A 72,089-nucleotide genomic window follows, 5' to 3' on the forward strand; every position below is an offset into this window, starting at 1 on the left:
TTTTTATATCGCCATCCTTAGTCAGATTTCGGAAGGCTTCCCACGAGAGAGGGACTTTGTATGTGTGAAGTGCATCCTCCACGAGGAGCTTAATGAGCCCATGGTGGGCTACCTGGTCTGGTGTGCCTTCTCTCAACTTGGTGGCACATTCTGTCATAGACTGCAGTAGAAAGTAGGGAATACTTAGTTTGTTTTCTGCAGGTAGGTCCATCTGATGTCTCAGTTCAGTGAGTAGCCGGAAATGGTACCCATACACAATGCTGAACCGACCTTCGCATGTGATGTATTTCATAATTTGGAGGCTGACCTCGCTCCAAAGTGGCAGTAAGCTAGTTCTGCGAACCCCATTCTTATCCTCTGAGAATTGCTCCTCTGGTGGAAAGAATTCCTTCTTAGCTTTCTGGCCTAATTTCCTCTCCTCCTTGTCCCACGGTACCCCCATTGGGAGCTCAGTGACTCGGCTGATGAATTGTGGGGTGAGTCTGAGACTCAAACCCCTGAAATTGACAAGTGGCCAGTGTTTTGGATTTTGGCTTCAGAGCTTGCAAGAACTCCTCTGCCACCTCATCATCATATCCTTGCAATTTGTCGCAAAACGACATCCATTGCGCGCTAGCGAACAGCTCTACCACTTTAGGGTTCTCCCTTAGTTTCTTTGAGTCGATCGATTCTTTTCTGATGAATCCACCCAGCATGGTGAAAACCTGCTCTGTTAGCTGGAGGTGGCGGGTGCGAATTCAAAAACTAGTCTTTTGGGACAGAGCCACGCACACAATTCGCAAAGACTATCTACAGATGAGCCTTAAAAATCACCTCCTGTAGAAAACCTTACATACACTTCGACGACAATTCATGCAAACGGAAGACAATACTTGCAATTTTTATGATCAGACTGTAGCACGTCGACTCCACCACCCTCGAAACCAATTGCATGGGAGGCACAGGTCAGGCTTACCTTTTCCAATTCGCCACCTTTGACGTGAAGAGCCCAATTTTCCTCGCGGCAGTGAGCTTCCTATAGCGTAGCTTTCCTATAGAAACAGCGCACAGGTTCTGAAGAGCACTGCAGTGGTTCTGCTCCTTCTGTGCCGCTACCAGATGCTCGAACAAGTCGAAGACTTGGAGTGACAAGCTTCATATAAATTCGGACTCTCACTCAACTTCTAAACGGCTGATGATAAATGCGTGGGGTGGTGATCTAGCCGATAGATTTGAATCCGGCGGAATTCGTGGCGTGGGGGTGAGCTGTCCCTGTCGGACCGTTGGACGACGTCACCTAATCATTCTACTGCGAGTTCCCTGACTGCCGCATCATTCTCCGCAGATCCGCCGCCGTCATTTCTGTTAAAACGCGCTTCTCCCTGACTGGACGGTTCTCACGTGTCCACTACCCGTTCTTCTTGCCACGACCACCATTTTACACATCCGACTAGACCATCTGACCGGTTGACGTGGCCAGTCGAATGGCCATATGACTGCTCAACCCATTCATTTCATACTTGCAAACATTTCAAAGTATTATTCATGTAATTCGACGAAAGAAAGGGCGAGGCACTTACCTGTGCGGCCGCGACATGATTTTCCAGGCTTCAGGACGATGATGATTAGATTTGCTTGCTGCTGCTATTTGCACAGGCCCGGAGGTCCTTCCTTTCCGCAGGCTGCTGATGGTTACGATGCTTGTTACCTGGCTGCGGGTGGTGCATGTGCCTGCTCTATTATTGCATATTGCAGATGATTTAATGGTGTACACTCCAGCTGGATGAACTGCTACGGGATTCCTGTAGGAAGTCCTGTAGCAGTTTTTCCTCCTCGGGTGCATGCTGAACAGTGGAGACGGTGGCATCCCAGCCATAAACGCAGGGCCCTTGGATAAGTATTGCATGGTATCTCTGCATCTTTTTTCATTTGAGAAGCGCTTCCTCTGATAATTCAATTATCTGTTTTGATTGTGCAGGTATTTCCATTGCATGGCGACTGGGGTGGTAGAAGGAGGTGACAGCAGTGTGTGATGAAGAAAATAGTAGCTTGCATGCCTCCATGCCGGACCTCGGTCGTTAGATTTCCCCACATAATCAGTTCTGGGCCATCCAAAACTCCTACAGGAAGTTTCCTGTAGAAATACAAAACTTCCTGTAGAAATTCTGTAGCTTCCTGTAGAAGACTAAACTGTGATCAAATCGTGCCCATACCTTGGAGAAGATGAGTGTTTCTGGAGGGGGTGCTGGTGAGGTCACCTGGTAGCATAATAAGGACCCTTGTCTTTGAGTTGAGGGACCTCTCTTCCTTCATAGAATACCTGCAACCTGCATGCATTGCCACATTGTGAACTTGCTGTCCCTGTTTTTTTTTGTTTATTGTTTTTTTTTTTCTCTTTTTTTTTTTTTTTGAAGACAGCAGGGGCGCCTCGATGAGGTTTTCACCCTTACTATCTACCTTGAGTGCCTCAGAGAGTTTTTCACTCAAGGGTCTTTTTCAAACCTTCTTTTTTTTTAAAGACAGCAGGGGCGCCTCAATGAGGTTTTCACCCCTACCATCTGCCTTGGGCGCCTCAGAAAGGTTTTCACCCAAGGATCTTTATTTTTATTTATTTATTTTTTCTCTTTTTTTTCTTTTTTTTCTTTTTTTCTTTTCTTTTTTTTTTTTTTTTAAGATCTTTAGGGTGTGCCCAAAACAGAGGCAGAACCCTTCTCTATGACCAGCACTGATTTTTCCACCGTTTTGATGAATTCTTGCCTTGACAGAGGCTTTCTGTAGATCTTCAACCGATGCCCATTGACAAGCATAGGGACGGCCTCCTCATCAATGGTACGAATAAGTACAGATCCATTGTCATTACATCTTTCCACTACATATGGTCCTAGCCATCTGGTTCTCAGCTTTCCCTTGAAATCTTTATGCCTAGAATCATACAACAGTGCCCAATCTCCCGGCTGAAATTGCTTGTCATTGAGGTGTTGGTCATGCCACACCTTCCTCTGAAGTTGAACCACTTCTGAGTGAAGAAGGGCCTGCATTCGGTGCTCGTCCAATCCATTCAGCTGCAATAACCTTTCTTGTTGGGCATGGCCGAGATCTAGGTCCAGCTGAGCTGCCATCCTCAAAGTGTTGTACTCAAATTCAATTGACAGCAAAGCTCTCTTCCCATAGACCAGCTCATAAGGTGTGAAGCCGGTTGTGGTCTTCCAAGTGGTGTTGTAAGCCCATGTGGCCTCAACCAGGCGATCTGCCCAATCTTTCCTGCTGCTGCTCACCACCTTAGTCAAGATCCCTTCCAATGCTCTATTGGTGACTTCCACCTGCCCATTTTCTTGAGGATGATAGGGGGTGGAAGTCCTATGCTTGATTTTGTGATGAGCTAGTAGGTCTTCAATTAAGTTGGAGGTGAACTGGCTTCCTTGATCGGTGACTAGCTCTCTTGGGTAGCCAAATTTGTAGAAGATGTTTTCTCTTAAGAACTCAGCCACCTTTTCTTCTGTTGTTGCTTTGATTGCCTTGGTTTCTGCCCACTTTGTTAGGTAGTCTGTGCACACAATGATGTAAGATCTTTGCCTCGAAGGAGGGTTGATTGGACCCACAAAATCCATACCCCACTTCTCAAATGGCTCAAGAGTCACTTGAGGTTGGAGAGGCATTTCATCCCTTTGAGTCGGTTTCCCCATCCTTTGGCATCAGTCACATTGGCTGATATACCTTCTGACATCTTGATGAAGCGTGGGCCAATAGTAGCCTACCTGCAGGATTTTGAAGGCAGTCCTCTTTGCTGCAAAATGTCCTCCACAAGGCCCATCATGACAGGTGAGGAGGATATCAAAGACTTCCTCCTCCCTTACACAACGCCTTAAGATCTGATCAGGGCCAAGCTTGAACAGGTTGCCCCCGATCCAAGTGAATGAGGCACTTTTTCTGACGATTCTGCTCTTCTCTCTTGAGGATAGGTGCGGAGGGAACTGTGCTAAAACAAGGTAGTTTGCTATATCAGCAAACCATGGAGAGAGTACTGAAATAGCGAACAAATGTTCATCGAGCATCTGGTCATCCACTGTTCCATCCTCATCTACAGATAAATCCAATCTAGACAAAAAGTCAGCAACAACATTTTCTTTACCTAGTTTGTCAACGATAGTCAAATCAAACTACTGTAACAAAAGTAACCATCTAATAATATGAGCATTCACATCTAGTTTATTCATTAAATATCTAATTGCAGCATGATCAGTATGTACAAATGTTTGATAGTCGGTGATATAATGTCGGAACTTGTTCAGTGCATGGACCACGGCCAAGAATTCTTTCTCAGTTACAGTGTAGTTCAGTTCTGCCTTGGATAAGTTTTTGCTAACAAAGTAAATGGCATATGGAAGTTTTTGTTCAACTTGTCCTAAGGCTGCCCCTATGGCTTTGTTCGAGGCATCAGTGTGGATGTGGAAAGGTAGGGCCCAGTTTGGACCTCTCAAGATTGGGGCAGACACCAACTTGTCCTTTAATTCATTCAGAGCCCTCTGACAATCGTCAGTCCATTTAAACTCCACATCTTTTGCCAAGAGGCCAAACAATGGAGAGGCTAGCTTGCTGAAGTCTTTAATAAATCTCTGATAATACCCTGCTAATCCTAAGAAACTTTGAACATCTCTTACCTTCTGAGGAGGTGGAACCTTCTTGATAAGAGAAATTTTGTTAGGATCCACTTGTAATCCTTGGCAAGAAATGGTATGGCCTAGCACGGTCCCTTCAGTCATCAAGAATTCACACTTTTCAGGGCTAAGGGACAGGTTCATCTCAATGCATTTGGTTAGGACTTTTCCTAGATTGGACAATGCTTCCTGGAAGTTGGACCCATAAGGAGTGAAGTCATCCATATAGATTTCCACCGCATCATGGACCAGCTCAGAAAAGATGCTCAAGACGGCTCTCTGGAAGGGGGCAGGAGCATTGCATAGTCCAAAGGGAAGAACTCGGTAAGCAAAGGTACCCCACGGACAAGTGAAGGTGGTCTTATCTTGGTCTTCTGGGCTGATCTGGATCTGGTTGTACCTGCTAAACCCATCCAGGAAAGAAAAAAACTTCTTTCCCGCCAGTCCATCCAACACTTGATCTATGAAAGGTAGAGGAAAATGGTCTTTCTTGGTAGCTTTGTTCAGTTCTCGGTAGTCCACACAGATTCTCCACTTCCCATTTTTCTTGGGAACCAACTCCAGGGGGGACACCCATTCGCTATCTGAGATGGGGTAAATGAATCCGGCATCCAATAGTTTCTGCAATTCTTCCTTGGCGATGTCCTCAAGGGCTGGATTCATTCTCCTCTGGGGTTGCCTAATTGGTTTACAGTCCTCTTTGATGTAGATGTGATGGGTACAGACCGAAGGATGGACTCCTTTCATCTCCTTATAGCTCCAAGCAAAAAGCATCTAGATGACTGGCCAACAGATTACACAACTCCTTTTCCTGGGAAGGAGATAGGGAGGAGCTGATCTTTAACGTTCTCTCAGGGCTGAACTCCATAGTTTTGACTCTGGGAGTGACAGGGTTGGTCGCACAAAGGTCCACTAAGGTGCTGGCTTGGGCATCCTCCACCAATTCCTCTAAGGACAGTGCACTGGGAGGTGGATTCTGGATCAAGGTCTCAATCAAATCATCCTCGGTTGGGGGATCTCCCCTAGTGGTGTTTAGGGTGCACAAAGGTGCTGAGTACACCTCGTCTTCTTCTCCTTCCTCCAACCAAAGTGGTAAGTCATGCTCTAATGAGGGTTGGGCAGGAGGGTATACGACTAGCTGCTTGGACATAGGACCATTTTTGATGGTCATGTTTCCTGCACGGCAGCTTATGTAAGCACCTGCAGTGGCTAGCCAAGGTCTTCCCAAAATAAGAGGGTATCCAGTGAGCTTTGCCTTTGGTTGCAGCACCAAGAAATCTGCAGGGTATTCCCAAGAGTCAACAGAGACCAAGACATCCTCTACAATCCCTTCAGGAGTCACGGTGGAGCGATCTGCTAGCTGTAGGACTGTCGAGGTCTTTCTCAAGGAACCCTGAAGATTGAGTTTGAGCATGGCATCTCTGGTCATCACATTAATGGCAGCCCCCAGATCAATCAAGGTGTGAGGTATGATGGTGCCATTGATGTGGACATCTACTACAAGACTCCCAGGATCTAGATACTTTGGGCAGATGACTTGTCCCAACATAAGATCAGACAGTTGTCCTATGACATTGATAGTTGAAGCATCTCTCTTTCGCCTGCCTGGGTGTCTAAAACACTTTTCCTTAACCAGTTTGTTATATATCGGTACATCCTTGATGGCTTGGAGAAGTGGTATTTTCACACACAACTGTTTGAGTTCTCCTAGAAGCTTGTCCTCCTCTGGGTTGGGTTGTGTGGTGGCTGTTAGTCTCTCAGGAAAGGGTGGAATGGCCTTTGTTTCACTTTCCTGTTTATCTTCCTCGTCCTCTGGGGGAGGAGGTTGGCGATCCGGAAGAGTCTTTCCCGATCGCAGATTGATCTCCTGGATCTCCACAGCATAGGTAGGGCATGATGTTTCCCCAGTATATACCTGTTGGGCCTGTCTGTTGTTGGGGTTCGGGTTCGGTTGAGCAGGCATTTGAGGTTGCCTTGGAGGAGCAAGAGGTAATGGTTGTGGTTGAATTGGTGGTGGAGGCAAAATGGCGGGAGGAGTATTGTACTAGGGCCTCCACCCCGATTGAGGTGCATTCCACTGAGGCTATGGCTGGGCATGTGAGTGATATGAATGAGGAGTGGGTTGAGTATGGTACTGAGGTGGGTAAGACCATGGAGGAGGCATAGACCAGGAAGGATGAGCAGGGGGACCCCAGGAAGGCATAGGAGTAGATTGGTTGGGGCTGTAATAAGCTTGGGGTGTCCCTTGCATCCCCTGCTGGTAAGGTCTAGGTCCTTGTGGCCTCCTTTGGTTGAGGAAATAGAGAGGTTCAGTGGGTGCTTCTGTCCCTTGGTACATGGCTTTAAGCCCAGGTAAGGTTGGACATTGGTTTGTGGGGTGGTCCTCCTCACAAACAAAACATACTTCAACCGAATGTAATGGGCACTCGTTCTTGGGATGTTTCCTCGTACACCTAGGGCAGAAGATAGCCAAGGCCCTCTCAGCTTCTTCTTTCTTCTGCTGGATTCGGAATGTATCAAGTTGCATGGAAATGGTCTGTCTCACCTCACTCTTGAGATCCTCTAATTGATTTGTAAACTCATGTTTGGAGAAAGGAATACCAGCTGAGAGGAGGTTTCCTCTACCTCTTTTCCAGGCTGCCCTAGAGTGGTTTCTAAACACAGTCTTTATGTCCTCATAAGGTAGTTGGTAAATATCTCCTCCAGCTAGCATGTGAAGGGTATCTAAGATGTCTTCCGGGACTCCTCGGAGCAGAACCAACTTGAGGGATTCAGGGTCAAGTGTGCACCTAGCCCGTTTATAGCTGAGTTGGAACCTTTCCTCGTAATCCACTAAGGACTCATCATTTCCCATGGTCATCCGAAAGATTTCTCCCTTGGTTTCCTTGGACCTACAGTAGTCCCAGTATTTGGTATTGAAAGCTTGCTGCATCTGAGCCCAAGTGGTGATGTTGTTCCCAGGTAAGCCCATGAACCAGCGTAATGTTGCATCCTTAAGGGTTGAGGGGAAGAGTTTCAGCTTCTGCTCATCTTCAGTATAGTCATAGGTTCGACAAAGGACAGCAAACTCAAACAGGAAGGTATCAGGATCTTCAGTAGTCAGCCCATGGAAGTGAGGTAAAGCGGAGGGGCTAATGTTCTTCATTTTCATGTCTCCATTGGTCTCTCGGATGGGGAAGGCACCTTCTATTCTCTCATCTTCTCCCCTATGGTCAGACATAGCTTCAGATGGAGTGGTCTCTAACTCTTCTTCTACTATAGGATCTTCGTATATCTCAGGAGGTTCGCCTATAGGTTCTTTTGGATCACTGTCGCCACAGAAGAGAGAAGGGTGACTCAGTGATGTGGTGGGGGTGTTGGGTAAGAATTTGCCTGTTTTATCTCGATTCCTACGAGGCATGAAATGGAAATACTTTTGATTGCTTTTGTTTTTTTCTCTCTGGTACCTGCAAAAACTGAAACAGATTGATCTACAACTAACTATCTTGCTGAAATGAAAATGCAGAATTGAAATAAAAGCAGGAAAGAACTAATCTACTTTGCTCAAATGAAATTGCAGGAATTGAAATGCTAGTCTACGCTTGCAGAATTGAAATGCTAATCTACGCTTGCAAAAATGAAATTGCGGGATTGAAATGTTAATATATGAAAGCAGGAAATGTCTATGCTACTTTTGCAGAATGGAAATGAAATAAACTACTTAGCAGAAGGCGAGAGTAGGAAAAGTAGAAGAAAAGCAACAATTACTAATACTCTGACGCTTCCCTGGCAACGGCGCCAAAAATATGGTGGGCTCTAGTATTGTAGCAATAATGCTACAACTCTTGGAGCTTCCTTCTCTAATTTTATCAACTCGGTAGTTCGTAACAAACTTGGAAGCGACGGTGCTGTATGCACAAGTACTAGCTCTTGTCGCAGTTGTCACTTGGTCAGCTGGCACAAGTCCGCTAGGGCTCAAGCCAACTTCTATGAGCTCTCAGAAGAAGCCTTTTAACCAATGAACGAAAGCTAACTCAAAGGAAATTAACCTACTTTGCAAAAAAATGAACTGAAAGCCAACAAGAAATGAAAACCCTAGCAAACCCTAATTCTACCAGCTAGTCCTACTGATGCAAAGGTGGGAATGAAAACTACTGAAAGAGATGCCATTACTTCTAGGAATGTGAGATGCATGTGTCTAGACTACTTTGATCTGAAGAAAACATATTTTTGTATTTTGGTTCAAGTTGTTGGAATTATTATGCAAGTGCTTCTAACTGGGTTTTTACTGTGCAGCGGTAGGTCAAGGGGAGAAATGCTTGGAAGAGGTCAGGAAGGCTCAGAGAGGGTCCAAGGAGTCCCTAACATCATTTCAGAGAGTTTCACAAAGTTTGGATGCCAAGAAACCGTGTTTATGAGCTTCTACAGGAAGTCTGTAGGGGTTCTACAGGATGTTCAGAATTTCTACAGGAAGTTCAATAATTCCTACAGGATGTCCTATAATCGGATTTTTGGGTGATGGATGAGTGTAAGAGGCTGCATGGATGGATAGGGCGGTAGGGGAGGAGTTTGTAGTGACTCAGTGACAGAGAGATGAGATGAATAGGGGGTGTGCAAAGCTGGTTGGTCTAAAGGAGGGTAGAGGGGATGGAAGGTCGAAAAAGGTGGAATAACATGGGTAATAGAAGAGTTGAGAGACAGGGGTCTAATTGGGAGATGAGTAGTTGGTCTGGGCACAGCTTAGAAGGATAAGAGAGTGAGGGAGTAGTACTTCACAGTGTAAACGAAGAAAATCATCCACGTCCTGCACATAACCGAAATATCATGATCCTATTCTAACTGTTTAATAAAACCAATGAACAGCAACGTTATTGCTAAGGAAAATCATGCATGGTACTGAAGCAAAGAATCACTCCACAAGATCTGAATGCATGGACAACTATTACAGCGAAAACATTGTATCAAAGATTGCATGAACATGTAAAACACTGTTTTTGGTGGGTGGCACTGTCTGCAATTCCAGCCCCTAAACAGAGGTGAAAAGGAGTGTGCAGTCAACCCTTTTTGGAACTCTTATTAACTCCAATCTCCTTACTCTATTCTAAACTACTGAAGCAACTCTGTTCATAAAACTAACCTACTTAACCACACCAAGAAATTCAACTCAGCTAACTACGTTTCCAAATGCATGTAAAGGAAAAGAAATACAATGTTGAAAGAAAGGTAACGATACAAAGGAAGGAGGCCTTAGGCTCTCAGGTTGGGCCCAACCCCGAGAGCTATGGCTCCTTTAAGAACTCAGAACTGAACTCAAATCTGCCTGCTTTCCATTAAAAGATAACAATCATAAGTCATATCACATGCCACTAATGGCTTACAAAAGAGAAAAACACAGCTAACAGCTCATAATCCAGAATGTGCAACAAGGTTTCAAAATTCCTTTTCGAAGGCTACAGCCTCATCATTTATACATTACGAGGGCCAAGCTGGCCTCCTAAATTAGTGGGATTTGGCTGACCAAACTAAGAGTGATCTGCTGCTTCCTCAAAATCCGTTTGGCTGCCTTCTAACTCGGTGGTGGTGGCTGTTGGAGCTCGGAGTTGGGGGTGAAGATCACGAGGAAGGCCATTCAACGCTGTGGACAACCTTCCTACAAAATCTCAATCCCATCTTGGCTGTCTCCTAGCCCTCATCTGCGTGGTTTTGCTCCATTAAATGTCAAAAAACCTGAAATAAGCACGTGTTAGCCACCTAGGAATAGTGACTGCCCTCATTCGTACAAATGACATAAATATACTAAAAAATGATGCATAAGTTATGAAAAATGAAGGGTTGAGCAAGGGTAGTTAGGCCAAATGAGCCCAAAATGTTACCAAATTTGGGGCTCATCACACATCACCCATCAAAATTCACATATACATCAATACATTTACACATGAAAATCAAGGGAATTTGTTTCTCATTAATGAATGCAATAAACCAACTGTAGATGGGACTACCACATTCCACCCAACCATAGATTGGTTGAGACAAGTCTCTCTTCCGCCAATCACCCCCATGCCATATTCCAAGCATGAATGTGGGACTCATAGAACACACCAAAAAATCAATCAATGTGGATGCGGTCGGAGTTCTCCTACACTGTGAGGAATTAGAGTGCCTCCTAGTCTCTCAGGCTTTACCATGCATCCACAGTCTAATCCATGGAATACTAGGCCCTACACTGAGACATACTCTCTAGGTTTTATTGTGCATCCCATCCCAGGATCACTAGGGCCAACGGAGAGAATATCCACCTCGTGGATTTAATCTATATATATCCATTAACCGGTAAGGATTCCTAGGCCCACCAAGGCACATAATATTGCTTTAACGCAACCCATATTCTCGTTCAAGGGTTACTAGGCCAGTGGTTTCATGATCCTCAGTCCAGTTTAGGGACCACTAGACCATGTGTTTGTCAATTCGAAGATCCACCCCACTTAGCTTTGAATCCAATCCTACCATCTGACATAAACGATATGAGAAAACCCATCTCATCAAAGCTATCAAGAAATGGAAAGGCTAGGATGAAAATATTGTCACACCTAGAAAAGCCCATGTCATGGTAGAAAATAAACACATGCAATCCCATACATGCCAAATCTAGCAAGGAAAACACACATGCAAGTTGATACCTACAATGAAGCCTATTGCAGCTGCTTGATCCTACCTTTCCCTACATCATCTTTGCTTCCTCTTGACTTGTTTTCCTTTCTTTCTCCAATTACAAAGTACTCCAAGAAACTCTAAGTGTCCAAGAGTGAGAGAGAGACAGAGAATAATGAGAGAGCTCCAAAACTCAACTGCAAAAAGGTTACCAACTGATCCTCGGAAGCCTTTCTATGAATGAGGCCTCTATTTTCTTCATTTTCCTCCTCACATGCAACATGTGACCTTTCACCTTCCTTTTCTACTAATTTCCATTATTTTCATAAATAAATGTGCGAAAAATTCCATTTTTCCTTTCCAAAGCCTTAGGCATTTCCTTTGTCAATTTCCTTAACCATAAACAATCATGTGAACACCCCCTAGGATGTCTTGCCTAAAATTAACTTGGAATAAGTGTCCCATCGACCGTAGTTATTGTTTTTAACTTTATTACATGGAATTTTCACCAGGGTTTTTACAACCAATATCCACTTGGATCGGTCCTCCCCCCTTAGGAAGCAATGGTCTCCATTGCGTTGAGTGTCTCCATGAGATGGGGAAACTTTTGTTGAACTTGATACCTCGTGAACCACTTTCCCTAGTGAAGGAGTTAGCCTACATTGACGACTTGATATAGTTGAATCCTTTGTTGGTGAGTGTCCTTAATATGTGTTTCCATGATTAGATTAGTTATGGCCTATTCCATGAAGTCTGGGTTTAAATCTGTTGGTGTGAGGTCTTGTGCAATGTCGGATGTGTCTAGTAATGGTGAAAAGTATGGCAGAAGGTGGTCCACATTGAACACTGGGTGCAAGCCAAGGAAGAGTGGAATGCTAAGCTCAAAATAATTGTCCCTTATAGAATTGGTGATGGTGTACTTCCCATACCAGAGTGTTCAAAGCTTACGGTGGGGCCCAGCGAGGTGCTCCTTCTGCAAATATAGATAAACTTTGTCACCCACCTAGAACTTGTGTGGAACCTAAAGCTGATCTTATAGCTACTTCTACTTAGCATTGGATTTTTCCAATATTTCATGGACCTACTAGCGAATGTGATAGATGCACTCAATGAAGTTGTTATCCATGTCAACTTCGAACTAGACATGGGCTAAAACTACTTGAGTAGCTGCAAATGGTATGGCTACATTAATGGGACATAGTGGCTGGAATCCCAACCCCACCTAAAAGAAGATGTGGCCAATTGAGCTATGGAGAGCTCTGTTGTAGCTTTGTTGGACATAGGGGAGGCTTTCGTCGCATGTGTGTGGATTCTTTAAGTTGTAAATGCGTATAATATATACGATCATCATGTTGACGTCCTCTATTTGGCCATCAAATTGAGGGTGGGAATTCATGGACTTAGTGAGCTTGGTATCTAGTGTCGAACAGAGACTTGACCAAAATGTACTTAGGAACCTATTGTCTCGATCTGAGATAATGGATTGTGGGTTCCCAAAGAGTACCCACACTAGCTCAAAGAAGTGCTTAGCAGTGGCTTATGTTCTGATACTCTTCTTGCAGGCTGCCAAAATGGCCATCTTAAAGAATCTGTCGAAAATCATGAAAACGAAGCCATTTCCATGCTTAGTAGAAGGGAGGCCTGACATGTAATCCATGGAGATGGATTCCCAAGGCCGACTAGGAGTAGGAAGAGGAGTATATAAGACTTGCTTCTTGATGGTGATTTTGGAAATGGCAATGGCAGTGCAGGATCTAATGTACATCCCAACATCCTGTCGATGTTTCGGCCAATAAAAATGCTTTTGTAGCACTGCCATTGTTTTCTCTACTCTGAAGTGTCCACCAACTCAACTGTAGTGCACCTACAAAATCATTTTGGCATGTTCTCTTGAAGGAACATAGAGGTGTCCCATGTGACATAACAATATATCTTAGAGATGAAAATTTGGAACTTTCTTTCCTTACAGGAGCCTCTAATATGTGTTTCCAAATTTTGGATCACTCTTGTACAAATGCAGCCACCCCGAAGTCTCATTCCCATAAAAGTCAATCATAGTGGTGAGTGCCATGACCAACAATTGGCTGAGGCAATCTATAACATTATTGGTGTTTTCCTTCTTGTACTTAATGTTAAAATTTAATTGTTTCAGGTATGTGGACCATTTTTTATGGCAATCGTTTTGTAACTTCCTTCTTGTCTCTATGAATTGCAAGGGTCAGTGGTCTATATGAATGGCTGATTCCTTCACCATTATGTAATGTGTTATCACTGTAAAACTTCCTTAAAAAATTTGGACAACTTACATGGTTTCTCAATTCTTGTATCAGTCATGGTCAAGTCATGGTGAAGTCATTTTTATGTTTTAGAGTCTAAGTCATAGGGTTAGAGTCTCATGTCCATCTTCAAATAAAGTTTGATAGCCTCATTCCATGTCCTAGAAGCCTCCCCATGTATTTAGAAGACATATCTCACATAATTCCGGAGAAATTTTGAAACTAGCTATGAATCCACGTTTTCGTAGCGCAGACAGTGTAAAAATCCTGTTTTGCGCTACGAAATCAGTGTTTCCATAGCGCTACGAAACCCCTGTAGCAGCCTGTTTCAGCAGAAAAAACTGTTTTACTAGTTAACTTCCAGAAGCTTTTCTGAGTAGTTGAAAACTCATCTCTAAAAATTGAAAGCGGTTTTTATTCCTAAGATACTAAAGTACAAAAACCTCTTCTACTTTCTTCAAATCCATTATGATTTGGGAGAAATGAAGGACCAAAGTTGCGCTACGAAACTGCTGTAGGTGCAGTTTTTCATCTCCTGTTTTACACCTGTTTTTCAAAGACTCATTCTGGGCGGTAGAAAAGATGTTTCAAAAAGCCAAGAGATGTTTTTGTTAAGCACGGATTGGCTCACAAAAACCTCCTTCAGTTTTTCCAAATACATTTTGTACGAGAAGTTATGACCTCTGTCCCAAGACCTATTTTTCAGCCAGAACAGAGCAAGGGATAGTTTCCTGTTTGACACGTGTTTTTCAAGGACAGTTTCTGGACAGCTGGAGAAATGTTTTAAAAAACTAGGAGAGGTTTTTGTTCTGGACAACATGGGCTACAAAAACCTCCTTCAGTTTTGTAAAATGTGTCATGGATGAAGAGATAAAGGCTTTGTCCCACGTGCCAGTTTTCAAGTATCTAATCCTAAAAACAGGGAAACATGTTCCCTAATTTCTAGGGTTTGTCTAGGGTTTGTCATCAGCAGTTGGGTGACCACGTGGGAGGCTTCATCAAATTCGACTTCATGGAGTGTTAGGTGTCAAAGAATGTTTTAAATGTTTAGATAAGTTTGTTGTAATCATAATAAGGAGTTACACTCCTAGTTGTATTAGGTCTCTAGGACTGCTAGTTAGGTGTCAAATGCATTTAAAGTCTTGTTTTATGGTTAGAATAGGTGTCACTGATGGTAAATTCGAATTCCCCTCATGATGGAGGAAGGAATCCAAGCATGTAAAGAGCTCTATATATAGAAGAACATCTGATGTACAAAGGGTTGAAAATTTTTATGGAAAAACTTGTATTTGGCATATGTATGACTCATTTTCAATAATACATGCTTGACTTTGCTTCTCAGGATTCATGAAGGGTTTTTCATGTTCAGAATATGTGATGTTGTCCTTTTTCTTAATTCTTACAGTGGTATGGATGTATAATCACTCAGAATTCACTGAATGTGCTCTGACTTCCTGTATACATGCATAAACTGTGTGTCCCATATGAGTTTATGTTCTGAATATTTAAACGTTGAATGCCCTGACTTCCATGTAGGGTTGAGTTCATTGTTATATTGAGGTGTTGTTGACTCCATAAGCCCAATGGATTTTTACTGATCATGTTCAACCATTCATATTTTTCACTTGTTTCATAGAGTTAGCCATCTAATCTTTATCAAAATCATTAACCTTTGAGAGAGCCCTCTCACGTTGAGGAGGCTAAGCCTCAGCCAAAAGTTGGTTTGAAAGAGTTACATAAGGTCTTCCTGATCAGCAGCCTATCAGGGGCATGATTTTGTGATAACATAATGCTTCCATTGTTAGCAGGCTTGCATAATGGAATACATCTCTTTTTCATAGGTGGGATACTTTTGGACTATGTATGAAAGTGTCTCATTGTGATATGCCACTAGATTCCCCTGCTGAGTAAGAACTGTACCAATAACACAGTAAGAGGCATATGTCTCAATCTCAAGTGGTTGTTGAAGGTCTGGTAATGTGAGAACTGGTGCAGAGCAGAGGCGATGCTTCAACTCATATAACACCTACTGTTAGAATTTAGACCAAAATAAATTTTCTTTTTCTCCACCCTTTGTGACTTTACTCAAAGGCCAAGTGTTATGAGAGAACCCCAAAATGAACCTATGGTAGAAATTAGCAGGACCTAGAAAGATGCTGAGCTTCGTTAGAGTGATTGGGGCTGGCCAATCCTGAATGACTTGTATCTTGGTTGGGTCCACATCCACACCCTACTCATCAATGATGTACCCCAGATATTGAACCTGGGTCATACCAAAAGTGTATTTCTCGAAATTGGGACATAGCTTGTGTTGTCGCAGAGCTTGGAGGACCTGTCAAATATGGCGTAGGTTATCTTCCCAACTTTTGTTGAAGATCAGGGTGTCATCAAAATACACCACCATGAATGAGTTGGTGAAGGGTCACAAGATGTCATCCAACAGCCTCATGAAGGTTGTGGGGGCATTCGTCAACCTGAAAGGCATGACCAACCATTCGAAAAGGCCCTCCTTGGATTTGAAGGAAGTGTTCCACACATCATAGTGTTTGATTAGTACCTGGTGATACTTAAACTTCAAGTAAATATTACTAAAATAGGCCCCCTTGAGTTGGTCTAGAAGGTCATCAATCTGTGGGATTAGATACCTATTTTAGAAACTGATATTGTTTAACGCTCGATAGTCAATACATAGTCTCCACGTCCCGTCCTTCTTACCAACATGATCGAGCTTCTACAAGATGATGAACTTGGCTTGATGTGCCCTTTCTGCAACAACTCCTGAAGTTGCCTCTTGATTTCATTATTCGATACAACAGGGTGTTGAAATATTTTTTTCATTGGGAAGCAGCAAACCTAGGGTTAGATCAATGAAGTGCTTGACTTGTTAGTGTAGAGGTACCCTTGTGGGTGAGGTGAAGATGTCCCTTTACTCCTCCACGACCTTGTCCATTTGTTGTTTCCGTGTAAAGGAGCCCTCCCTAGAGGTTATGGCCACAATATTATTCTTTCCCTGAGGGCGAACCATAAGGAAAACAAATTTCACAGTCTAGGAAATGATCTTACTACATTTATTTGCAGTGATTAATGAGATGGTGGTAGGCAACCCTACCTCTAGTATCCTGTACAACTTATTTCCCAAAGTGATAATAACAGTGTGGGGCCTAGACTCATATACAACATGTCACTTCCACAAGTATGTCTTTCCTAATGATACATCACAAAATTTAAGACGAGAAACATCACACCTTACATCATATATGAAGGGATTGATGTTGTAGGGAAGGTGAGACTGTTGGCTAATGTGGAGATCTCGCCCTTGATGAAGCCACCCTATGGTGTACGGTTGTGAGTGTGTTGTGGTGGGTATGCAAAACTACTTCATGACCTCTACTAAAATGAGGTTCTTTTGGCTCCCGCTATCAATAATGAGCTACAATGGAGAACCCTTCACCCAAATCTAGGATTTGAAGAAGCATTCCCCCTCCTCTGGATCTTCGGCTCATTCTTGTGGATCTTGGTGGTGGCAATAGTGGCAGTAGGCTCCATGTCAATAATCTGCTTCCCTTTGTCATTCCCCTTGTCAAGTTCTGACTCAGAGTTGGAACATGCATCTGATTCAGAAGTCTTCATCTCAGCCACCAATGATTGCTTGGCCCGACACTCACTTGTGTTTTGAGTGGGGTTCTTGTGGAACTCACACCATTTCACCATGTCCTTCTTTGTCTTTGTGGTTTTTTTATTTTCTTGCGACTTTGGAGGGTTGTCCTAGGTCACCCCACCTTGGCTTTGTCCTTTGTTCTATGGCTTGGGGGTGCCTTTCCATTGCTTCGGATTCACAGGTCCAAATTCTCGCTTCTTCTGTTTAAATTTCTACTCAATCTTAACGACATATTGATAAGAAGAACCAAAAGAGGAGATGTATAGAAATTCCATCTTGTCCTAGATGTACTTATGTAGAAAGTCATGGAACTTGAGTACCAAATTTTTCTTAGATTCCTTAACACCCAAATTCGTGTGAAGGGTATTAAAAATATTTGTGAACTCTGGCACATCTTAGTCCCTTCGCTACCGCAGCATGGTCCACTTTATGTATTTATCTTCATAGCTCCCAATAAGGTAATAATACTTGTTGATGTCATCTTAGAATGAATTACAAGTGGGTGTGGATGAGAATAGTGAGGGTTCACTCTCATCCCTCTTCTCGTAGTAGGTTTCCCAGTAGTCCTTAACATGGGGGGCAGCTTTGAGGAGTGCAAAAGTAATATTTTCCCAATTGGAAAACTCATGAACCAATAAATATCCTTCTAGCATATTTAACCATTTATCTACAACATCCACATATATCTAACCTTCAAATATAGGGATGTAAAATTTAACTTGTACCTTAAATGGAGTGCCACTCCTAAAGTGGTTGCAGGAAGAAGATGCATCGCCTATGGGTAGCCGCCGAAGGATCTAGAAAAATTTGTCCATCATTGTGTTCCTCTATGGCTCGATGGCTTCTTCGAGTAATATTTTGAAAGGATCTCCTTCTCCCTTGACTTTCTTTTCCTCTGCCATGGGAGGTTTTCAGGATTTGGGAGGCTGGTCCTGGAACGGTTCAACCAGTTAGAGCCCTAGCGCCTTATACACCAACCTTATTGGGGGCATGCAAAGAAAAATAGAGAAAGAGAATACCACTTTGATACCACTGATCCGAGATTAAACAAGATGCAACAAAATACATATATTACCAAAAATATGGATGTGCAACAAAAATAACATTTCACTTCATTAATATCAAAGAACTGAAATATGCTTACAAACATAATGGAAATAAACTAGCTCAGAAGATGGTAGCTTATCTCTGAAAAGATATGTGACCGCTACTGTTGGCTTAGGTTGGGCTGACCCAAGTTCAAATTTTACTACACACCAACAAAACCCTCAACAACTCACCCTTTCAATAACGACCTACAAGCAGATCGCAGTCTTAGGTTTTTGCAACCTGAGGGATACTGCATTATGGCACTCTTGTATTTTCTTATGCTTTAACACACATTTACTAATTCTCATTCACTAAATACTTCTCACTTATACTTTACTTCGTAGAATTACATTTATCACTTAAACATAACATAAACATCCATAAACTTCACAGTACTGAAATAAAGTGTAGATAATAAGAAATCAACACATGAGACACAGATTTTACCATGGTTCATCCCAATGTGGGACTACCTCCACAAGAATTGTTTCTTATAATATAGAATTTTTACAACAAATAGTTCTTCCTTGTGCACATAATTGTAGGATGTTTGCGCGCTAAGCTGTATACCAAGGCCTTCGTGCACTCAGCTGTGGAGCCTTTTGTAGAAATTTTGAATAATATGACACATATTCACAGAGATTATCCTGATCATACAATTATAAGCGGAACATGTATAATACATAATCTCCTCTACGTTGATCATCAATTTACAGAAGCAGAAACATTCACAGGCGCACATAGAAGCATCAATCAAACTCATAAACACAGTATGTATCCCGGGGAAAGCATCTCGCTAAAAACCCCACTATCTGTATATTATATTGATTGAATCATGTAACAATACAAAGCATAATACTTCTCACAAGTATCTCCACCTGTTACACATAATACAGCTCAGATCTGATCTCCAAATCTCTTCCACTGCTTGCCTGCCTCCACTGCTCAATACCTGCTCAAGAACTGATGAGAATAGCTTCCCAAACTCGATTTTCACCTACAAAATAGTCACTCACTCTTTGTGGACGTGAGCAAAGGCTAAAATGTGGGCCAAATACGTGAGCAAACTCATTGGCATACTCAATCCTTTGATTGTGCAAGATCTGATGCACAACTATAGTCACAACTGATAGCAATCTGATTCTCTACCACTTGTCCCTGTTGAACTGAACATGCACTAACATGCAACTGAGTTAACTGATGTATTCTTTAGTTGTATTATGAGTTAATAACTTGTGAATTAATTAATAACTAATTCACCCAACTCATCTCTAGTCTATTGATCAGTTAGACTAAATACAACCAGTTTAACAAAGCTAAACTGAACACAACTCCATCAACTGCACCTCCAGTCCACTAAACTCAACTCACTTGAGTTCTAACTGAAGTCTTGCATGCAAATATTAGTCATCCCATAGGTAACCACGTATTTCCTTGTGGGATTTGCATGTACCACATCTGTAGCTCATTCTGAAGTGCTCCAAGAGAATAAGATCAAGTTTATAGTCCAAATATTATTGTGAGATAATAATATTTGACTTTGATCACTCACACTGTGATCACTCACACTTTCATCAAAAATAGAAGTCCATCTATTTTTCCCAACTTGATCAATCATCCATAAACATAGACATGATCCATATGTCTAAAAATAGACATAGTCTAAAAATAGACTTGCGCCAAAAATAGCCTGCGGGCCCACTTAGTGAAGGCGACTCTTTTCACTAAGCTCCATCATCTTGTTGTATTCTCAACAAGCATTTCTTGTTGCACACTTTTCAACACTCCCTCTCAACAAGAAAGGCTTCCTCTCAAACCCGATCCTGTAACTCTGGAATGTTCTCCATGCAACACATCTGGCCGGTCCACTTGCTCTGTCATCAAAGTCTCTGACTGCTATTGCCTCTGTCGACTGAAACTCTGCATCTCTGTGCTCTTCAGTATCTGACTGCTCTAGCCTCTGTCACTTTGATCTCTGACTGCATCCGTGCTGTTGCTGGTTCTATCTCCCAGCATTGCATCCACACTGCACCTCCCAACTGACCTCCCTGTTGGGATAGAAACATCCTCTGATGCTGAAGCTCTACCTGCTGCTGACAAGTGCTCCCTCTCTGACATCTGCGCTACTGCAACATCTCCATGCATCTCGCACCATTGCACACCTCTCTGTGCTACCTAGCACTGTGCAAAACACTTGTGCCTCTCGCATTGCTACAGCCTGCTAGCTATGCACTGTCCTGGGATTCCCTACACTGTCGCTCTCTCTGCCGCTCCATCCGCAACTGTCTCTACCCAATCAGTCAGTTCCTGCTACTACACATCGGGGCTCCCGTAGCAAGGTCTCATCCAAGAAGTTGGGTACCTCAAGGATCTTGCCCCTCCTCCTTGGGATGATCAATCCACATCACCCCACCTCCTACCTGGAGGTATGGCTGCATGCGATCCCTCAGCCCACCTGGCTTGAAGTTTCCCCCTACTGGAGGTCTCTAGATGAGTAGATGTCTCTACTCGATCTCCTCTCAGCTTCCCCTGTTGTGGCTCCTCCACAACCTCCTGAATCTGCTGCACCAATCATGGCTCCTCCACAATCGTCTGAGACTTCTTCTGGCTCTGCATGTTGAGAGGTAATATACGCTCCCTCTCAACCACCAAGTCTCCATCAGTTGCCTCGCTGCTCAAGGCTTTGCATGCATCTTGAACCTCAAGAGCATACAGGTTCCTGACCCATGAACCAATCTCATGACAACGAAAGCATCTCACCTTCGACTTGTCAACCTTCTTCCCATCACTGGAAGAACAAGATTCGAAAAGAGAAACCTTCTCCTTCCCCTTCTTCGCCTTACTCGCTAAGGCACAGTTCTCCTCATCCTGCATGGATGAAGAACCATCTCTGGTGCTCTGTCTAATCTCCTCCTGCATCAAATCCGACCATGGTCGTTCCCAATTTGGCAGTTTCTCCCTTCCATTCACCGAGTCCTGGTAGCTATGCCAACTCTTAGGAAGGTCAAGGAGTCCTAGACTCACCATCCTCATCATCAACAGTAACCCCCACACTTCCCAGCTCATCTCGACACTGAGTGAACCTCGTGAGATACTGGGGCATACTATCTCCATTCTCGAACTGAATGTTTCTGAGTTTTATCTCTTGCTTTGGAATTAAATTCGAATTCCACCAGCACAAAAACTCAACCACTTCCGATCTAGAATTCGTGAGAACAAAATATTTCTCGTACAGAGATTGACTGTATGGGCTTTCACCGGATATTTCACCTTCCAAAGGAAGGATGAATCCAGAGGCTACCTGGCCCGATTACAGGCTTTGCCTAGAGAAATAGAATGTAAACACTTCCTGAATAGTAGATCTGATGATCAATCCTCGCTTGATATCCTGTAAAAATCTCTTCTACAAATCAAGCTGCTCCGATACCATGTAGAAATTTTGAATAATATGACACATATTCACAGAGATTATCCTGATCATACAATTATAAGCGGAACATGTATAATACATAATCTCCTCTACGTTGATCATCAATTTACAGAAGCAGAAACATTCACAGGCGCACATAGAAGCATCAATCAAACTCATAAACACAATATGTATCCCGGGGAAAGCATCTCGCTAAAAACCCCACACTATCTGTATATTATATTGATTGAATCATGTAACAATAAAAAGCATAATACTTCTCACAAGTATCTCCACCTGTTACACACAATACAGCTCAGATCTGATCTCCAAATCTCTTCCACTGCTTGCCTGCCTCCACTGCTCAATACCTGCTCAAGAACTGATGAGAATAGCTTCCCAAACTCGATTTTCACCTGCAAAATAGTCACTCACTCTTTGTGGACGTGAGCAAAGGCTAAAATGTGGGCCAAATATGTGAGCAAACTCATTGGCATACTCAATCCTTTGATTGTGCAAGATCTGATGCACAACTATAGTCACAACTGATAGCAATCTGATTCTCTACCACTTGTCCCTGTTGAACTGAACATGCACTGACATGCAACTGAGTTAACTGATGTATTCTTTAGTTGTATTATGAGTTAATAACTTGTGAATTAATTAATAACTAATTCACCCAACTCATCTCTAGTCTATTGATCAGTTAGACTAAATACAACCAGTTTAACAAAGCTAAACTAAACACAACTCCATCAACTGCACCTCCAGTCCACTAAACTCAACTCACTTGAGTTCTAACTGAAGTCCTGCATGCAAATATTAGTCATCCCATAGGTAACCACGTATTTCCTTGTGGGATCTGCATGTACCACATATGTAGCTCATTTTGAAGTGCTCCAAGAGAATAAGATCAAGTTTATAGTCCAAATATTATTGTGAGATAATAATATTTGACTTTTCTATTTTTGACTTTGATCACTCACACTTTCATCAAAAATAGAAGTCCATCTATTTTTCCCAACTTGATCAATCATCCATAAACATAGACATGATCCATATGTCTAAAAATAGACATAGTCTAAAAATAGACTTGCGCCAAAAATAGCCTGCGGGCCCACTTAGTGAAGGCGACTCTTTTCACTAAGCTCCATCATCTTGTTGTATTCTCAACAAGCATTTCTTGTTGCACACTTTTCAACACCTTTCCCCTTTCTCCAAAGTAGAGATCAACATAATACAACCATAAACATAGATTTCGATCAATACTTGTCCTTCTTCTTTATTATTCATCCTTATATATACTATTACATGAGGGATTACATCGCTACATTATCATGGACCTAATACCATGGTTTCCAAAATACAAGGGACTATGGTCCAAAACCAACAACTTATACAATATTATATGTTTTTACAAAAAGGAAGGGAATTCACTCTAAATCCCCCATATTGTGCGGTGAGTTTGTTGTGTGGTCCTTGTGTGCTCTGCTACTTTGTTGCACAGTCCACTTCACACTTTGTACTGTATGCTTTATCCCAAAAATTTGGCTTCCTTGCCCAAAATTTGGCCAAGTTGGGTTGCACCCAACATGCCCCCAACACTCACCTATCACTCATCCCACTAGTACAAAATGGCTAATTAGTTACTAAAAAAATGACTAAAATTTGCAAATAAACGACAATTTTTCAGTCGATGTTCAATAGTGGCTAATTTACAATATCTTATAACGTGGCTAACATTTAGTCATATTTAGATTAGTTATTAATTGGTTGTCTCAATTTTATCGTCTATTAGTATATTTAGTCATAAATTTGGTCATTAATTTCCACAATTAATCACCAAATACATAACAAAATATACTACTACATGATCACCCGAGAAAACCAATTAATGACCAAAGAAATATGACCAAAATGTTGGTTGCGTTATAAGATACTATAATTAGTTACTAATAGTCATATATATGCAAATTTTAGTCATCCTTTGAAACCAATTAATGACCAAAGAAATATGACTAAATTTTGGTCGCATTATAAGATACTGTAAATTAGCTACTAATAGTTGTATATATGCAAATTTATCACTTACAGTAGTCATTTATCTTTTTTTGTAGTTTCATATTCATTATATAAATCACTGATTTAGCAGTTTATATTCATTTCATTTACTTTCATTAATAATCATTAAAAACAACTAATTTAGTTGTTGCATACTCGTTTTATTTGCATTCATCATTAATACTTATAAATTACTAATTTAGTAGTTTTAGTTTTAGACTGATTTTATGTCTTCATTATTAATGAACATAAATTAATTAGTATGATTTTGTTACTAAATCAAAAAAATGTCATAAAATGTGCATTTTCACCTAATATGAAAACGCAAAGTTACATATGTTAATTACAATACTAAATAATATCAAGTACAACTATAAATAACTGCAACTACATAAACGACATTATATGAAATAACAAGTATTACAATATGAGTTTCCAACTTAATATTGGTTGGGATACAATTTACACATGAAATATTATTTTATCACTCTAAACCATTATCATTATGGTGTCAACGCATTGCAAGTGAAGTCACTAACTCTAAAGACTTCACTATCAGTATGCACGATATCAGTTTTAAAGGCATCACTAGACTGGTTCTCTTCTCTCTTTTTTTACATTTGTCACTCTAGTGTTATTATTCTCCTTTTTCTTCAATTCCTACTTCTTACCATCAATACTGAGTTTCCCTTCTAAAACTGAAACAATATACAATGTAAAGTATAATACATGAGAGACGATGAACACTAGAATAAACCAAATTAGACTATAAAAGATTTATATGACATATATCTCAACATTAACAATGTCAATGTCATTTTTCCCCAGAAAAGCAAGAAACTCGAACAAGTTTTCTTCAGTTGGGTGATAGTAGCCGCTATGTGGCCAGATGACCTGTATAAACAAAGAAAATAAAATGTCGTCAGAGAAATGAATAAATTACAAACATAGTATTGAACCTTCAGGAAAATCTTAAGCACAATCATGCCAACTAAGTTACATGCTAAAAAGCTCAAATTGTAGATAGCTTGTGAAGAAATTGAGTGTTTTGTAGTTGACTTAGTGATACAATCTTTGAAATTTATTTTGATTAGCTTTCCAATTTTTTCAATGTAGGATTTTTCACAAAAGTTATATACTTAAATATTTTGCAAGGTTTGAAAAAAAATTGTAATATTCCTATTATAAATATTCTAAATATGATAATGAGTATACCATGGATATACAAAAGGGAAATTAGTGTTAGGAGTGGGATAGTGGAAGGAATGTTCTTTATTTCAAATAGAGTGATAAGTGAAATTCTTTGTCAATTTGAGGGATGGATTAACTATTGGTTATGAATGAGTTAACGAGATGGTTTTTTCCCTTTTAAAGCTATAAATGACTTGAGTAATAAAGACTTTAGAATATATTTTAGTTGGGTAGTAATGAGGTATATATATATATATATATATATAATCAAAATAATTATAGACAAAAACATTAAAAAAAAAAAAACATTTTCATTATTTTGATTTATATTTTAATAGTAATAAAATATCAATAAGTTCCCAGTGTAGCTCAATTGAAAAGTACCAACCCAACTTAATTGCCTATTTCCCTAAATACAAATATATATGTAGATATAAACTTAACATTTAAAAACTACTTCTTAACTTAATTTTATAAATAAAATAAAATAAAATAAAAAAAATCAATTATTAAAAAATTTATATTTACAAACTGAGCATTCGATTTTCATGAATATAGAAAATACAAAAAAGAGTTTTTTTAATGAAAATGCATGCATTTATATTCAATCACACAAACAACAAAAATGAAAATGAATGTTGCACATGATGAAGGTAACTTCGTTAAAAATAATTGAGGAGAAACCCTCATAAGGTGGGCCCTTCAATTTGTATGTCATTTGATTTTTATGAATATAAAAAATACAAAAAATAGGTTTTTAATGAAAATACGTGCATTTATATTAGGTCACGCAACCAACAAAATGAAAATGAATGCTCCACATGATGAATACAACTTCGTTAAAAATAATTGAGGAGAAACCCTCATAAGGTGGGCACTTCAATTTGTATGTCAAACTGTTCGCCAATGTAGTGGAGGTGATTGTCAGCCAAGGATCGACCTCATTAAACAGTTGGTCAGAATGCGTGGAGTAGATATGCTTTCTCTCTCATTTATGTTTATGGTATCAATCGTGTGGTCTTCACCGCATGCACCAAGTTCATCAACTAGCTTTCAAAAGTGAAATGAATCCTCACGCAAATGAATTAAATGTTGGCATTATGATACAGGTATGACACAAGTGTTGTCCTTGATGGCAACTCTCTCAGATGAAAGATCATAGTATAGCAGGTAAACAACAAGAATGAAAAAGAAAGGTATAAGCAGGTTCACCATTGACCAAGTCGCCTATACACGCAGGTTCACTGTATACAAAGTCGCATATACGAAAATGTATACGCAAGTTCACCATTGACCAAGTCACGTATACACGTAGGTTCACTATATACAAAGGTGTGTATAATGTACACATGCACTTTCACAGAAGGAAAGGCGTGTACATGTTGGAAAACTAAGTTTTGGTCCGTGGTTTTTGGTCCATGGTATTTTGGTATTGATCCATGGTATTTGGTCCGAGTTATTGATCCCAGATATTGGGTCCAAGGTATCGGTCCTACGTGGTTTTTGACCATGCTATTGAGAAAGGCCTAAACCTATATAAGGAGAAGAAGATCATTAGGCCAAAGGGCAAGTGTGCAAGTGATGAATATCTGATGAAGTGTGAGATCTAGTATGTTGGTTATGGGTTTGTGATGCTTTGCTTGATCTGAACCAAGGATGCACCTATGCGGTTGATGATGGATGATGGATTGGGATCATAAGGCTTGGAATGTATTATCATTATGTGGTTTGATCATGGATAGACTAGATCTGAACTATTGACGCGTGTTTTATTGTATAAATGTTATGATTTGGGTATGACTATCTGCAAAATTATGAGTAAATATTTGCATATCTGTACGCGGGTTCACTTTGGTAAAAGCGCGTATACACATTGGTTCAGCTCATCAGAGTAGCGTATATAGTATGAAGTATGATATTTGAAGTTGCAGTTGGATCTAGTTTTTGTTGCAGAATTCTATGGTCTGCTCTGTGTTCTGGAGACTGTGTTTTGTTGACAGTGTTTCAGTGTTTCAGTGTTGGGTGATTCAGAGATTGATGATGTAGGTGTAGTTGATGGGTGTATTGCAGTGGTGATTAATTTTATGCTTCAATGTTGTTGATGGGTCTAGTATGAAAATTGGATGAAACGTGGCTTTTAGATTATGGTGTTGTGCTTCAGGAGTATCCAGTATGAAAATTTATGAAACGTGGTCCCTAGAGGAAGAGAGAAGGTCGTAGCCTTTTGTAGGTTGGCGCCTACGCACTAGTAAACATATCAGCCAATATAAGATCCAGGGGGTTGGAGCTACCTTCCAGTAGCAGCTGGAAAATGAGTGAAGGTTGGAGCCTTCAGTAGGCTAGCGCCTACGTACTAGTAAACATATCGGCTAGTACAAGAGCTAGGGGGTTGTAGCTCCCTTCCAGTAGTAGCCAGAGAATGAAAGAAGGTTGTAGGCTTTTGCAGGTAGGTGCCTGCGTACTGGTATGAGTCTGTGTCAGTACAATATTGTAAACAGGTTTTTCTTATATTAAAGGAAGACAACAGCAGGTGGTTTTGTCCCGCATTGAGTTTCCACCTTATATCATGGTGTTCATGTGTGTTTCTTATGTGTGATGATCTGTTTTTTTTACTGCATCTGTTTACTGTTTATATGGTTAATGAAGTTCTGATGCACTAATTAAATATCAACATATAATGCATTAGCCGAATCATAAGTTTACTGGATATACGCTAGTTGCATTAAACACAGTTGTGTGTACACGCGGGTTCCCTTAACTGAAGTAGCGTATATGAATCTGATTATGGAAATGAAAAATTTAGTGATTTTCTAATACTGATTCAACCCCCCCCCCCCTCTCAGTGTTATTTGCAACATTAAAAGTGATTAAAATAGGAGTAAAGGACAGTTATTGTTAGATCATGAATTGGGAGTATATAATCAGTGGCAATGCTACCCTATTTTCACAGTTCATTACAACTCCCCAAAGAGATTCTTTATCTTTTAGTTCTTTCAACATCACTTATTTTGACACCATATGTAACTCCCGAGGTCTTTAAAACATGCTAACTTATCTTCCTTACTAGCCATAAAACATAACTCCATTACAGGCTTTAAGAATATATCAAACTACACTCCCAGAGGCTCTCCATCCAATATAACTTAGGTGAAGAACCCTTCACAACAGAGGTTAGTTTGTTTTAAATGACTGGGCTACAATAACCCTTCCCTTCGCTTGTTTTTCCTTAAGACTTAGGGCTAGAAATATACCCTAAGTGACCTTCACTTGATTTCCTTTCTATCTTTCCTCCAAGATAGAACCAAAGATAGTGTAGAAAACCTAACTTCGACTTGCACGTGGAAGAGAGAGAACTAGCCCAAGCTCTTCGACCTTCTTCAACCTTTTCTTTGTCCTTCTTCTTTGACCTTTCTTAGCCCTCTTCTTTGCATAGAATGAGATGTGAGTGAGTGAGGCTAATGGAGGATGAGTTTTTGTTTATATATAGACTTCTTCAAGGGTAGACATGGCTCTTCATGTAGGCTGACTTGAAAACTTCTAGGCCGACCTTATCTTGGAGGTATTTCGACACTTTAAAGAAAAAATAATTTTATCTTTGCAAGATACAATGTTCCCATAGGGTCTTCAATATATGATAATGACTCTTAAACCTAGGACAAACCTTAGAAGCACTCAATGGGTGCTTGACCTATAAATTAAAATAACTTGAGCATGAAACCCATGCTCCAATAATAACATTTTCTCTTCATTTTTAGGACGATAGGCCTTCTTTTGAATCAATGCACCTCTGGTTTTCATTTACACTTCTGGTTTCCATTTGACATTTGTGCACAAATTTACATTCCAACCCTCACTCAATAGAATGCAAAATATTATGGGATAACCATTTTCCTACGTCAAATTTTGTGATTTAGGAATTTATCTGCACCGTTGTTTGAAGCTATCTTATCCAATCTTGTAATATCCGAACGAAAAATAATCTTCATGAAGAATATTGTCTCACCAGGCAAGTGTTTCGAGCTTGGAACCTCTTATGATTTAGGAATCACTAGATAAGTTTGCCTAAATAACTGGAATTATATTTGAAGATTTTTTTTAGTATTAAGCAAAAATTAAATTCATATAAATAGTACAACTATTTATTTTGACGTTGAACAAAAAATTTATATTTCAATACTCAATTGAATGCAAAATATGATGGGATAACCGTTTTCCTACATCAAGTTTTGTGATTTAGGTATTTATCTGCACGTCTTTTCCAATATTGCAATATTCAAATGAAAAATAATCTTGGTGAATAATATTATCTCACCTCTCAAGTGTTTTGATCTTGGCACTGCTTATGATTTAGAAATCACCAGATAAGTTTGTTGAGGACCACCGACAAATCTAGAAAACCCACTTGTCAAGGGTCACCTATAGCACTGAAAAATGAGATTAATGCGTACTAATAGCTTTGTCACCTCATCTTTGTCGGTTTAGTAAAAATATGCATTTATAATTCCTTATATTGTGGTGGAATTTGTACTCAAAGAAGGTCCAACATAAGTAACAGAAGAAATGTTAAAATAATAAAAAAAAAGGGTTTCTTATTCAAACCACAAAAGTTAAGGCCCATAGATAACATTCAAGGCCAGGCTTCTAACATCAAAGGTCACTTTTCTGGAAATCTTGACTTCAATTGTAACCACCAAATCAACTGTGGAAATCTTCACTTCCATCAATACTTGCATAAAAAACAATGAGCAACTCAAAAAACACCATAGATGAATTACAAATAAATGTTGATGAGTGGAGCAATGTTGTTGCTCCTTTCCTTCAGAGAATTAATAATTTGACAAAAATTACACCTCACTCACATAACAAAATCTACAGTCTTCAAAAATAGCTATCTTTGTCTTCAACTCCCATACGAAAATAACAAAATGTTGTACAACCAAACACAAAAAGGGATGCAAACACCAAAAATATATCTCCCAACCCAATAACATCAACATGCTTTAAGATAGAAGGTATTTCAATGCTCCCAATTATAGGAGCTCCAGTCAAGAATTTTGTTGCATCCACCGATCTGTTATTACAAATGTTGAAAATGATAGAAAATATCAGTTACACACTACTTCAGAATTTGTAAAAATTCTGAATAGAGTGGATGTTGTAAAACATGCCCTCCACCTTTTGTAGAACTAATAACTGAGAATCTCCAGGTCCAAAAATTAACAATGGTATTGGCAGCATTACATACATAATGGCTGTAAAAAAATATACCTTCCAACATTAGTTTCAAACTAGTTCAATTCATATCTTGAATTGTGCCTTCCATGATACCAATAGGAAAAAGAATCTCTAGTCTCAAATAGACACAAGCAATAGTACCTATTAGCATAGGCCACCAGTTCTTGTATAAATCACAAGCCTGCTTGACAGATAAGCCCAAAAACAAATGAGGAAAACCAAAACAAAAAGCAATATTTGACAAAACCATACACAATATGACTCAAATCATAATTCGAGAAAAAAGTTTCACACCAAGAATTGCAAAATGATTTTAGCCGAAACCATAATCGCCAAAATAGAAAGCCTGCATGAATGCAACCAATGCTGCACATATGTTGGAAAATCATCCATCTAAGTTATCTGATTAAGAATATTAGTTTTGTTGTGTTAATATCCTCCTCAGATTCTAAACAAAATTATATTCATGTGCTTAAGGATTCATGAGTTTATTACAAGTGAAAATGAGTATTTATGTTAATTTTATGAGAAATTTAACATAAATAAGAAACTGAACAACATCATATAAATGTACATAACATCACCAACAACACATCACAATAGGAACATGATGAAGGAGTTCACCCCTTCTGGGCTACGTCTCCTTGGTCCAACTTCCAATGGCTTGGGCCTCTCTATTATGCTCAAAATGTGTAAAAGGATGTGTTTACAATGCTCAAATGATTCTGCAACATACTCCAATGAGTCCAGAATGACCAAAAATGGCTACCTAGCCTCTTTTTTATCCCAATTTGGTCGAAACCTATAGAAGTTATGACCTCTCCTAGTTTCTCCACTATTCACTCCACAAATTGCCCAAAATCGGACACCGAACCTTTATTCTCGCCCGAATTCCCACTAACTGGCCACCAAATCTGATGGAATTGGGGCAGATTTGTTGGCGAATAATTTGGCCATTGAGGCCTAAAACTGCGGAAATTAGAGTCATATAGAGGTTCATGCACCCAGGGGTTAGCCCCCATCACTGGCCCCTTCCATCTGACAGTCACATAAACCTTGGTGGCTAGATGATGGTGTCACATGGCAGCTACCCTGGCAATTTTCCCTGGCGGTCAAGAAGTGGTGGTAACTGTTGGCGGATTTGAGAGTGGTGTTCACATGGATGGCTAGTCTGCGGGCTAGCCCCATGCTGTTGGCCCAACCTCCAAACTCTATGGTTGTCACATGCACGGTGATGTGACCAAGGTCCAGCCCCATGCGCTAGCCCTACCCCCAACAACATGGAATTTGACATTTAAATATAATTTGCAAACTGTAAGTTTAAGCGACATGGTGTATGGTGTATTGGTGGAGACTTTGGATTAGCATTGGGAGGTTGTGGGTTCGACCCCTGCTACCTCCGCCCGAGCTATGGAAAAAAAATTCGTGGCCTCTGGGGCTGCCAAGTGTCATCCCGTGGTTGGTCGCTCCTTCAACCAATCAAAACCACAAAAATTCAAGCAATGAAACAAAACCACTTGTCACCTGGTGATTAATCGAAGAGCCTGTTGACCAAGTCAACGTCCACATAACCTACCCAGTTGGTGCCACGTCAGCAGTACAGACTGCTGACTGGGCTATCCTTTTTTTTTAATTTACATGTTTGTGAAAGTGAACATAACTCGTTTCCGGAGTTATACAGAGTCCATTTCATGCGAAATGAGTTGCGCTGAATTCAAGATGATGAGCACTATGTGGTCGTATAGGTTCCACACCAATCCGATAACTTTGAATTTTGAGCTATGTTTTAAGCACATGATCATTCCTTCCCATTGGAAACCTTTTGGACACCAAACTATCACTTTCAGCTGTCCAGCAGGTGAGGGTATAGTTCCCTCACCTTTCCAATCTCGATCCATTTGGCCTTTGAAGGATTGTTCCTTTGAGCCCCACACGAAGGTAATCCACATTCCCTCATTTTGAAGACCTTGTTCTTCTATCAAGAATGGTGCCTTGATGTAGTTCGTCAAGGTATTCAGGAGAAAAATCCTCTATGGAAGGAATTTGGACATTTTCTCCTTGATATTCTATCAACAGAGGCTCATACATACTTAAGTTCTCAACATTAACAACAACATAAATTTTCATATATGAAGGCAAATCCAACTTGAAGGTATTGTTACCAATATTTTCCAAAATTCTGAATGGACCATATCTAATTGGTTCCATTTTTTTACCTTCTCCTTGAAGCCTCTCTTTGCTAATGTGAAGCCAAAATCCATCACCGACTTGGAACTTGTGATCTACACGATGTTTATCATGCCTTGTTTTGTACTTTCTTTGGCTCTTTTAAAGTTGTTCTTGAACTCTTTGGTGTACCAAATGGATTTGTTCAATGAACCTTATTTCTTTTTCGATGTCACTATGACCATCAATAGAAACATCTTTGCCAAAAATGAAATCCAAAGGAGACTTAGGCAAGTATCCCAATCATGCCTCAAATGGCAATGTTTGAGTTGAAGAGTGTGATGGGCCTCTAAATTAGACATAAATTAAGGCCCATGCCTCTAAAATTAAACATAAGTTAAAGCTTATGACCATTCTTCGGTGCATTAAACCTCTATTTTTGCATTAGATAATGTATTTTTAACTTTAATATATTCATTAGGAAGGTTTATGAATAATTGCATATTTGTGCCTAATATTATTTATTTTTGTGGAATATTATGAGAATATTTGGTAGATTATGAAGAACTAGAGGAGGAGATAATTTAGGGACTTGCTCCCTACTACAGGAGGATCACTATTAAATAATAAATCAACAAGATATTATGGAATTATGGCATATATTGTGGAACTCCAATGATTGAGAAAAATCTATGAATGTGTTCCCTGCCATTTAATGCAGATTCGTAGTGCTGGGAACTAGATCCACTAATCAAGGAATTTTAGTGGGGAAAGCTTCCTCCATTCATGGGCAATGATTCCTAATCATTTTTTATAAGTAACAGGTCGAATTTTCCTCTAGGGATAGATTTTCATTAGTGTTCTTGTGGACAGAACTCATATTTTTACAGCTCCATTGTATTTTTTTGCAGGGATGTAATTGTATTGATGAAAATAATGAAGATTGGTGTCATGTTCAGCTTATAAATCTTGTTCTCCTCCATAGGTCTTTGATTTTCCTTGGGATTTGCCATCCCAAGATCCTGAGAGCCCTTTTGTATCATTTTCTTTCCTTCTTTTCACTTCTTATTCACACGCATCTCTTGTTTTTATTTCTTTCTATTTTTGCATTTAGTATCAATGGTTTCTTGTTGTAGGATTGGGTTAAATGGTTGGTGTAAGTTATTTTGCACGATCATAAGCATCATTTCATCCTTGTAAAAGATTTGGAAGGTCATATTAATCAATGAGCTACTTGGATTAGATTTATTATTCCCAAATCTAGATTTTTGGAACTCCTTTAGGCTAAGAACAGTACATTTCTGATATTTTTTGGAGCACACTAACGAACTTCAGTTGAGTTGGTTCCACTTGAATTATATCAAAAAAAAAATCTAGTTAATAACAAAAATTACCCCACTACATTTTCACTGGATTACGTTAGGAATTTTATAGATTTACTAGCTCACTAGTTCTCCAATTCCTAGATTTTCGACTAGTAATTTTCTGCTACATTTTAGCAAGGGTTAATAGAGGTATTTTTGAGTGATTTCCACTTGGAATGGGGACCTAAGACATCCTAGTCAGTAAAAAAAATTGTCCCATCCAATTTGGATTTGATTTTCTTGGTCATTCGATGAATTATAATTTTGTATAGTAAATTTGTAACATCTTGTAGTAAAACAAGGGATCCTGTAGGAGAACTAGGGGATCCTATAGCAGAACTAGTACATCCTGTAGGAAATCCTGTAGCAGCCTGTTTTGAGCCCGAATTTAGAAAAATCATCATTGAATCTGGGATTATGCCCCTACTTGACCTCCAAGCCATCAAAATCATTGTACCCCTCTTCCTCCACACCTATCTCCCGTGCCAAAGGTCAAGGAAAGATTAGCATTTGCATTTATAAATCAAAAAGATTAAAAAATGAGTTCTTTTATATTTGCACATGCACCCAGCAGTTAGTACTCTCTAGATCATATTTCATGCTTAGATTAGTTAAAAAATCACATGTGACAAATAATGTTAAAATAGGGTTATTTTGCATGAAAAGTGTGTTAATAAGTAGATAGAGGATTTCATGTTACTTTACAAGCATTTTTAAATTCAGTCTTTCATTCCTACAAGTAGGCAGCGTTTCTTTTCTCTCATGACAACAAAGGAAGGACACATTGTATGCTACATATATAATGTCGACACCTCTTAATTTTTTACGAACCCTAGGTTGATAATTAAAGTCGATAGCCTTGGGAGTTGCAACATTCTTGTTGCTATCCCGAGGCTCATCACTTTTTGGCACCGTTGTCGGCGATGTGTCAATGTATGCAATGTTTTCTTCCTTAGTTGATTTATTTCTTTTTACTTTTTGCAAAAACAAAAAAATTATTTGCATTAGGCATATTTCATTTCAAAAATAGAAAAGTGCATTGCATTAGTGTTGTCATTCAATCGTAAAAACAAAAAAAACTCCAACACCAACCCACCCTCCCCATTTGATCACATGGTGTAGTAAGAGCCACATCACAATTCACTTTTGCAGGTAGAAGAAGAAGAAGAGATGGAAAAGAATGTAGAAGAAATGGGCAGAGAAGATAACAATGAGGAAGATCCTCTCAAATTCCCCATTCAAGATACTGATATCAATGTGCACATGAAGAACATCCCTCCATCTTTTCTTCCAAAATTTAATGGTCTAAGGTCAGAGGATCCGGAAACCTTTCTCTTTGAATTTGAAATCCTTTGTAGATCTTATGGTTACTTATGGAACACTCAAAAATTGAGATTGTTTCTAGCAACATTGAAGGATAGAACTCTTAAATGGTTAATGAGTTTACAGACTAACTCAATAATATCATGAAATGATATGCAAAATATATTTCTAGAAAAATATAAATTCCATGATCTTAAAGAAGAAATCTTTAGAATGAATCAAAAAGAAGATGAGAGTCTAGAGTATCTAATAGAGAGGTTCATGTATAATGTTAATAGGGAAAAACTAAATCATTTAGGATCCGACACACTAAAAACCCTCTTACTTAGAACAATTAGGGATGAGTGTTTTGATCTCCTTGATCTCATGAGTAGAGGTGATGTATACCAATTATCATTTGAAGAAATTTGTGAAACATGAAAACACATATCAAGAGGAAGGGAAAGAGTAGGTAAATCAACATCAAGATCGGCAAGTCAAGCTAAACTTGGAAATTTGCTTGATTACTTTAAAATAGAAATTTTTAGCAATTTAAGTGAACAAGTAAAAATGTTATGAATACAAAATGAACAAAACGAAGATGCTGATATTCATGTTGTCCATGCAGAATCACATGATGTTAAATGTTGCTCCTCATTACCAAGGTTGAAGGAAGCTCACCAAGAGGACCATGGTAGCCTATTCAACCTAATATGATGCAAGAGCCTAATTCAAAATTTCAAGGTTATGCATATCCACCTCAAAGTAATTGGACCACATCCTTTCCTTGGCAACATTGGCCATCTCAACCCCAAAACCAATCTTGGCAACAAGGTTGACAAGGAACTTATGGGAGCCATCCACAATATCCTCAAAATTTTCCTCAACATCCTCCATACCCAACTCCATGTTATCCCTACCATTCATCTCCACCACAACCACAACCCCAATCACAACCACCTCAAATATTTACTCCCACTCAACTACTTGTACCACCATTTCCAAACCCACACATTGAAGTAGCTCATCCCACTTACAATGCTGAGGTACAATGCTTCCAAACATATCTTCTTGAGATCAATGGTATTCACCATAGCTCAAGAATAATATTACAAAAAAGAGATTATATTGATATCATTGAAAGACCACATCTAGAAGAAGAAGATTCAAATGAGAAGACCACAGAATCATGGGCTACACTTGATGAAAAGCAGACATCAAAATCAGAGATTGAGAGAGCTCCCTCATGGTTACCATCAAATCCTCCATGTATTCAAGAGAACAATTAGCAAAAAGTGGAAGATTTTAAGGTCATGGTAGAAGAAAACATAAATAATAATCAAGATAAACAATAAAACCAAGGACGTCAAAGTTATATTGAGGTTTGGTTCCAAAAAATCAACAAGATGGAGCATCACTCTCTTCTTCAACTATGCTTGATCCTTTCAAAGTCAAATCATTTGGTCTCTAAAATCTAGGTACATGTCAAAGCATACATTTCAAGCCTCCACATCATTTTTCCTGTCATCTTAATGTGCACATGGCTCCATTCGAAGTATTCTTATACTTGAAAGTGATTTTGTTTTTCAAGTAGGGTAGGGTAGGAAAAAAAAATTTGAAAAATAAGAGGAAAAAATAAAAATCTTAGGTGAAAACCTCCTTGGAGACACCTCATATTGGCTCATTGATTGAAAGCCTCCATGAGGCGGTCAATGGGTTGGAAAAAGGAAAGAGAAAAAAAAAATATCCTAGGTTGAAACCTCCTTTGAGGCACCTAGGCAGACCTACTATTTGGAAACCTCATTGAGGCGGCTAGTAGGCCTAGAAAAAAAGAAAGGAAAAAAATAAAATCGTTGCTCCATGTATCCCTTTGATGAATGTAGGTGCTATCCAACATCTACAAGGAACAAAAAAAAGTTGCCACCAAAGAAAGAAAAAATAGGTCAAACCTAGTCAAAAGAAGTCAAATTTTGACTTTCTCTTCCTTTGCTCAAATTCTCCAACAAGGCCAAGGCCATGCCAATCCATCACCCTCATCTATTTCCACCATCCACTCATCATTCCCAAGCTTCTACCACTCATTTTCCTTGTTGTCCCAAAATACTTCAGGAAGACTCTGTTTTACTACAGGAAACAAAAAAGCATAGAGCAGAAATTTGTTTTTGCCATAACCTAAAAACCATGGATCCATTTTCCAATATGTTTCAGGGGGAGATGCATATGGATTATGGTAACATGCTCAAGCAATTTCAACAGAATCCAATACACAGTTTTCGAGAAACCAGTCTCCATCACCTACAACACTTTTTACATTTTCGCGATATCTGTGTATCCAATTAAAAAGATATTTCATGGGGAGATGCATATGGATGATGCTAACATGCCCAAGCAATTTCAAAAAATTCCAGTACATGGTTTCCAATAAATCGGCCTGCATCACCTTCAACCATTTTTAGTTTTTCTCAAGATCCGTGCATCCATTGACCAAATTTTTTTTATGGGGAGTGGCATAATGATGACATCAATGTGCTCAAAAAGTTTTAGGTCAATCCGTTCTACCGTTTGGGAGATATGGACAAAACAACTCTACTACAAGAGGTTGTCTTGAATTACTATAGGAGTTTCCTATAGTACTACAAGAAGTTATGAAAATCTACAGGATTGACAGTCCGATGGAAAAATTATGATGCAGGCTTATTTTGGGATAAAAAAAACTTACATTGACTTCACTACATCTCATCCAACACCCATCATGACCATGTCACTCTATGGCCACACCTTCCACTCATTCCAATACCTATTTACCCTCCAATAGAGAAAGGACACAAACATTCAAAAAATAAATGCGAGCTACAACAACCTATTTGGAAGTAACAGCAGGCTCTAGGCCTAACCTTCAACACCATGATTGAAAGAGGATAAGCATAACTACATGAACCATGAAACTCCTCCAGAGCTCAACAACAATAAAGGAAGCCATCACCTGCACATCAACAAGAATACAACCCATCACCAAAATAAGATCAACAAAAAGGAAAAAGGCAGTCAAGAAGATGTACCTGAGTCATGAGAAGAACAACAACATCAACTTAGCAACATCATGCATGTCTCTCCAACAACCATCAGGTAGGTACAGGTATGCATATTCTTGACCTCTTCTCTTGAGCATATTATAGTTAGAAATTTGTTGTCAATGATTGAGAGATGAGGTTTTATAAGCTAAGGATGGGTCAACAATCTCAGCCACCTTCAACTAGTTAATTTCAACTCACTACTTCACTCATGCATTGTTGAAAAGTCAAATTATGAAGGGTGATGATTTCAAGGAATGAGGACAGTAGTCAAAAGAAGAAATTTTTGCAAACGCCAAGTCACCACAACACTCCAAGCCCTCCATCCACTTCATATTCACTATTTATCCATCGTTCATCCATCCCATTTCATAATTTCAAGAAAAAACCCTATCTCGCCCTGAAAATTTCTTGAAAAATCAAACAAAGCACCCTCTCCATTTTCACAAACCTACATCATTTCTCATCACTCCCATACAATTAGAAGAGTTTGAAGGAAGAAGGAATGACTACTACAGGAAGGAAAAATGATGCTACAAGAAGGAAGAAAGAAAAAATTGTGCTAAAACCCAAAATGACAGTGCCTAAGAGAGACCTAATCAAAACAACGAACTCCAAGGCCATTAGGCAACCATCTAGGCCATGAGAGAAGAAGAAGGCAACAAAAGGAAATGAGACATCCACCATCAAAACAGAACTCAAACTGCAGTGATGAAAAGGGACTTTCCAAGAGGTGTCTAATCTCTTTCTAGCTTTTGTACAAGGCCTAAAATATGTTATAGAAATGAGAGAAATACATGGGAGTCAAGTTTAGGGCCTGTCCTAGGTTCAGACTATCATTTATGCTCAAAAAGGGTTTCCTATAGGTTTCCTGTAGTTTTGACAGGAATTACTATAGGATGTCCTAGTTCTGATCTAAAGACATTTTGAAGGTTTCAGAGGTTTCCAAATGGTGGAACAAGGTAGCAGAAGGTTGATAGGGATATGGAAGACCTTGCCAAACTGAAATTATATTCAAGAACCATCTTCAATAAGGGGAAGAAGGAAAACTAATGGTCTCAAGAAACAAGGATTTTCCTTTGCACAAATATGTTTTTGGGTTTGTCCTTACAGAAATTACAGCCAAGATTCTTAATGCACAAGAGAGAGGCCACCAGGGCCATGAATGAGGCACAATGAGCTCACTAAGTTTCTCAGAGGATGAGCAACACTTTCAACAGGGGGGTATGATGGGCCTCTAAATTAGACATAAATTAAGGCCCATGCCTCTAAAATTAAACATAAATTAAAGCCTATGACCATCCTTCGGCACATTAAACCTCTCTTTTTGCATTAGATAATGTATTTTTAACTTTAATGTATTCATTATGAAATTTTATGAATAATTGCATATTTGTGCCTAATATTATTTATTTTTGTGGAATATTATGAGAATACTGGGCAGATTATGAAGATTTGGAGGAGGAGATAATTTATGGGCTTTCTACCTACTAAAAGAGGATCACTATTAAATAATAAATCAATAAGATATTATGGAATTATGGCACAGATTATGGAACTCCAATGATTGAGAAAATCTAAGAATGTGTTCCCTGCCATTTAATGCAGATTCCTAGTATTGGGAACTAGATCCACTAATCAAGGGATTTTGGTGGGGAAAGCTTCCTCCATTCACAGGGAATGATTCCTAATAATTTTTTATAAGTACCAAGTCGAATTTTCCTCTAGGGATAGATTTTAATTAGTGTTATTTTGGATAGAACTCGTATTTCTGCAGCTCCATTGTATTTTCTTGCAGGGATGTAATTATATTGATGAAAATAATGAAGATTGGTGTCATGTTCAGCTTCTAAATCTTGTTCTCCTCCATAGGTCTCTGAGTTTCATTGGGCTTGGTCATCCTAGGAGCCTCATAGCTCTTTTGTATCATTTTCTTTCCTTCTTTTCACTTCTTATTCACATGCATCTCTTGTTTTTATTTATTTCTATTTCTGCATTTAGTATCAATGTTTTCTTGTTGTAGGATTGGGTTAAATGGTTGATGTAAGTTCTTTTTCAGGATCAAAAGAATCATTTCATCTTTGGAAAACCTTTGGAAGGTCATATTAATCATTGAGCTACTTGGATTAGCTTTCTTATTCCCAAATCTAGATTTATGTAACTCCTTTGTGGCAAAGAACAGTAAATTTCTATTATTTTTTAGAGCATGCTAATGAGCTTCAATAGAGTTGGTTCCACTAGAATTAGATCAAAAAAAAATCTAGTTCATAACAAAAATTACCCCCATTGAATTTGCACTTGATTAGGTTAGGCATTTTATAGATTTACTAGGTCACTAGTTCTCCAATTTCTAGATTTTCGACTAGTAATTTTCTGTTATTTTTAGCATGTGTTAATAGAGGTATTTTTGAGTGATTCCATTTGGAATGGGGACCTAAGACATCCTAGTCAATAAAAAAAATTGTTCCATCCAATTTGGATTTGATTTTCTTGATCATTCAATGAATTTTAATCTTGTATAGTAAATATGTAACATCCTATAGTAAAACGGGGGATCCTATAGGAGAACTAGGGGATCCTGTAGGAGAACTAGTACATCCTATAGGAAATCTTGTAGTGGCCTGTCTTGAGCCCGAATTTAGAAAATTCATCATTGAAGCTAGGATTAGGCCCCTACTTGACCTCTAAGCCTTCACAATCATTGTACCCCTTTTCCTCCACACCTGTATCCCTTGCCAAAGGTCAAGGAAAGATTATCATTTGCATTTACAAAGCAAAAAGATTAAAAAATGAGTTCTTTTATATTTACACATGCATTCATGATCCAAGTGGATGTTGGTGGCCACCCACCTATCCCATTTGGACCCCCACAACTGTTTCTTTCAGCTTTTTCAGTTTCCTAAATTGTAGCACAGTTTACTATTTTTAGCAGTTTTTTGGGTCCTGAACTTCCGGAGCCGTTTTGAGGCCCTAAACGACGTTTTTTGGGAAATCTGGGGCAACATGGATCCATGGTGCTCGGATAGATCTTTCTAACGAGCTATTGTACGCGTCAAACGGAGATCATATGCCAAAGTTATGACCCCGGGAAATTGATGTACCAATTTACCCAAACGGGGCCCACAATTTGGCGTTTCATCTTCTAGGGTTAGGTTTTGGAATGTTAAGGGTTTTCCATTGTTTCTCAACAATAAATAGGCCTTCGAGCCTCATTGTAACATAGTTCAGAACAGTTCAGAGGCATGTAGCCACCACATCTCTTCTTAGAGATAAGCTACCATCGCCCTAGCTAGTTTATTTCCATTACTGTTTGTAAGCATATTTCAGTATTTTACATTAATGAAATGAAGTATTATTTCCGCTGCATATCTGTGTTGATGGTTATCTCTGTAATTTGTTGTGTTCCTGTTTAAATCTGGATCAGTGGTATCAGAGCGGTCTGCTTTTTCAATGTTTTTCTTTGCATGTCCCCAACGAGGTCGGGATATAAGGAGTTAGGGCTTGAACTGGTCGAACCTTTGCAAGACCAGCCTCGCAAATCCCGACGGCCTCCCATGGCGGATGAGAAGAAAGACGAGGGGGTAGGAGATCCTATCAAAATCTTGCTTGAAGAAGCGCTCGAGTGGCAAAGGAACGCAATGATGGATAGCTTTGCGCAGATCCTTCGGCGGCTACCCAGAGGCGATGCATCGGCTTCCAACAGCGACTCTGGAAATGCCACACCCTTCAAGGTACAAGTTAATTTTGAAATCCCCATATTCGAGGGTCAAATAGACACAGATGCCGTAGATAAATGGTTAAATCTGTTAGCTGGGTATTTTTCTGTTCACGAATTTTCAAGTCGGGAAAAGATTGTTTTCGCTCTTCTCAAAGCAGCCCCCCACGTCAAGGACTGGTGGGAAACCTACTGCGAGCAGAAGGATGAAAGTACAGGCTCACTATTTTCAGCCGCACCCACTTGGAATGACTTCCGGGATGTCATCAAGGAGCAGTACTGCCCTGTAGGAAGCTATGAGGACAAATACATCAAATGGACCACACTGCGGCAGGGACGAGAGCAAGATGTTCCGGAGTTCACAAACATTTTTCATACCCTTCACACACAGTTGGGTATCAAAGATTCTAAGCTGCATCTGGTACTGAAATACCGTGGTTGCCTACATAGATACATCCAGGAAGAGATGGGGTTCTTGAACATCTCCTCACTCGGCACAACATACCGATACGCTGTCAAAATCGAGCAAAAGTTCAAACAGAAGAAGCGAGACTTTGGATCTGCAAATCCGAAGCCCAAAGGACAAAGCCAAGGCAGGGTGACCCAAGACAACCCGTCGAAGCCGCAAGAAAAGAACAGCACCACGAAGCCGAAGAAGGACACAGGAAAGTGGTGTGAGTTCCACAAGAGTCCCACTCATAACACAAGTGAGTGTCGGACCAAGCAGTCGCTGGTGGCCGAGTTGAAGGCTTCTGAATCAGATGCATGTTCTGACCCTGAGCTAGAACCTGACAAGGGGAATGGCAAAGGGAAGCAGATCATTGATGCAGATCTCAGCGCCACTGTTGCCACCTCCAAGATCCAGAAAAATGAGCCCTAAAATCCAGAGGAAGGGGAGCGCCTTTTCCACTCACAGATGTGGGTGAAGGGTTCGCCGCTGCAATTCATTGTCGACAGTGGCAGCCAAAAGAACCTTATTTCAGCAGAGGTCGTGAAGCGGTTGGGCCTACCGACTACACCGCACCCGCAGCCATACAGTATCGGGTGGTTGCACGAAGGACGAGATCTGAAAGTTCGCCAGCAGTGCCGCCTTCCCTACAGCATCAAACCCTTCACAGACGAGGTATTGTGTGATGATACACCTCTGGATGTTTGTGATGTATTATTAGGCCAGCCATACTTGTGGAGGCGACTTGCTGTGTATGAGTCCAGGCCTCGTGCTATCATTATTTCTTTGAATAATTCATTATACAGGATACCGGAGGTAGCCCCACCTACTGCCACATCTTTGATCACCGCTAAGAAAGGCAACAAGCTCATCTCCCAGACCAGGAAATTCATCTGTATGGGAAAGATTGTTGCTACATCCATGGCCCCCGTGAAGGGTTCCTCCATGCAGTAGCAGCAGCAAAGGGATACAGTCATGACAAAACACAGGAACAACTTCTCCTCACCCACAGGGGTAATACACAAGTTTCAGGTGGGCAACAAAGTCTGGTTGCATCGACAGAGAGAACGCCTTACCAGAACCCATCAGAAACTCAGACCACTCCGACATGGTCCTTACACCAGTACCAAGGCTACGGGTAACAATGCTTTGAAGCATAGCATTCCTCCATCCCTTCGCTTGCACCAAGTGATCAATGTGGACCGTCGTCGACCATGCTTCCCACCATTTCTGGTCACATCAGAGATTGCAGAATAGCTCACCAGAAGCCCAGCTCAGCAGAAGCTTCCTCATCTCAGGGAGGAACTCAACGCAATGGGGACCATTGCTTCCTAAGGGGGGAGGAATGATCCAGGTGGATGTTGGTGGCCACCCACATATCCCATTTCGACCCCCACAACTGTCTCTTTTAGCTTTTTCAGTTTCCTAAATTGTAGCACAGTTTACTATTTTTAGCAGTTTTTCGGGTCCTGAACTTCCGGAGCCGTTTTGAAGCCCTAAACAACGTTTTTTGGGAAATCTGGGGCCACATGGGTCCAAAGTGGTAGTGCTCGGATAGATCTTTATAACGAGCTATTGTACGCGTCAAACGGAGATCATATGCCAAAGTTACGACCCCGGGAAATTGATGTACCAATTTATCGAAACGGGGCACACAATTTGGCGTTTCATCTTCTAGGGTTAGGTTTTGGAATTTTAAGGGTTTTCCATTGTTTCTCAATGATAAATAGGCCTTTGAGCCTCATTGTAACACAGTTCAGAACAGTTTAGAGGCATGTAGCCACCACATCTCTTCTCAGAGATAAGCTACCATCGCCCTAGCTAGTTTATTTCCATTACTGTTTGTAAGCATATTTCAGTATTTTACATTAATGAAATGAAGTATTATTTCCGCTGCATATCTGTGTTGATGGTTATCTCTGTAATTTGTTGTGTTCCTGTTTAAATCCGGATCAATTCAGCAGTTAGTACTCTCTAGATCAAATTTCATGCTTAGACTAGTTAAAACATCACATGTGACAAATAGGGTTAAAATAGGGTTCTTTTGCAAGTAAAGTGTGTTAATAAGTAGATAGAGGATTTCATGTTAGTTTACAAGCATTTTTAAATTCATACTTTCATTCTTGCAAATAGGAAGCATTTCTTTTCTTTCATGACATCAAAGGAAGGACACATTGTATACTACACATATAGTGTTGATACCTCTGAAGTTTTTACGAACCTCGGGTTGATAATTAAAGTCGGTAGCCTTAGGAGTTGCAACATTCTTGTTGCAATACCAAGGCTCATCAAAATGCTTGGTCCGGTTGTTATCATGTTGAATATAGTGCAAATGTTCATCCCACAACTTAGGATGCTTGCTACAATACCCACGAAGAATATGTATCACTATCATGTTCACCAGCTCTGTTTGACCATCTATTTGTGGATGAAATGTTGTACTCTTTTTCAATTTGGCATCTATGAATCCCCACAAACTTGACCAAAAATTCTCAACAAAGCGAGAATATCGATCACTAACAATGGATGTGGGCAATCCAAAATGCACCCATACATTCTGAAACAATAACTAAGCAATTTGTTCAGTTGTAACTTGCTTTTTACATGGCATCAAAATAGACAGTTTGTTGAACCTATCCACAACTACATACAAATAATCATTACCTCTTTTTGAAAATGGAAGACCTCCTAAAAAATACATAGAAACACTCTCCCACGATCATGAAGGAACCAGAAGCAGTGTGTACAATCCTAACTTCCTATTGCTAGGCTTACTGGCTGCACATAATGAACATCCTTTAATAAAACGTGACACACTTTCAAGAATACGAGGCCAATAACAATACCTCTGTAGATGTGCCACCATCTTACTTACACTGAAATGACCAGCAATAAGAGAAGAATGTAACTCTCTTATGATGTTGACTCTGTCTCCCTGTGGAATACAAAGCTTTCCAAGATGGTACAACAAGTTATCATGCAAATCATAATCCAATTCCTGTACTTGGTTACCTTAACTCAAACTTGCATAAACATCTTGAAATTCATTGTGTAATGCATATTGCTCAATATAAATTTCATGCAAAACATAATTATGCTTGAGTAAAGTAGTTGCACTAATTATAGGCCTAGAAAGAATGTCAACAACTTTATTGTAGATACCTTTCTTATACCCGATTACCAAGTGGAATCGTTGAAGAAAACCCATCCATCAGAAGTTCCTTGATTGCTACAACTTTGATTGAGATTTAAAGTATTGCAATGGTTGATGATCAGTGTGAATGATTGTTTCCTTACTTATAAAGTAGTGTTTCCACTTTTTCACACTTTTCACCAATGCACACAATTCCTTGTCATATGTAGGATAGTTAATCATTACACCATCGAAAGTTTCCAAATGAAAACATATAGGCTTACCATGTTGCATAAGGACTGCACCCATGGTGTAGTCACTAGCATCAATCTGAATCTCAAATGATTGTCTCAAGTCTGGAAGTGCAAGTATTGGAGTTGAACTGATGTTTTCCTTCAATGCATCAAAGGCCTTTTGTTGTTTGCCTCCCCACTGAAAATATTTTTTCACACTTGTCAATGCATGCAAAGGAGCTTCTATAGAAGAAAAGTTAGCAATGAATTCCCTCCAATATTGGGTTGCTCCCAAAAATCTTCTTACCTTAGTAATTATCTTGGGCTTTGGCCAATTTAAAATGACATCAACATTGGAGGGATATAGTTTCAACTCACCTCCTCCAACAATATGACCCAACTAAACTAAAGAAGTTTTTCCAAACTCACATTTTGACATATTTAAATACAACTATTCTTTCTTTAAGACATCAAGTACTTTTCTCACATGCATAACATGTTCATCATGATACTTAATGAAAATTAAGTGGACTATAACAAAATCATCAAGAAAAGGCCTCAACACATCATTCATCACATGCATGAATGTAGAAGGAGCATTACATAAACCAAAAGGCATAACTAGCCATTCAACCAAACCTTGTTTTGTTTTGATTGTTGTCTTCCAAATGTCTCCTTCATAAATTCTAATTTGATGGTAGCCACTCCTTAATTCCAACTTATTAAAATACTTTGCATCTTTCAATTGATCAAGTAAATCATCTATTCTAGGTATTGGGTAATGGTTCTTTACCATAATTTTGTTCAATGCACAGACGTCCACACACATGCGCCATGTTCCATCCTTCTTTGGCATCAAACAAATAGGTGAACCACATGGTGAAGAAGATGGCCCCATGATCCCTTTATCCAAAAACTCTTGAATTTTCTTTTTAATTTCTTCACTTTCCATCACTGACATCCTGTACATGCCAATATTAGGAAGAGGATAATCTTGCTGCAACTGTATCTCATGTTGGATTCCTCTCTTGGGAGGGAATACTTTTGGTTCCTAAAACATCTCATCATATTGGTCAACTACATCAACCAATTCAGATTTCAATTTTGAATCGCAACCTTTAAAAGCTTCATTATCAACATAATTCTTGGGTTTGATCATTATAAGCACAAAATTCTTGCTTGAATTCACTAGTATTTTCATTTGTCCCACATTAACAAGTGAAAGATTTAGTTTCTTGTTATTAACTCTCACAATATATTCTACTCCATATTTGAAGAAATGGTATTTTTTTCATGTCTATCGAAGATAGCTTTTCTGTCATAGAGATATTGGCTTCCCAAAACTATACCACATATGTCTAATGGCATAACATCAAGCTCCACTTCATCTATGAAATTTGCAGTAATGGAAAATTTTAGTTTACACTTTCTAGTAACCTGCAATTGTGCATTATCACACACCCATCCAAGTGGATATGGTTTATGATGTGGAATAGTTTCCAAGTTTAAAATTTTGACAATGTTTTCAGAGATAAGATTGGCTTGAGAGCCACTGTCAAAAAGTGTATTAATTTTTCTATGTTTTGAGATCACCCTTATGTGAAAAATTTATATTCTCTTCTTTTCATTTGGAGTTTCATTGTGTGAATTTGAAGTACTAGTACTAGAAATGGATTCTTTTCCTTTCATACCCATGCCCGTAATTTAGTTTCATCACCAGAATCAGATCCCAAATCCTATTGAGTGGTTGCAGTTGTCTTTTTCTTTCCCTTGTTGTTGAATTTCTTTGGTTTCATTTCGGGATGAAGCTTCCAACAATGAGCTTCATTGTGACCCTATTTGGAACAATGTTTGCATGTTAATTTCTCTCCTTCCTTCTTGATAGATGAATTTTTCTTTCCCTTCCCTTTGAAACCCTTTTCTTTTCCTTTACTCTTAAATGGATTTTTACTACCCTCTTTTGGAGTGTTTTTCCATCTTGCCTCAAGATGAGTGGCTTGCACACACACATCATCTAGATTATTGGGATTAAACATTAAGATAGTATGCCTCAGGTAACTGTGTAAAACCCATATATGTACTTCAGCAATGTGTCTTGTGATTGAAAAGCTACACCTAACATTAGAGACCTTTTTCTGAATTCATGGGTGTAATCTTGTACATTTTGACCTTTAAGTTGTCTAAAGTTTTTCCAATTCATGATGGCTTTCTGCATATAACCTAGAGGGTAGAACTGTCTTTTAATTGCAGCAATGAAACTATACCAAGGAATTGATACCTTACCATGGTTTTTTATCTCCTCTTGTGTCTTTGATTCCCACCATACTAGTGTTGCACCCTTCATTCTCAAGGAAGCTAACTAAATCTTTATGTCATCCTCTTGAAGGTTTCGAATTCTGCAATAGACCTCGAACTGAAAATCCAATTATCAAGCTTCTCTGCATTCACTTCACCATTATACATGGGCAGCTCAAATTTAACGTCATTTTTTAGTAAGGGTCATTTACAAGTTCCTTTTGAGGTATGTTGATGAGTACGAGTAAGGGTTGTGTTAGTGGAAGAGGGTGAAGATTCTTGTCAAGAAGAAGATGAAGACTATGGTGGAGAGAGTGGAGGTTTACCCCCATTCCAGTACCTCCTCTTGAAGAAAAACTGGTGTTGGAGATTGTGGCAACCTTGCCCTCCTTCCCCTTGACCCAACGTTGAGGCTTTCAACCAACTTCCCTTCTCTTTTGAGTTTTAACCTTGTAAGCATGACATAAACTTGCAAACAGTTAAATCCTTCTTGCACAAAGAAAACCTAGTGCTCTGATACCAAAATGATCTCACTAAGAATAGTAGTTTTTTTTGTGCTAAGATCCCCCTCGGATTATAAACAAATTGTTATTCATGTTCTTAAGGATTCATGAGTTTATTGCAAGTGAAAATGATTTTTTAAGTTAACTTTATGAGAAATTTAACATAAATACGAAACTAAACAGTAGCATATAAATGTACAGAACATCACCAACAACACATGACAACAGGAACATGATGAAAGATTTCACCCCTCCTGGGCTACGTCTCCTTAGTCTAGCTTTCGATGGCTTGGGATTCTCTATTATGCTCAAAAAGTGTAAAAATATGTGTTTACAATGCTCAAATGCTTCTACAACCTACTCCAATGGATGCAGAATGTCCAAAAATGGTACCTAACCTCCTTTTTCTCCTAATTTGGTAAAAAATGGAGACGTTATGACATATCCTAGTTTCTCCACTATTCACTCCAAAAATTTCCCAAAATCTAGCACCGAACCCTAATTTTTGTCTGAATTCCCACTAATTGGCCACCAAATCTGCTAGAATCCAGGTGGATTTTTCGGATGGATAATTTGGCCACCACGGCCTAAAAATACTAAAATTAGAGTCATATGGAGGTCCGTGCACCTAGGGGCTAGCCCTCTGTGCTAGCCCCTTCCCTCCAGTGGTCACACAAACCTTGGTGGCTAGATGGTGGTGTCACATGGCAGCTACCCTAGTGGTTCCCCCAGTTGAAAAGCAGTCACGTTGTAACTGTTGGTGGCTTCGAGAGTGGTGTTCACATGGGCGGTTAATCTGCGGGCTAGCCCCACATGGTTGGCCCATTCTCCAAACTCTGTGGTGGTCATGTTCACATTGATGTGACCAAGGGCCAGCCCCGTGAGCTAGCCCTACCCCCAACAACAAGACCTTTGACATTTAAATATAATCCGCAAACTATAAGGTTAAGCGACATGGTGTACGGTGTATTGACGGAGACTTTGGATTAGCATTGGGAAGTTGCGGGTTCAACCCTCGCCACCTCCTCCCAGACTATGGAAAAACTTTTGGTGGCCTCCCAGTCTACCACGTGGCAACCTCCGGCTAGGCCACATGTCATCTTGTGGTTGGCCACTCCTTCAACCAATCAAAACCACAAAAATTCAACCAATGAAATGAAGCCACTTGTCACCTAGTGATTCACCGAGGAGCCCATTGACAAATTCAACATCCACATAACTTACCTAGTTAGTGCCACGTCAGTAGTACGGACTACTGATTGGGTTGTCCTTTTTTGTTTTGAAAATTTGCATGTTTGGGAAAGTGAACAAAACTAGTTTCTAGAGTCATACGGAGTCTGTTTCACGCAAAACAAGTTGCGCTAGATTTGGGATGGCGAGCACTACGTGGTCATCTAGGTTCCACACCAATCCAATAACATTGAATTTGAGCTATTTTTTGAGCACCTGATCACTAAGTCTACCACAACATATAAGAATTTCAATGTCAAACCAATGTCTTTGCACCTACACTGATGCACAAAACATTGCCAATTGTTGTAACGATTTCAATGTCATTGTAGATGCATCACAAGAGAACAATATATATATTAAAATAAATTGTTTACAGGAAATTGATACAATATTGCAATGTTTCAACTTCTAAAGCTAGAATGTTGCAAATCTCAATAGAAATAGGTAACAAAATCAAGAACCCTGAGAATGGTGTGTCTCAGACTTAAGTATGAATCAAAAATCAATTATAAAAAAGCATAATATTTTAACTAGGTTCAAGGCATTGTAGGGTTGAGTTCTTTTCACTTACACTGATGCATAGAACATTGCCAATTGTTGTAACCATTTAAGTGTAATTAATAATAATAATAATATCTATTTTTAAGGTCACAGCCAAGCCAGACACCAAATTGGTGTATGAGACCCCCTTGTTTGTGGGACAAGGGACCCACCTTCGCGCAGCAATTTGACTGCTAAGTCTACGAAGGCATACATACTCTACCCCCCTCTGGTTTTGAACCTGTGACCTCTTAGGAGGAAACACATGCTCTTAACCATTAGGCCCACTCAAGCTGTATAATTGTAGATGCATCACAAGAGAAAAATATACATATTAAAATAAATTGTTTACAGGAAGTTGATATAATATTGTAATGTTTCAACTTCCAATGTTATAATTCTGCAAATCTCAATAGAAATAGGGAACAAACTTGGCAACACTAAGAATGGTGTGACTCAAAGTATGAATCACACATCAATTATAAAAAAACAATATATTTTAACTAGGTTCAAGACATTGCAAGGCTAAGTTCCCAATGATTCCAGATGATAGAAAGTTGGGATCCTATGACACCTTCATAAAATGAACCTAATTTCATGAATATGCATTAAAAAAATTAAAATTTTCAAACCAATATAGTCTAAAAAACTCAGATTTGCAGATGGATAATTTTCATATTTCTGAGTTTGGCTTCCATAAAGCACAACATAATGGGGAGAAGTTTGAGTCAGTTGTTAAATTATGCCAAGAAAATGTTTTAATTAAAAAGAGTGTTGTCCTTGACTCTTTCTAAGACTCTCCATGCCATATCCAGCTATAATTGTATTCCATGAGGCCACGTTTCTTGCTAACATATTGTTAAAAATTTGTTGTGCAATATGTATCTTCCCACATTTGGCATACATGTCGATAAGGAAAGTCCCAACAACAACATCCAACTCAAATCCATTTCTTAGTATATAAGAATAAATAGACTTGTTGTAAATCTTCTAAATGGGCACATGCCGGAAGCACACTCACCAAAGTCACAGAGTCAAGTTACTCTGTTATCACTCAGGTTGTTCCCTGGCTCCTAAGGGAATACGGCCAAGGTAACCACTAACCAATCTTTTAGCTACAAGTCCTAGCCTACTTGCAACTAGAGAGGGCTCTCTCTTTATATTTTAACTTTGTTGTGGAGTAATTTTAGGCTAGTTATGATGTACAGGGTTTTGTTTTAAATTTGGTTGGATGATAATTTCAGGCAGAACTGGAATGCAGTTTCAGAACAGTCTAGACTATTGGGCAATGGAGTCAATGATGGTATACTATTGTAAGTGTTTCTTATGGAAAAGGTAATGCTACAGAGCCAGACAGGCATCTATGGAACAATTCTTCAAATCTGGGAATCGATGGCATGAAATCAAGGAATGAAAGGCAGTCAAGGATCTTTCAATATGCTGACAGAGGGAAAGCGTGAGAATATTATCTAGGAACAGTTAAGAATTCCTAAACGGCATCCATAATGAGAGAATCAGTTCAAACATGAGCAATCAAGAATTCATATTTATGACTAATTCTGAAGAAAACACAGTTAGAAACAAAGATTGAGCAGAGGGTGTATTCAAACAAGTCCTGAGCTATTCTTCTTCTCTGCTATTAAGATCATGAAACATATGCGAAATTTGCAAACACAGAAAGACAAAACATGGTTTAGAATAACTTATTGTTCCATTAAACGACACAAGAATTCTGTAGCAGAACGCAGTTCATTACTTTCACATCCAGACAGTGTAGAGCCCATGAACTTCACCAGCAATTTGTATTAAAAGTCTGAAAATTTACAGCGTAGCTCTTAGAGAGAATCACCAACCAACCCCAAATACATTCTATGGGGAGGTATATATACAAAAATAAGATACAAAATATCTAGATGATGAGTTTTCATGCAATAAATTACATCACCAACTCTACCAAGGGAGTAAATGAAGAATTAAACGTTGCAGTTAATATTGGCTTGCTAGCTGTCCATTTTGTCAGAAAATTTTGACTTTCTGGGCTGAATGAGTCGGCGGCCTACTGCGCATTTATTCTGCGTGTGATGTTCTGATGCTGGTACATTGCTGACTTTGTCTTTGTCTTCATCATGGGTGCTAGGTTTCTTTACATATAATGAGCTGTAGTTACCATTCCAATTCTGCTTTATGCTGCTTTAATCCTTTGACAGGTGGACAGTGCCATCTGTATATGCTAAACTGTAGCTTACAAAAAGAATTAATAACCAAAATTACCTGAGCAATGTCTCCATCATTCCCCTCCACCAATCTTCTGTAGGTAGCTGATGCCTTTGTATCTTTATCAGTGTTTCATCAGCTTCTGTGTATCTATAAAAGTTTGGCTGGTCTTCAAAGAGATGGTTTATCTCGTGTGCAATGTAGAATAGATTTTCTAGTTTATCAAAGACACTCTGTCCAGATGGAGGCCTTGTTTCTTCTAATGTGCTTGAGGAAGCTGTGATTTGATTGGAGGCATAATTGTTCACCCTATTGGCATAATGGTCATGTGACAGCAGTCTTCCAGCACTGGTTACTAAACTTGGTAGCCCTCTGCTCTGTAATGCCGTGATCTTTATCTTGAACTCATCCACCTCTGCTTGCATTTCTTGGCATTTTCTTTCCAATGTCTGCACAAAATTCCTAAGGGTCAACACCCTTTTTATTAGCAAGATAGTATCAGTCCTGTTCCTGATTCCTATTGCTGCCAACTGCCCTTTGGTGCGAGTATTCAGGAATTGGATCATTCTATTAGCTTGCTCGGGCATATTTCCTAAAGATGCTCTAGCCTTTTGGTTTTCAAACTGAGCCAAGCTTATCAAATCCATTTGCTCATGAATGGTTTCAATGGATTGCCATTGGTCTGTAATGGATTGGCCAATCTTGGCCCACAAAATTTTCTTGATATCTGCTAGAGTTTTATCAAAAGTAAGCTCTTTCTCCAGCTCCTTTATTCTTTTTTCTAGGGCTTTCACTTCCCTTGTCTTCTCAGCTACATCCTGCTTTGACTTGTCATATTTTTCCTCAATTCTAGCCAGCTTTTCCTTGGTTTCTTTCAATTCCGCCATTTGCAATTCCAGGGCTTCTATTTCTTTCATCATATTGTCCATTCTCAAGCTGGTGCCTTGCTCTGCAGGTGTTGTAGTAGTTGCTGAAATTGGTGCTGAGCTTGAGGTACCTGCTTCTGATGCTGGGGTAGTGAGAGGGACTGTTGTGGGGGCTGTAGGAGGAGCAGCTATAAGAATTTGAGCTGTTTGAATTGGCTGAGAGGCCAACTCTCCCTGTCTTCCCTGTAATGATGCCTCCAAGGCACTCTCTGTCTCTACCAACCTTTTATGTAAGGTCATAAGCAAAGCTACCACATCCTGCTCTTCCTTTTGTTGTGCCACCTCTGTAGTTTGAGGATGCAATGTGGGTGACAGCTTGATTTGTCTCCTAAGGGCGGCTATATCTTCGTCCTTCTTTTTTATCAAAGCTTGTATGCCCTTGGGATCAGTGGGATCATGTCCCAGCTCTATAATGATTTCTTCCAAGGATTTGATTCTATTGTCCTTGGCCTGTGATGAAGCTTTCTCCAACTCTAGTTGGGCAGCAGTATTGTGCAAAGAGTTTTGCAATCTATGGGCTAACAATGTTTTATCTGCTAAAGTAGAATATACCATCTCCCCAGTCTACTTGTGCAATTCAATCTGGTCCATCGGATGGATATCTTTGGCGAACACTTCCAGATTGGTTCTAATATAGTCAGCAGCTGATTGGGGTTGCTGAGTTGTAGGTCTGAAATGACCGAGGGTCATGTCTAGTCAATTTAACGTCTTAAATTGCTCTACATAAATTATCAATCCGGGTATCGTAAACTGATGAAGTGTGGTGCACTATATGTGCTTAGTTAACCTTTCTCTTACTTCGTTGTTTTATAGTTTATGTTGTTTTTGGGGTTTTGTTCTTGTTGGTTTTCTAAAGTGTTTAATGCAAATGGAAATCCTATTCTAAGGTCTTAAGAATACTTTTAAAGGACAAGTATGGATAAAGATTTCAAGACAAGGCCTATGTCCCTAATGGTAACTTCCAAAACTTAGCACTTCAAAAGAACTTAAAACATGTTATTGATGGAGTTAGTATTTAAACAAAAGTGTAAATATACAACTAGTTCAATCAAAATAAAATGCAGTAACCAAACAATGAGCTAATGACTATGAGACCCAGTATCCTTGCTACTTCAGCAAAAGGACAAGATGATTCTATCATGTCATTAGTTCAATCAAAATAAAATGCAATAACCAAACAATGAGCTAGTGACTATGAGACCCAGTATCCTTGCTGCTTTAGTAAAAGGACAAGATGATTATATCATGTCATTAGTCATTAAAAGGCTATGTGCATCACTAATCTACAATCAACTTGAAAGCAATTTATGTACAGCTAATATACATGAAAAAAATGTAAAACAACAGTAATCAAAACAACTTTGTTATGTACAGCTAATATACATGAGAAAAATAAAATGCAAAATTAAATGACAACTATACAAGGCAGGGGCCCTCTGCCACCTATGAAATCAAAGCAAAATTGAACACACTTGCATGAATTAAAATTGCATGAATGAAAAATCTAATCTATCAAACTTGAAAGCAATCAAATAACATAATGAAATCAAAGCAATATTTACAAAATGAAATCTACTCTACCTTACATTCTAATATGCTTCATGACATCTACTTCACATCTCCTTCCATGTTGAGAACATCAAAGCTTTATTCAATTTCTTCAAAAGTACAAAGTACAACAAAGTTCTCCAAAGCTTTCAAAAGCCATCAAGGAAGAACTACAAACTTAAGAACTAGGGGCTAAAAGACTAACAAATGAAGGAGAGAGATCTCCTATTTATACAAAAAGATGAGAGCCATCTCATTAATGATAGTCCATGAATCTCTCCCTCTACCTCTAGAGTCCTAATCAAAATAGGAACTGATAAGACACATGTCTTTTTAGAGTTACAATACAATTAGGAGATGTGACACATATCCTCATGATCCCATGATTCTTTTCACTCAAATTCGAATTTGGCCTTGGGATGCCACATAAGGGTCTTCTAGAAGCCTCCTTTCAACCTACACATGTCAACAATCTCAACCCATTTGTTAGGTATAAGCATATGCACATTATTTTATAATGTTTAACCACAAATTCACTTAAAAGGCTTAGAAATAATAAAGATTGGAAAAACATAAAGGTGGCCCAATGATAATGAAAGTGGGATGAATGTGGTGACATAGTAGTGAAATGGAGGTGAAATGGAGGTGATATAATGGACATAATATTGAAAGTGTAATGGAAATGAATGACATTTTCAAGACTCAACAGGTCATTTTCCCTTCCTGGATGTCATAGGTTGCCATTAGCCTTTTCTAATTGGTGGGAGCCATCCTTATTAGCTGGTTGTACAGCTGTAATCTCACTGGCTCATTCCTAGCTTTGATATCAGTGAATGCTTTTTTAATGTCAGAGCCCTGTCGGCCCTGTTGCCTGGTGGATGTTACCTCTACCCCCTGTTGTCTCTCTTGCTCCTGCTGAAAGGAGCTGGCCGATGTCTCCATGCTTGGGGGTATTTGTTGTTCTGTTTGACCTTCTGGCATTTCCTCTTCTAAAAAAGGATTCAACCTTTGTCTCTTTTCCCCTTGCTGCTCGGTGGATGTCCCTGGAGGGGTCTCTTCCTGTCTATCCCTTTTCTTTGCTCTTTCTTCATTGGCAGGAGTCTGCAACACAGGAATTTCAGTCACTTTTTCTTGAGTTAAAGGGTCTTGCCCTTGACCCTGTTCATCTGTAGAAACCGGCCAGTCTGCCATTGTTTCTTGCTGCTCTAAATTGTGCACTTTCTCTTCTGAATTTTGCACCGCTTTTCCTTTAGATGTCCCTGGTAGTGGAGCACTTTCTTGAGATGGTTGTTGGGGGCCGTGGCAGATGAGGTGCCTTCTCCAAGGTGTCGAGGAGCTGTAAAAAAGACATGTCCAAAAGATTCCAAGTCAACTGATTTTTCCAGGTTCTTTATTGCTTTTTCTGTTATCTCTTCTTCAGTAAGCTCTTCCACTAATGTGCCCTCTATCCATTCTTGTTGATTGGCATATTGTTCAATTTGAGGGATATTGCAATGTACATATCCTGCAAGCTTATATTTGATTCTTCTAAGGCTTATAAAGTGATTGGGATCATATGGTGACCAAATGAAACTTAGTTTGAGCTTAAGTTTCTCTCCCAGCATCTGGTCAGCATCCTTCCATGCTTCTTCTCTCTTATTGAAAATAAAGGGGCCCAATTGATGTCTGATTTTCAGCTGTGCCTTTTTTCTTTTGCCATGGAAATGAATCATATCTGCATTACCAAATTGCCGGAAGTATTCTAAGGCAAAGAGTCTCATAGGGACATATTTTGGCAGTCAGTAGGGGGCTAATTCGTAGCCATAAATCCTGATTACTGTGTGGTTTTGGTAAAAATACCAGTCACCAATGCTGTAGCTTTTGGAAAGCTGTAGAATCTTTTGCATCTCATCAGTGAGTCTTGGAGGAGGATCTATTGATAATAAGCAGGTAGCTGGATAGACAAAAAGGTCAATGAACTCACAATATGTGTATGGGGAGTAACTAACGTGATGGAATACTGATGACCAAAATATGACTGACCTCCTCTCCCCCTAGCATCAATTTTTTTAGGAAGACTAGGAAACTTTCAGACTGATAATATAGCAGCAAATGATAGATATATGAGGTGTATTTGAATACCCTTTCCCTTTCTAGGTTCATGAATTGCTCATGAATCTTATCAGCTATGGAGGTGGCATAATCATACTGGACAGCAGGGGGTTGTCCTGGAGTGAAGATAGACATCAAGGCAAAGATAGTGTTGTCCACAATTTCACTTGTTCTGAATCCTAGGATGTAGGAGATCATATCTATAAGCATTTTTCCCTCCTCAGTAAACGCAACATGGAGATAGGGGATTAGGAATCTGGAGTAACAGTCTGGTGGCATAAACAACTTAGCAATTCGGTCAATCTCTGCAGAGGGCAACTTTGAGGCTTGATCCAGCAGACTCTTCATGGAAAGGGGGACCAAAGGCTGAGTTGGTTTGAATTGCAACATCTCATTGATAGACTGAGGAGTAATGTAAAAGAGGACTTTTCCAGCAGGGTCCATCACTGCCCTTTGAGAGGGCTCATAATTGGAACAACATTGATGGACTAGGTCAGGAAAGATATTTACTGAGGGCAGGTAGTACATTGGCATGTTGGATTCCCATATTCCCAATGGGTCATCTTTGTTTCTGAATTTATTCCTTATCTCACAGAAAGCCTGAAGGTGAGGCTTGTCTCCTTCCATATCAGCAATTTGATAGTCTCTGTCTGCCAGTGGAATCCATTCTAACTGTCTATGGGGTGCATTTAGTGGTGCAATATTGAGGGAAACTAGGGCCTCCATGTTTTGATTGTGCTTACAGTTGGATTAGGCATGTATTTCAGCAAGGAACAGAGTTCTGATAATGCTTTTTTGGGCAAGGAACTCACAGTTTTAAGTTCTGTGCAGAGATGTTATTGATGAGTAAAACTCAATGAAATGAAGACTGTGCAAGGCTCTGCACTAAGTTCACCTGAAAGGGAGAAAAATAAAAGGACTTTTGCAGACAATCTTCAGTGGTTTTGCAGGAGAAGTGGAGCTAAATTTCGAGTTTAATGGAAATTTTGCAGGGGATAACAGAGTTGTCGGGTTTTGGTCGCAAATCAGGTTATATAGTGGGGCAGAGAGGAGAAGCTCATGGATGCCAACGTCTTCCAGGTGAATTTTTAGGTGTATTGGCAAATTTTGCAGAGAAAATATGAAAAACAAGGTTACGGGCGTTTTTTCGCGTAAATACCTGTTCTTTCGAGAGATTGCTGTGGTGAAGAGTTGCAGGCGGAGGCCGAAGAGGTCGGGTTGCAGGTCAAGTACACCTGGGTGGCTGAGGGGAACGTCGAATGCGAACTGGACGTAAGTTTCATGCAAGAACTGGCACCGTTTAGTTGCATAAAAAACAAACAAAAACGACACTTTCGTGAGTTTTAACGCAAATTTGTGTTTTGCGGCATTTTGGCGCTTTGGCGCTTTTCTGCGATGACGTCAGCATGACGTCATCGACGGGTCCTGGGTACGGCAAGGTGACGTGGCAGGTGACTGGGGCGACGACGCGGAGCAGCAGCGGGTTGACGTGGAGGTGACGTTACGGGGACGTGGCGCCCAGACAGAAGGCGGTAAATGGTTTTATCGGACCGCCTTTGGTACGGGGGTGGTAAGTGTCAGCGCGGGCCCGATGCAATCAGAACGGGCCACGCGTCCCCGCGTACGGTGGCAAAACCGCCCTCCATCGGGAGCTAACCCTCGTACGTCGGGGCGGCTCCGAAATCGGCGAGGGCCATCGGATCTGGGAGGGCGGATCGGAGGGTTGACGGGACTGCGAGCTGGCGGCATGTTAATGTACGGGGCCCGCTGAATATTTAATCTTTATATAATGCTGCGGGGGTTCAGAACTTTGGGTTTGTGGGTTTTATATGGTTATGCGCCGGGGGTAGAGTTTAATTGTTTAATCAAATATTTAAACAAAACCCGAAAATGTGAGCGCGCAGGGTAAAACAATAAGGTTTACGGGTAAAAAGGGGGAGGGAATGGTTATTAACTTAACCAAATGTTAAATTAACCCCAGGTTTGAACGCGGAAAGGCTAATGCCAAGCCCCAAATGAACTTAGCATTTCCCCGAACTTATGTTATAGGGCTATAGTGCCAAGGGGTGGGAATATTTACTATTTTTGGGTTTTTATATAATTTTTTGTATAATAGGGGGTAAGGAAGTGATCTAGGGAGCTAGATAATAGAGTTAGAAGTTAATATGACCTTGTGAAATGAAAGTGTAGGGGCATGAAGCTAAGTTTATGAAGGAAAACTTGGATATGAGAAGTGAATGGAATTTGGAATGAGGATTTTTACACAAGAAATGTGGTTTCTTTTCCTTAAGAAAACCCAAAACTTGACTCAGTATTTGACAAAAATGAAGTGAAAGCAGGACTTATTGGGCAGATCCCAAGGCCCTTAAGGGGATGTTAGTAAGAGACTTTTTAGGGGGATTGAAGGGGAATTAGACATGCTTCCATAGTTGTGCCATCAAACAATTGCTTTGACATTTCTTTCATCGATGAGATGAGCTCTCCTTGACCGTATCATAAGTGACCAAAACCTTGCTTCTACAACCTCAAACTACCTACCTAGCCTAATACACCTAGCATTTTTTCTTCCTTTTGAATGGGTGCACTTAGACTTGCAAACCCTGATTGTTCTCTTTTCTTTTAGCTACCCTCCTAGCTAAATCTACCCTTATTTCTTCCAAGGGCCCAGATTAAGCAGTTGGGCTCCTTCACTTCTCTGCCTATCTACTCATCTGCCAAGCTTGAACTGTTTGGACAGATATTTTTTCTCTAGTCTAGAACAATCAATTTAAAACATGGCATGGTCTAGATTGAACTGTTGGGCCATCCATCAAGCTAGCAGTGGCATTTTGGCTAGCCACTTTCTTGGTCTTTCTTTGGGGTTCATTTCTATCATTTTTTCTGACCAATTTACTCTTTTTGCCCTTTGATTTTTCTTTTAGGGCATACCCTCTTTACATTTTTTAATCCTCTCTAATCCTTTTACAAAATATGGAACCTTTGCAGTATGAAAAGATGAACATATTTGGCACTTCGACTGTCAATCATGAAAAATGAAACCTATTAGTATAGGAACCTAACATACTCATCAAGCTACATTTGATTCAAGAGTGTGAAGGCTTTGTGCACATATCCACTTTTCACATAAGAAACAATCATTGTATTCCATGAGACCACATTTGTTGTGGTCATCATCTCAAACAATTGGCTTGCAGATTCTATGTCCCCACACCTGGCATACATGGCTACAAGGGAATTTTCTACAAAGATATATGTTTCAAAATTACTTTGAATCATGTAATCATGGATCCATTTTCCTTTTTGCAGAGCCTTTAGATGGGAACATGCTGAGAGGGCACTCACGATGTTGCTTGAGTTGGGTTTTATAGATTTTAATAACATTTGATTAAAAACTTAAATTTAATATATCAAATTTTTTTTCTTGATTATGGAAATTAAGTACAACTTCTTCAATTTAAAAAACCTATCGGCGTCTCCTTGCACCTTTTGGGGCAATTGCTAATATAATTTACAAGAATACATTTCATACTTATGAAGACTGAACCTAGTTACACATTTTTTCAACATTCCAATAATCAACACTTTGTGTGGCCTTTTAGAAACCAGTGAAACAATTATACATATTGAAGGCATATTTCCCAAGTGGTACTCATGATTTGTCACAACATACTCTTACTGATGCATCATTGCAGGCAAATGAATTTGTTTGGGTACATTACATTCAACCCTCGAAATGCTATCTGGATGGCTTGTGCATTGGATTCTAAAGGATTATGTTTATTGCTTAAGATTTTAAATAACCTCAAGTTTCGCTTGGGTTCATTTGGTATTAAACTTCCACTTCATCCTCTCCGTGACTTCAATAAAGTGGCCTCTGAGGTCACTTTCAATTTGGGAGCATTGGGACTGGAGGCGAGTCTTGTTCCCATCCCTCCATGTGGACATGCTCACGATATCTTGGCATTTTACAGCTGCTTAACTTTCTTGCACTGCTTGCTTTTGGAGAAAATGAGTAAATAATATTGATCACCCATAGATATTTAAACTATCCATGCCTTGGTACATGTTTTAAAGTTCATTAATGGAATAATCATGTTGGTGGATGCATCCAAATATTTATGATCTAAGCAACTATTTGTAGGTTTTAACCCTATACAGAAATTACCTACATACGAATTCTAACATACAGAAAATAAACAATGCGAGAGCATAACACATAAAAAAGATATACACAGATATTTTCCCCTGGATCCCAAAAAACCGGGACTACCAACTTGATTTTTCATTATGTTCCTTTCAATGTTACAATACATATTTATACATGCCAAAGCATCGAATACCATGGACTAAAAACCATCACGTCCAAAACCATGGACTGAAGACCATCGCGTCCAAAAACATGTGCGAAAATCATGCACAAAACCATAGGTGGGTCCGCCCAACCTAACATAGGGTCCAAAACCAAAATTTTCCCGGTAGCGGGTTATGGGTACCTCTCAAACCCCCTGTTAACTATGTGGAAAGAATATAACACAACCCAACATTCTCCCACTTGTTTTTCTTCTTTCCACAGGGGGCCACAAGAGAGCTTAGTCATTTTTCCAGCCCTGAAACACCCATTGTCTCTCTACACCAAGAGAACTTCTCAGAGCTCACATATTTTGTCAATGCATCTGCAGTATTCTTCAAAGTGTCCACCTTTACCAGCAACACCTTTTTGTCTTCTATCATATCCCTCACAAAGTGATACTGAACATCAATGTGCTTTGCCTTTGCATGATATGCAAGGTTCTTTGCCAAGAAAATTGCACTTTGGCTATCATAGTCTATCCTTATAGCTTCTTGTACTAACCCCATACTTGAAGACAATCTCTACAAGAAAACTGCTTCCTTGCTTGCATGAGTGGCTGCCATGTATTCTACCTCTGTAGTTGATAATGCCACTACAGATTGTTTCTTATTCATCCAACTGACTGCACCTCCAAATAGGTTAAACACATACCCACTTGTAGATCTTCTCTAATCCAAATCTCTAGCCCAGTCTGCATCAACAAAGCCACGAATATCCAACACTCTGTCCAATCCTGGTCTTCCTTGGTAGCAAAAACCATAATCACTAGTGCCATGCAAATACCTGAAAACCCGCTTCACTGTTGTCCAATGCTCCTTTCCTGGTTTTGACATAAACCTGCTCAATACTCCCACTTCATGTGCAATGTCTGGTCTAGTACAAACCATTGCATACATCAGGCTACTGACTACACTTGCATATGGAACACGAGACATGTCCTCTTCCTCTTATTGTGTCTTGGGACACTGTTCAACAGATAACCTCACACCTACAGGAATAGGAACCTTCATCGATTTACTATCTGGCATATTAAACCTCTGCAATATTGTCTCGACATACTTCCTCTAGTTTAACCAGAGCTTCCTCTTTGCCCGATCTCTTTTAATTTCCATGCACAAAATATAGTTTGCATCACCAATATCTTTCATGTCGAATTTGGAGGACAATTGGGTCTTCAAATCCTGTATAATTTCTTTGTCATTTCCAACCAGCAACATATCATCCACATACAAGACCAAATAATTAACATGGTCACCAATTAATTTAAAATACACACAGTGATCTGCTTTGCTTCTTGTGAAGCCAAGTCCCCATATAAATGTATCAAATTTCTAATACCACATCCTTGGTGACTGTTTAACCCATATAGAGACTTCTTTAACTTGCATACCAGTTCTTTCTTACCCTTCACTACAAAGCCTTCATGTTGCTTCATGTAGATCTCCTCTTCTAGATCCCCGTGAAGAAATGATGTCTTCACATCCATCTGTTCTACCTCAAAATCAAGAGCAGCGACAACAAATAAAAGTAATCTAATAGAAGTTACCTTGGCAATAGGAGAAAAAATATCAGCAAAATCAATTCCTGGCACCTAGGAATAACCTTTTGCTACCAACCGAGCTTTGTATTTCTCCACTTTTCCTTCTGCATTTGTCTTCTTTTTTAACACACATTTGCTGCCAATGGGTTTCCTTCCAGCTGGCAACTCCACCAGATCCCAAGCCTCATTTTTGTGCAAAGATGCCATTTCATTAACCATGACCTCTTTCAAGAGTTTTCCATCCTCTAAATCCACTACTTCCTTCACAGTTCTGGGATCATCATCAGTAACAGACAAAGAAAAATTTGAATAGAAAGCAGATGGACTATACCTTTTTGGCTGCCTTCTTTCTCGAACTGATCTTCTCACAGCCGGAGTTTGTGGCTCTTCATCTTCTGGTTCCTCCTCTGCTGTAGAGTCTGATTCTTCCTCCTTTAGCTCAAATTCTATCTTCTCAGGTTCCTTTGGTTGGACTTCATGTTTAATAACATCTTTCACCTCTCTGAACACCACATCTCGACTGTACACAACCTTCCTTGTTATTGGGTTCCAAAGCTTATAACCCTTTAAACCATCCTTATACCCAATAATGATGCACTTTTCAGATTTACTATCCAACTTGGTTCATTTCTCCTTTGGAACATGTACATATGCATCACATCCAAATACCCTTAGATGTGAAAGAGAGGGTTTCTTACCAGTCCATACCTCTTGTGGAGTCTTATCCTCCAACGCTGATGAAGGTGACCTGTTGACCAGGTAACATGCAGTATCCATCGCCTCTGCCCAGAATTCCTATCCTAACCCAGCACCACTGAGCATGCTTCTTTCCCTTTCCATCAATGTCTTGTTCATTCTTTCTGCAACTCCATTTTACTGAGGTGTATATGGAGTAGCCTTCTGCCGTGATATACCATACTTCTTATAGAATTCTTCAAATTCCTTGCTACAAAACTCTCCACCATTCTCTGTCCTCAACACCTTTATCTTCTTCTCTGCCTGATTTTCCACGAGAGCCTTAAATTCTTTAAACCTGTCAAAGACTTCAGATTTCTTCTTAAGGAAATATATCCATGTATTCCTTGAGAATTCATCTATAAATGATACATAGTACATAGACTTACCCAGTGATGGAACCTTCACAGGTCAAAACACATCACTGTGCACAAGCTCTAATATCTGTTTCGCCCTCTTACCGCCAGAGGGGAAACTCACCTGATTCTGCTTCCCATATACACAATTTTCACAGAAATCAAAATCCAGAGAGCTATTACTCATACCTTCTACCATACCTTTACCATGAAGTATTTGAAGGCCCTTCCCTCCAATATGTCCAAGCCTTTGATGCCATAGCATGGTCTTCTCTCTAGAGACCGCTAGATTTTCTGCTCCACTTTCAGGAACCACAGAACTGTTGCACCCATCAATAACAGTGTTACCTTGCAACTTGTACAAAGTTCCAATCCAAACTCCCCGCATCAATACCAGTGATCCCCAAACCATTTTGCAGGTATAATTCTCAAACACTATTTTTACACCTGCATCATCCAACTTGCTTACAGAAATCAGATTTTTGGCTAATGCAGGAATATGTAGAACACCTAGAAGTGTTCTAACCCTTCCACCTTGCAACTTCAACTTTACTTTTCTACGACCAACAATTCTAGCCTTCCTGTCATTCCCCAAGAAGACATCACCACCATCATATTTCTCATAATCGTAGAACCACTCTCTATGGGGAGTGAAGTGAAAGGATACACCTGAGTCAATCAACCATGCCTCATGAAGTGAAAGGATACACCTGAGTCAATCAATCATGCCTCATGAAGTGAAAGGATACACCTGAGTCAATCAACCATGCCTCATGATATACATGTGTACCTTAAGAAGCCAAGTACACATCCACACCTTCATCTGAGGTGGTTTTCGCAACTGCAGAAGGAGCATCATCAGATCCCTTTCCTTTATCAGGAGCTTTAGATTTACAGTCCCTTTTGTAATGCCCTTCCTTTCCGCATTTCCAACACACCACCTTTATAGGTTTTCCTGGAGATTTAGATCTCCCTCTAGATTTAGATCTCCCACTCGATGACTTATTTTTGTTTCTGTTCTGGGACCGTCCTCGTACAGAAAAGGCATCACCATTCTAGCTCTCCATATTTTTCTATCTCATCTCCTCCGTCAGCAAGGATGAGACTATTTCATCAAACTGCAAGGTAGTTGCATTGCTACCTATTGCAATAACCAGACTATCCCACGAATCTGGTAGAGAACACAACAAACTGATGCACTTATCTTCATCTGAAATTTTAATATCAACAGATGCTAACTGACTTACCGCAGTATTAAATTCATTCAAATGCTCTGTCACTGAGTCTCCATCTTTCACCCTCAAGTTATACAGCTTTTTTCGCAGGAACAGTTTATTGACCAGAGACTTAGATTGGTACAAAGTCCCTAACTTGTCCCACAAAGCCTTCACCGTAGCTTCCCCTGATACATTCAGCAACATAGAATCTAAGATACATAATGTATTGTGCTCTTTTCCTTCCAATCCAACTTCTTCCATTCTTCATCGGACACTCCCATTGGTTTAGTACCCGGATCTACCGTGATCCACTGATCTTTATCCACCAACAAATCCTCCATCTTGAGTTTCCACAACTCAAAACTTTGACCATTAAATTTCTCAATCTCTATTTTTCCACTGCTCGCCATCTTCTTTCACCACCAGAATCGATCTTGCAGATCTCCCACTGAACAGGGTATACCACAGGCCTGAGTGAAACCCCTTAGCAACAAAGGCATCCCCTTGAAGCCAAAACTGTTGACAATAATACTGAGAGGGGGGGTGAATCAGTATTATCTAATTCTTTTAACAAATGTTCTTTGAATTATTTTTGCATGTCAGTACCATAAAATAATGAGTATGAACAAAGAAAACAGATAGTCACACCAAAGAACACAAGATGTAAGGTGGAAACCCAATGTGGGTGAAAACCACCTGCTGCAATATGTCTCTATCTTCTTTCAAATTAGAAACTTCTTTTACAATGGTTTTGTACTGGTGCAATCCTTTACCAGTACGCAGGCTGCAACCTGCAGAGAGCTACAACTTTCTTTCTCTCTCGTTTTCCAGTCTCTCCTGGAAGGGAGCTACAACCCCCTACTTCTTTTTATAAAGCATCAAATGATCATCAAGTACATAAAAGTTACAGTCCACTACAATTATCAGATCAGCAATAACAGAACTAACCCAGATCACCTTATCAACAGAAAAATTCAGTCAACAGAACATTTTAAGACAGATACGCAGTTTTCCCTTCTGTGCCCTGCGTCGCTACGCAGTTCACCTTCTGCTTTCCTGCGTACACCCGCAGGGATCCTTCTACCGAACTGTGTGCCCACGCACTGTTCCTTGAACCGCGCTGCGTACTATTACTGCAGGGACGCACCCAGAGATATTATCACGCCGCGTACTGTTACTGCACGGACGCACCTGAAAATACTATCGCGCCGCGTACTTTTACTGCACGGACACACCTGAACCTTAGTCGCTCTGCGTACCCACACAGTTCTCCTTCTTCTGCTCTGCGTACCGACGCAGGTCTCCTGTTTCTGCTCTGCGTCCCGACGTAGGTTTCCTGTTTCTGCTCTGCGTCCCCACGCAGATCTCTTGTTTCTGCACTGCGTACCCACGCAGTTCTTCTGTTAAACACCTGTGTCCTTCTGATTAGGGCCGAATAGGCAGTCCACCAGAATGGCACAGTTGCTCAGATCTGATCATGCGCTCGAGAGATCACCCTTCACAGATTCGCCTTCAACTTCCCTTTCATATAGATCAAGCTTTTTAAGACCATAACCCAATATTTCAGATCTAAAGATATTCAATTGCAAAAGATGCTTAGCCAAGTGATCTCCTTTGCTTTATATAGGCAAGCTCCTCCTAAAATCATGGAACAATACCACGAGCCGACACCATAATAACCCAAAACCATCGGCTAAATACCAAGAGTAAAACATAAGAAACCCCATGTGTGCTTTTCTCTGCCTTGAAATGTGTGCACTGGGGGGACACACCTCCTGAACGGCTGGCCTGCGTATCTGGACGCGGTCCCTGCATGGTGTACCTGCGGGTACGCACCTTCTGAACTGATTTCCTGCGTACTTCTTTATTTTCAACAAATTGAGGGCCTTGCCACGGGAGTTGCCATCAAGTACAACATCTGTAACATATAGCCATACCAGAAACATAATGCCAACAATCTCCCCCTTTGGACTTGATGGCAACCTCACAAACTTCAGCTTCATTCTCCCCCTTTGACATCAAGGGCAAAGGGGTATGCTCCCCCTAAGATCATGCTCCCCCTGAAAATGAACCAGATCTGCAACAAAGAACCATAATCCACCATGAAAGAGATAGAGACATATTGCAGCTATTCCAAGATCTCCTTCTGACCATCCTCCATAATGCCAACAATGCATTATATGCTCCCCCTGAACCTGTACCATCAATCAGAAAAGGTTCAACAATAAGATGATGCATCAACAACCCCCAGCTTTTGCCTGAGGTATTCAAAAGTGTCCCTGGGCAATGGTTTGGTAAGAATATCAGCAACTTGTTCCTTAGAAGGAACATACTCCAACTTGACCTTCTGTTCAAGTACTTGTTCCCGGAGAAAATGGTACTTGATTGGTATGTGCTTGGTTTTTGAATGCATAACTAGATTCTTTGAGATGCTGATTGCACTTGTGTTATCACATAAGATGGGGATAGGTGGTGTACAAGTGATTTGAAAATCCTACAAAGTCTGCATCATCCAAAGGAGTTGAGTGCAACAAGATGCAGTAGCAACATATTCCGCTTCAGCTGTAGACAAGGCAATTGAACTCTGTTTCTTGCTGAACCAAGATACCAGTCTGGAACCCATAAAGAACGCACCACCACTTGTGCTTTTCCTGTCATCCACGCTTCCGGCCCAATCTGCATCTGTATAAGCATGAAGTGTAAGATCTATATCTCTAGGATACCATAAACCATAATTTTGAGTCCCTTGAAGATATTTGAAAATTCTCTTCACTGCCTGAAGATGAGTCTCCTTCGGATTTGCCTGAAATCTTCCAACTATTCCAACTGCATGCATGATGTCCGGTCGGGTACCTGTCAAATAAAGTAAACTTCCAATCATAGATCTGTAGGTTGGTTGATGTACTGCTGCAGATTCATCATTTGCACTGAGGCTACATCCTGTGACCATGGGTGTACATACTGGTTTTGCATCTTCCATACCATATTTCTTCAAAATCTGTTTGAGATACTTGGTTTGAGATAAAAAGATTCCTCCTTCTTTTTTTTGTATTTGCAAACCAAGGAAATATGTCAGTTCTCCTAGCAAGGACATTTCAAATTCTTTCTGCATGACCAAGGCAAAGTTTTGACTCATAGCTTCTTCATTGCTCCCAAAAATGATGTCATCTACATACACAACAAGTATTAGCAATTTGTCATTTTCAACTTTTATATAAAGATTGCTATCTGCCGATCCTTTTGAAAAACCTTGTTGATGAAGATATTTGTCCAAACGGTAGTACCAAGCCCTTGGAGCTTGTTTGAGACCATAGAGAGCCTTTTTCAATCTGCATACAAGATTTGGATCATTTCCAAGAATGAACCCATCTGGCTGTTCAATGTACACTTCTTCTTCCAAATCTCCATTCAGAAAGGCTGATTTCACGTCCATTTGAAATACTTTGAAGTTTTGAAAACTTGAGAGAGCAAGGAACATTCGGATGGCCTCAAGTCTTGCAACAGGAGCAAAGGTTTCTTCAAAGTCTATTCCTTCTTGCTGCGCATAACCTTTACAAACAAGTCTGGCTTTGTTTCTAATTACTTCCCCATTTTCATTCAATTTATTTTTGAAGACCCATTTTGTTCCGATAACATTCTTATCCTTTGGTCTAGGAACCAGCTCCCAAGTGTTGTTCTTTTCGATCTGCTCAAGTTCTTCATCCATTGCCTTCACCCAACATTCATCTTTGCATGCCTCTTTCACACTTTGTGGTTCAGTAGAGGAGAGTAATGCCAAATAGCTTGAAGCTTCTGCAACTGTTCTTCTTGTTTGTACACCTGCTTCTTTCTGCCCCATAATCTGAGATTCTGGATGATTCTTCTGAACATATCTGGATGGAGTCTTTTCTTCTATTCTTGTCTGCTCCTCTGGTTCTTCTTGAGGTTCTTCTTCTTCATCATTCTGTCTTTGAGGGTAGCCTTCATCTTCTTCGATGTCTTCATGATGTACTTGCCTAGGAATGTATCCCTTCTCATCAACCACTACATCAATGCTGTCAAAAATTCTCCCAAGTCTTTTATTGTAGCATTTGTATGCTTTGCTATGTGGAGAGTAACCAAGAAGAATGCCTTCATCTGCTCTAGGTTCAAGTTTGCCAAGCTGCTCATCAGTATTCTTGATATAGCATTTGCTCCCAAAGATTTTGAAGTGCTTTACCGAAGGAGTCTTACCACTCCAGAGCTCATGAGGAGTTTGAGTGCTGTTCACCCGGACATTTTTTTTTTGTTGAGAATAACAACCGCAGCATGTGCAGCTTCACCCCAGAAAGTTGCGGGAGTTCCTGATTCATCAAGCATAGCTCGAGCCATTTGTTGGACTGTTCTGTTCATTCTTTCCACAACTCCATTTTGCTGAGGAGTTCTAGCTGTAGAGAATTCTCTTCTTATCCCATGTTCTTCACAGAAATCGAAAAATTCGTTTGAGGTAAACTCCCCACCTCTGTCGGATCTGAGGCACTTAATTTTGTGACCTGATTCATTTTCAACCAAGGCTTTGAAGGATTTGAATTTTTCGAATGCTTCATCTTTGTGCTTCATAAGTCCTAGCCAGACAAACCTGGAGAAATCGTCAATGAATAATATCAAGTATTCTTCTCCTCTAGGCGTTCTTTTCCTGAATGGACCGCATGTATCTATATGAACTAGCTCAAGAGGCATGCTAGCTGATCCTTCCTTCTCTGGAAAGTTAGTTCTGGTTTGTTTTCCAAACTGACATGATTTGCATATGGTGTTGTCAGGAATTTTGATATCTGGAAGATCACGAACTGCCTGATATTTGCATGCTTTCCTTATTTGTGAAAAGCTTAGATGCCCCAACCTCCGATGCCATAACCAGTGCTCATCATCCTTGCTCAGATAGCATTGTTGTTGTCCTTCTTCAAATATGTACAGATTATTTGGAGTTCTTTTACCTTTGATCACTGTTTTACCTGTATCAAGATCACGAACAAGACATCCATTTGATCTGAATATAACCTCGGTTCTTTGATCACACATCTGGCTGACACTTAGAAGATTATGCTTCAAAAATATCATTTCCAAAAGCGACTTTCTTTCCCTTTTCTAGAGCAGAATAAGACTCAAGTTTTTCTTTATCACCTGCCATATGCTTCGAACATCCACTGTCAATGTACCATAGATTTTCCTGTCCCTCTTCATAAAAAGCTATCCCACATCTTTCTGTTTGAGGTTCCTTTATTCTCCATGTTTTGGTGCTTGAGGCTTGTTCATTTTTCTGCTGAAACCTGCTTCTGCATTCAGAGTCTTCATGACCAAAGTTATTGCAAATAGAACATTCAACTTCATTTTCAAGAACCGAAAAGTTGTTATAGGTCCTTTTTGTAATCCCTGTCATACTTCTTTGTTTTTGAGCTTCCCTAGTCATGATCGTTTTATATGCAACACATTGAGCTGCTTTGTGACCAAAGTTATGGCAAGAAAAGCATTGTCCATTGAAGAAACTTCTACGGTTATCGAATCTACCAGCCAACTGATTGTAATTTCTATTTTCATCTATTCTTGAACCAAATTGAGAAGATTTTACCTGTGGCTGGTTGTAGCTTTTGTTCACCCTTAAGATGGATTGCCCCTGATAGTTTCTGTTTGTAATTCGTCCCTGCTTTACTTGATGATCTTCATTGTTCTTTTGCTCATTTCTTCTTGCTGCATCAAGATAACTTTTCGAGGTGGATGCTTGAGAAGTTTCTCCATTATAGCCCAAACCTGTCTTGTTTAGTGGAGACCGCTGCACATTGATAATCTCATCCAAAGTTTCAGATCCTTTGACAAACTTGAGATTAATAGCTTTTGTTTTCTCAATCTCTTTTCTAAGACCAACAATTTCACCTTCTAATTTTTCAAGATGTTTTTCCTTCTCATCAATTTGAAATTGTAGAGTATCAATGATCATGTTCTTTTCTTCTATACATCTCTTGAGTCTAGTAATTTCATCATAAAGGTTATCCACATCTATAGCATCCATATAATCATCATCTTCAAATGCCATTAACAACTTATATTCATTACCTTGTTCATCTTCATCACTGTTTGATAGACCATCACTATCTTCATGAGTGTAGTAGCTTTTCTTATTTGCGTTATGTTTCTTGTTCCATCTAGCAGGTTCCTTTCCTTTATCCTTATAAGGACATTTTGCAGCATAATGACCTACTCTTCCACAAGCAAAGCATTTAAAAGGTAACTTACCTCTGAACCTTCCAGAACCCCTTTGAAGATTTCTGACGAAATTTGATTCTTCTTCCTCTTCTTCTGGGACGTGGCTTGCTTCATAATAATCTCCCTTGCCTGATGCCTTGAAAGCAGCTTCTCTTCTGTCTGATGGACCTCCCTTTCTCATTTCATAAGCAGTTAGAATCCCATGTAGCTGAGACATAGTAAGAATTCGTAGATTTTCCTTTTCTTCTATTGCAGATACTTTAGATTCAAACTTGGGGGACAATGATCTTAGGACCTTTTCAACCACAATAGCCTCTTTTATTTCTTCACCCAAATTTTTCATACAGTTAACAACCTCATCTACCCGAAGAAAATAGTTAGCCACACTTTCATCATTATACATTTTGAGAGTCTCATACTGAATTCTGAGAGTTTGAAGTTTAGCACGCTTTACCTGTTCGTCTCCTTCATAGCTCGTGACAATTTTGTCCCATATTTCTTTTGCGGATTTATAGTGCATTAACTTCATGAATTCTGATTGAGATATACATCCTAATAGAGTACTGACTGCTTTCGCATTTGTTTCATACTTCTTTTTCTCGGCTGCATCTGTAGGAGTAGCTGAAGGGAAAGCATAGCCTGTCTCTACGATGTCCCAAACTTCTGTACCAAGAGATTGAAGATAGGCAGTAACTCTTACCTTCCAATAATT

The 72,089-nt window shown here is 39.7% G+C and overlaps 1 protein-coding gene across 1 annotated transcript; it reads right to left on the reverse strand.

Moving 5' to 3' along the window:
* Positions 1-29,823: 29,823 nt before the first annotated feature.
* On the reverse strand, positions 29,824-30,573 carry LOC149251806 (vacuolar protein sorting-associated protein 55 homolog). Its single transcript, XM_089453997.1, has 4 exons — positions 30,475-30,573; positions 30,322-30,361; positions 30,110-30,197; positions 29,824-30,016 (listed from the first exon to the last, which is right to left on the reverse strand). Exons 1-4 carry the CDS (start codon positions 30,571-30,573, stop codon positions 29,824-29,826), a joined length of 420 nt encoding a protein of 139 aa, XP_089310123.1.
* Between the last annotated feature and the right edge of the window lie 41,516 nt (positions 30,574-72,089).

The sequence above is a fragment of the Pinus tabuliformis genome, chromosome 7 (genome assembly GCF_031772625.1).
Source record: "Pinus tabuliformis cultivar Carrire ecotype Pingquan chromosome 7, CPIR1, whole genome shotgun sequence".
In the NCBI taxonomy this organism is placed as follows: domain Eukaryota; kingdom Viridiplantae; phylum Streptophyta; class Pinopsida; order Pinales; family Pinaceae; genus Pinus; species Pinus tabuliformis.

Bases quoted from the DNA above. Each gene is read 5' to 3' on its own strand.
- LOC149251806 (XM_089453997.1), bottom strand. From the start codon at position 30,573: ATGGATGATTTTCCAACATATGTGCAGCATTGGTTGCATTCATGCAGG. The intron at 30,198-30,321 runs GTACTATTGCTT...ATTTTTTTACAG, and splicing joins CTGGTGGCCTATGCTAATAG to CCATTATGTATGTAATGCTG. The intron at 30,017-30,109 runs GTTTTACAACAT...TTGTAATAACAG, and splicing joins CTACAAAAGGTGGAGGGCAT to ATCGGTGGATGCAACAAAAT.